The 72,089-nt window shown below is 41.1% G+C and overlaps 1 long non-coding RNA gene across 3 annotated transcripts; it reads left to right on the top strand.

Annotated features, from left to right (window-relative positions):
• The first annotated feature begins 31,940 nt into the window (after nt 1–31,940).
• On the top strand, nt 31,941–47,551 carry LOC116153565 (uncharacterized). Of its 3 annotated transcripts, XR_004137411.2 has the most exons (6): nt 31,941–32,561; nt 35,124–35,215; nt 36,166–36,535; nt 36,654–36,752; nt 38,103–38,196; nt 46,461–47,551. It is a non-coding gene; the product is annotated as an uncharacterized LOC116153565 (long non-coding RNA). The 3 variants fall into 3 exon arrangements; XR_004137410.2 differs by lacking the exon at nt 31,941–32,561 and having other exon boundaries at nt 34,974–35,215; XR_004137407.2 differs by lacking the exons at nt 31,941–32,561; nt 35,124–35,215 and having other exon boundaries at nt 35,831–36,535.
• Nucleotides 47,552–72,089: the final 24,538 nt, after the last annotated feature.

Here is a 72,089-nt window from a genome sequence, read left to right as displayed (position 1 = left end):
AACACCAGCAACAGCCTGACTCTAACTTTCTTGTCATGTGAGAAAAATAAAACTCTATTTGTTTACCAAAAAGAAACACCGTGAAATACCTTGCTCAACAAGTTAAGAAATTGACAAAAATTACCTAAGGGGAATCAGAAGCTAAAAACTTTGATCAAAGAGGCCATGGTGTTACCATATATAAAATAAACAACAAGGACCTACCGTAGAGCACAGGGAACTATATTCAATTTCTTGTATTAACATATAATGGAAAAGAATATATACATATGTATGTTTATAACTGAATTGCTTTGCTGTACACCTGAAACTAACATTGTAAATCACCTACACCAATAAAAAGCAAAGCAAAGCAAAGCAAAAAGGCTGTGTTGGGCTAGTAGGAGACTCTGAAGGATCCAGCCAGTGGAATGGCTACATTTCATTTTGAACTTGCTTTTGCTTCTGTAACTACAGGTTGGAAGTCTCAAGTAAGTCATGTCTTCCTATTCCAGGGACCAGGAAAAAGAAGTCAGCATGACCAGCTCTGTGAGCAATACCTCTGGATTTTCCACATTTCACGCTGCATCTCACAGCAGGAGCTGCCCACTGCTTCCCTGAGAGGCAGATCCCAGCCTGATTTCCAGAAACTGGCTTTGGAAAGCACCACCTTCGGCGTAGCTCCCTCACTGCAACACACCAGCCTGCATTAGAATTTGCTGATAGGTGACTGTCGCTGATGACACGGTGACTCCTGAAGGAGCTGTGTCTCACTGTATCTGCAGCCCCAGAGATCAGCACAGTGCCTGGCCCGTGGGTGGTGCTTGTATCCGTCAGGGTCCAGCAGAAAGCAGTTTGGTGGAATCAAGCAGAGATAACTCAAAGTTTACTAAAATGATTATTACAAAGGTGTGGGTAGGATGTGGGGAGCCAGAAGGTATGGTGCACACCCTGTGTTAGCAACAGGGAGAGCAATTACCACCCAAGGCTGAGAGGCAAGATGGGGAGGGGTTGCAGGAAGCCTGAGACCCAGAGAACTTTATTGAAAGGCTGCAGTGGGGGAATCAATTCCCTGATCTCACTCTTCTCCCTCCTGATCTGCTGCTTTTGCTCCCCAGTGACTGAATCCACCTGGTGCTGGGAGCAAGGGTTCCTTGTTGATGCAGTCTCCACGGTTTGGTCTCCTGGGGCTCAGGGGGTGGACAAGGGTGGAGAGTGAATGTGCAGAGGGGAAAGGAAGATCTCAGACCTTCGGAACAGCACTCAACACACACCTGCTGAGGGGGAGACTGTCCGGTTCACAGAGCGTGTTCCCTGAGGGAGTGAGCCTCAGGCTTCGCATCTCCCTTCCTCCCTCCTCTGCTCTCTCCCTTTCTCTCTCTCTCTGTGTCACTCACTCAATAACTGTTACTTGCTAGATGCCATGTGTCAAACCACTGTAAAGTTGTGATAGCGTTGTGACAGTGTTTGGTTGGGAAACACAGAAATGTCCATTCTTTGTGCTGCTCTGGCCACTTCTCTGAGAGGCTCCCGAAGGAAATAATTTGCGTAGAGAACAGAGTCATTGTTGGCCAAGACCAAGAAGCTGTGCTGGACCATGTGGTCCCTTCCTGCCTCACTGGGAGGGCCCAAGTAGCTTAAACAAGAGCAGGGGAAGGCTTTCACTTTCCACTCGTAATTCCAACCCCAAATGTTGGATATAGTCATCTTGATTAGAGCGCAAGCTGCTTTGGCCTTGATTCTCCCTATCCTCATATTCAATCTGCTCTCTGTTTGGAAATCTTCCTTTCTTTGTCCTAAGAAAGCTTAGTGCTGCTTCTGGGCCCTCTTGCTTCTTCCCATCCTGAAATCTGTCAGAAGCGTGACTCCACAGTGTGATTTTAGGAGAGACGGCAAGGCCTGATCCCAGCTCAAACCCCCCTCGCCTCTTGGCTGGTAACCTGAGACTCTGCCTTCATCGCTCATTTCCTTGGTTTGACTTTGTTATGAAGGCAATGTCAGCCAGAAAGAAGAGAAGGAGACACTGAGAGATAAAAAGATAAGGCTAAGAGCACTGAGAAGAGCCCACGCCAAGACGATTTTGCCTAGAGTTGGCCCTCCCGGTCTTGCTGAAGGTCCATTTAGTGACTGTGCTCACTTGAGAGGTCATCTTTTTCTTCTTCCTTCCCTTCCTGCCTTCCTTTTTTCCTTCCTTCCTTTTTTCTTTTCCTTTTACAGTGTATGTTTTTAAGCACAGGTGTAGACTTATGTAACCACCACTACAATCAAGATATAGGCTAGTGTCATCATCCCCCAAATCCTTGTGCTGTCCTGTTATAGTCACACTCTCCCTTGAATCCTGCCTCTGGGAGCCACCGATCTGTTCTCCATTGCCATCATTGTGTCTTTTTAAGAATGACATTTAAATGGAGTCATAGAGTGAGTAACATTAAAGACTGGCTGCTTTCACTCAGCATAAGGCCTTTGCAATTTATCCACGTTGTTGTGTGTCATATCATCTGCTTTCAATCTCTCGTGTATCAGACCTGCGCTCACTCAACAGCACAATGCCTGCAATGTAGAGACTAGAGCATTGTGCTGTCTGTTTTAGTGACTCTTATTAAAAGCCTGAGTTTTGATCAGGCGCTTTATTGGCAAGTAATAAAGACCCTCTCAATCTTATCTGAGAAGATGAGAGTGTATTATAAGAATCCAGGACTCTCCTCAGGATCATCATAGCCAGGCCTGGAAATGGGAGGTGTTTTGGATCCAAGGCAGCTTTTGGGGGGAGTATATGATCACGGTGTCTCTCAAGAGCTGCATGATCTCTGATTTACCTGGTTTCTCTCTCTCTGTGTAGAAGTGTTCTATTCTTACTCTTTACCAGCTGGCTTTCCTGATATCATTTGACATGTACTTCCCTCTTCCTCAGTCTCAGCACTTGGCCATCACAGCCTTTCCTAGCTCTGACCTTAGAACTATTCCTGATTCCGACTGGGGCTCTGGATTCAAATTCCTGGGGAGTAATCTGATTAGCTCTGCATATCTTTCAAGTCAGGCCTCCCAGATCTCTGGCCATCTGATGAATGCCTGCCCTGTTCAAACCGTCTGTGACCAGCACAGGTGGGTCCTGGTGGCTTGAGCATGGAGCAGACTCCTTAGAGGAAGGAGGGTTGGAGGACAGGGCAGACCATGATTGACCACTCTAGTATTTTCCACGAAGCAATTACCCTTTATGGAGGGCAGTTGAAAGGTGCATTCACGTCTTCAGATATTCTGTTCTTCATTCTTTGATCAAGCCAGGCCTCAGGAAAGATGTGGTCGGGCCATCTTGCTTGGCCTCCAGCAGACTGCCTTCACTGACCTGTGCTTGGTTATCCTGCCGGCTTTCACTGAGAAAAGTGACAAGAGCCCTGCTGAAACTGTGACTGCACTTCCTGTTGTTGAGGACCTTGTCCACACAGTGCTTCTGCTATGAAGCTTGATGTGAGAAATTTAAAAAAAATAAGAGGACACGCTTTACTTCCTCTGAGGAACTGGCACACTTCCTTCCCCTTGAGCGAGGAAAGCTGGGTAACTCATCAAGCTCCCTCTGTGCTGGTGCTCAGGAAGCTCAGTTCTCAGTAAACCCAGTTCAGCTGTTGCAGGCGCCCAGCTCCTCTGGGGGACTTCCGGTCTTACACAGGGAGTTGGTTGTCAACGATCATTTCAGCTAAGTATCGCTTTAGGGCTTTGGTTCTCTTATCTGCAAGTGCTTAACTTATTTGGCTACAGCCAGGGCGGGAATGCTGCTTAAAATCCCTGCCCAGTAGAAAGAAGGATAATTCCTGGTATGTCATTTTTGATGTTAAAGATGAGATTTTTATCTGTGGAAGTTTGTTGCATCCACCTGTGGATCTGGGAGCAAATTAAGGAAAGGTTTGTTTTCTGAAGAAAAACGTGGGGCTGCCCGTGATAGACACTGGCTTTCTTTGGAGGGATAGGAGTTGGGAGGGTGTTGCTACTGAGCAGCTCGAGTCACTGCTACTGACCTAACCTCCCCGAAGGGACTCACCCCTGCTCCTCTGACAGGAACTGTTCCTTGTACGGTAGGGCAGCTGGGAGACATTACATTAAGCTGTGCCTTTGTAATCTTCATTATAATCCATCATGGGGCCCATAAGCACTTAGCCAGAGAGACCGCTCCTGAGCTCCAATGACACAGAACAGGTCAACAGCAGGTCAACCATTTTATAAAGCCGCAGGGACCGCTTAGCACCGTAGCACTCGACAAGGCATCATTGCCAGGCAGATCCAAAACGGACACCGTGGTTCTCAATGCACAGAGCTCAGTGCAGGGAGCTAATAAGAACTGGGGTCCGCCCTTGTCTCACCTCCACCTGCAGCCCCTTGAAGGAAACACTGGTATTGCCACCGAGAGACCAAAGGAGTATTTATGCAGAACCCATGAGATCACACTTACATTTCACATCCTGATTAATAGACTCAGCCTGCTGGGAGCAATGGTTTCTCATTATTAATAATTTCCTGGACATTAGTCCAAACCAAGGTGTCTTGAGACCAGGCTGATAGGAAGAATTAGGATCTCGAGTTTCCAGCCAGATGATTTAGAATTAAAGGTCTCTGTCAAATGTTTGTTTTACTGACATTGAATGACTGAGAATCTGATGGCACAGGGGACTCCATTTTCTACCCACTGACCTTGACTTCAGACCCTGAATTACACAGGAAGTCAGAGTTTTGGGACCCAAGAAGATCCCGGAAAGGATAATGACTGGAAATCTCTTGGGGGAGGCTCCAGGATTATGGCACTCCTGTCTAGTCCCGTGGAACTCCCTGTCTCACCTGCTTAAACTTGAATGAGATGGGGCAATCCTTTGCAGGGGGAAGAATAGTTTTGAGCAACAGACCAGAAGCCCCTCAGTTTCCTCCCCAAACTTCCATTTTGTGTATGAATTTAAATAATTTCTCCTAGGAATTAGCCCTAGGAAAGCAGAAATAGCCCCTACACAAGACTTGGGATACATTTATGTTGATCGCCTTACCATCAAGAGAGGGTGGAAGAGACAGAGATTTTGTTATTTGTAGCCCCATCCCTCCCAGACCATGACATGGTTGTTCAGAATCTCCAGGGCCTTCAATATCATTCCATCTAGATTTTCTTTATCATTTGTGTTCCCTTCTTTCAGGAAACCAGATGTCATGAGCTTAGCAGACCCTACAGTGCATTCCAATACCTTAATGCCTTCCCTTCCTTCAGAATTCCCCTCTAGCAGCCACCAGAAACCTCCCCAAAGAAGGTGGATGCTGAGCAAGTAACAAAGGGAAGGAGAGGATGAGTATTCCTGGTTGGGGGTGGGGGTGGGGGTGGGGGAAAGATAATAAAAAAGCAAGAGAAAGTCAAACCAGAGCCAAATGAACCACACACACACACACACACACACACACACACACACACACACACACACACACACACAGAGACAGCAAGTATATACGTACTTTGGGAATATAGTAAAAAGTCTGCTGTAATGTGTCATGTGAGTCTATAATTAAAATCTGAGTTTGGATCATTTGTGACTGTGTCCCACAGTAAGAAATAAATGTTATATTATGACTCAGTACACATACCCAGTTTTACAAAACAGTGTTGACCCTTCCTTCATGGAATGTATGCTGACACTCTTTCCTATCTTACCCTTCCTTATTCTATTCAAACTTTCTCTGTTCTACTTCACTTAAAAAAGGAAAAAAGAGGTAATGATGGCTATCCACTAAATTAATTTGATGATCCACTAGTAAGTTATAACTTGCAATTTAGAAAATACTGGTTTGTTAAACTTCTTGGAGAACAGACTTCTGGATTCATAGAGTTTCAGAACTATAGAACATCCATTTCTAGTGTAACCTCATTTTCCAAGTGAAGACACTGAGGCCCTAAAGAAGTTGTAATTCATCCTTGATCACACAGCTGGTGGATGGCAGGAACTGTGCTTGTTTTCACAAACTCATTTGGTGATGCAAGAGGAAGTGTGATGTGGGACAAAGAGACTGAGGTTGGAACTTGTAGACATGTTCTGTTTGGAATGCTGTGACCTGGAGAAATCACTTTAATAATTTGACCTCAGCTTCCTATAAAATGAGCTGTTGGGAGAACCAATTAGGTAAGATATAGGAGAGGCTTTGTAAGTGATAAAATCTAAAGGTGAAAAATAACTGTTTCTCCTGCCTTTCTGCAATAGTGTGTGATGCAGGGGCAGGTGTTACTTGTGTTTCTGGACCCCTGGCACTGGGACAGGAAGGAAAGAGTCTGTGCAGTGATTGGTCTCTTTTTTCTTTATCATAGATTCCTAAGGCCCCTACTTAACTCTCTTCTCTCTCTCTTTTTTTTTTTTTTTTTGAAAAGATCTTTCCTTTTGATTTTATCTTATCATTTCTTCACATTTCATAACAAAGATCCTTGTTAATGTATTTTGCTTTTTGAGTCTTCTTAAGTTATTCAAGGTCAATGAATGGTCAGAAGTAAACAGCCCACATAGGGATGACAGACATAATCAAAATGGTCTGTGTGGGTCTGTAGCAACCAACAGCCCTGCATCTGTCTCAGTGTGGGAAATAGAAAGGGGCAGACTAGCCATCTGGGAACTCATCTAGGATATTCCACTTGTGTCTTAAGAGAAAGATGACATTCCACAAACAGGATTAGTAGGAATGAGCCAGCCACGTGGATCCTGTCATCATCAGTTGGTTCCAGGGGTTCTCCTGGCAGCTCCTCGTACTGGGTTTACCCTCGTTAAGTACTTTCAAAAGGAGAGTTGAGCTCTGTCTGGCCTCGTGGTCGTGCTGGGCCATCTTTCTGCTTCAGATTGGAAGGGGCTCAAGGGACTGGAATTCACTTCTCTCAGGAGTTCTATGTTCTATGTCTTAGAACTTCTGGAAAAGTTTGCCTGGAAACTATTTAAATAAGTCCATCTGCTTATCCTTTTTGTATTGTATTTGAAAGATATGGCAAGGGTAAGGCTCATTTTGTTTTTTTTCTATCAACATAAATTCTGCTCAAATATCTGGTTCAGTTTCTTTAGTAATTTATGCATTCTCAGCTCAGTGATTTTCTGCAGAACCAGCCTTTTATGAGAAACTAAAATTTTCCCGGAGAGAAAATTGCCTTCTCTGTCACTGCAGTCTATATTTAGTGCATAGCCACCTGTGTGACATGACCTGAGTTTCCACATCTAAAATGAAGAAGCTGTACCTAGAGAGGATGTCTTTTTGTACGGTAGAGAGCACGGATTTGGGAGGCAGGCTGCCTGGGTTTGACCCCCCCCCCCCCATTTTTCCACTTAACTAGTGGTGTGATCTTGAGGAAATTACTTAACCCATCGGTGTTTCATTTTTTTCACCTATAAATTAGTGATGGATGATAATAATGATATCTATGGCATGAAAATGATATGAGTTAACACAGTGCCCACTTATGGTAACTGCTGAATGAGATTTAGTGTTTTTCTCACTCAGATGATCTGTAAGTTCCCCTGTAGTTTTAAAAGGGGGTAATAAGATTATAATAATATTACTATACACTGGAATAGCTTTTTATTGTTTATAAAACTTGCCACTATGGATTGCCCTCTGGATGAGGAAATTGAGGCTGAAAAGTGAAGGGACTTGTTTAAGGGAGTATTTTTTAAAGGGAGCAGCTGTGTCTAGAGCTAAGCCTTCTGACTCCCAGCTTCTGTTATTTTCCTCACATAGTGATGTCATTCAGCTGTGTATTGAAATGTCCCTGCTTAATGGTCCTCCTCTTGATACCTCTCATTATATTAAGACAGTGGCACTGTTCTCCAAAGTACAGGATGCCACCAGGGACCCAGAAGCAGCCGTGGCTTTTCCTGCCCCTTTCTATTTTAAGTAAGATAACACTAGCTGCTGTAATAGATAAAATAAACACCATAGCAATTCATGTCTCACTCATGTACAGCATCCTCAGTTCTCAGTTCTCAGTTCGTAGGCAGCCTTCCCTGTGGTCACTCAAGGACACAGGCTTCTTCCAAAGTGTCTCCAACCACCTCCAGAACCTTGGAATTCTCTCCTTCTGGGTGGTAAGTGAGACAAAAAATCGTGGAGATTTTTCACCCACTTTTAAACCATTTTGATCTGGAAGCGACAGACATTACTTCCTTTCACATTTCAATGGCAAAAGCTAGTTGTGTGGCCCTATCCAGGTGCATGGGGGTTGGGCAAATACAGTCCCTGGCAGGGCAGTCACTTCTTGACACTTCTCGAGGGAGGCATGAATTTTTGGTCATCAGCTAGTTATCCGGCCACACTCATTCACCCCACAGATTCAGTCACTTGTCAGTCATGCCTAGTCTCCAGTTTTCTCTCATACTGGTGCTCTCCTTCCATTCCCGCTGCCCCCCCCCCCCCCCCCCAGTTCGGGACCTTCTAATCTCACACTGAGGTATCATCATAGCTCCTTAAGTGATCCCTTACCTCTATTTCCCACACCTTCCCAAGTCTCCCATAGGCCACAGCCAGGTTAATCATCCTGAACTACTCTTTCAAAATGTCATTGTCATTGGCTCCATTCAGCAATGACTCAGCAAACAGTGCCGGGGCTCCTATTCACACAGTGATAAGCACTGGAAGGACATAGAACGTGGCCCCTGCATTTCAGCTGCTTGCAATGAGTTATGGCCCAGGACAGGAATAAGTGCTAGGATCGAAGTACCAATACATTGCTGTGTATGTACAGAGGCGGGAGATATTCATTTGTCAGAAAGGAAAAATGATTACACTTAAGAATCTTTAAGGAAAGTGAAGCACAAGACTTGGGAGGAGGTAATGAGAATGTAGTTTTTGAAACTAAGCTCACATCTTTGGGTCCAGGTGAATTTCATTTCAGAGGTATTCATTTAATGCTGAGAGAGGTGTGTTCCAGGAACCTGTCATTGTCCCCATCCTCTCTCTCTCTCTTTTTTTTTAATAATGATTTTGGTGGAACACTTGATGCTCAAGTTTATGGTTGATGTGAATTTCAGAACTAAGTTAATCTCTTTGAAGTAGTGAATTCTTAAAATTCTCTGGGTAGTTTTCTAAACTTGAGGTTGAAATGAAAAAATACAGATGAGATACTGTCTTATGTATAATCATTTTCTTCTGTATATGTTTATCCCTTTGGAAAAGATAGAAGCCAAGGAATTTCTAATTATATTTTGGCTCAGAAGTGATAACATTAAAAGTTAACTTTGTACTAGTCAGCACGACTCAGCCAGAAGGATGTTCTTGCTTATTAAATTAAAAAAAAAAAAAACACTTTAAAAAAGACATGGTCAAATAGAAGTTAGACCCTGAATCCTCTGCCTGATTTTCGGGGGGAAATAAATCAGTGAGTTACCTTCCTTCATGCCTCCCCGCCAGTACTCCCTGCTTGCGAAGTCACAGCTCTGGGAATAGGATCAATGAGAACCTGGCTGTGCTCCGATGAACAGAAGTTTGGAAATTCAGCATAAACATCTGAGCCCCGGGAACTAACTGGAAGTGCTGTGGTTGGTAGCATCAGGAGGTATCTGAAGGCCCAACTATCCTATTTCCTTAGACACGCCAGGATGAAAATCAGGGGCCTGCTAAGCCAGACCATTGTTTAGATGGAACGATTAAAGTCATGACACATAAGCCAGTGCCATTCCAAGAAGGACCCTGGAGCATCTTATACCAGGGGTGGAGGAATATGGGGTGGGCCCATGCTCCTAATAAGTGGACTTCTTTTCTTTTGTAAAGGCCCAGTGCTAAAGAGTGCTTAGTTCAGATGAATCATGCGAGGGGCTGTCGTCTGGATCAGTAAGGACCTACATCTAGAACTATTGAAAGAGCGTCTCCATGGCCCCTTGCTAGTGAGTTTGTAGAGGGAGTTCCTCAGCAGGGCAGGACTTGGAAGGCTTTAGGAGAACGGGCCTTTGAATGTACCCTTTGAGAACCAAAAAAATCCAGACTTCAGACTTGCCATTTCTAGCCTCCACTGCCTGGGTAAGAGCTTGGACTTAAGGATCAGAAATATCTGGGTTTTAGTCCCAGGTCTGCCACTGAATTTTAAAACAGTAGACAAGTTAATTCACCTTTCTGTGCCTTAGTTTCCTCATCCGTAAAATGGGAATATAATATTTGTATGTCAACTCTTCAAAAGACAACTAAAAAAATCTGTTGATCAGGCAGAAATAAGTTTACTAGACTTACTGCAATAAAGGAGAGATCACCACTTGGCAAAGACTAGTGTCTCAGAAGGGGGAGGTCAAAAAAAAAAAAAAGAAGGGGGAAATCAAGTCAAGAGAGGGTATTTATAGGGCTTAGGGCCTGGGCTGCATGAGTTTAAGGTGGGTCTTAAAAGGCAGGCGAGGCTGGGCTTGGGCAGTTTATGACAGTGGCTTTGGATTGGTGCGCACCATGAGGCAGGGGTCTTGAAGGGAGTTATCTGATGTGGTTCACAGTCTGATATTCCAGGAGTAAGTATTTCAAGAATAAGCAGCTAAACTATTTTTGCCTGGTCCTAGCATTGTTTCCAGCGATAGGTAAGTGTGTTGGTTTCAGTTAATACTTTCTTCATAAGGTTGTTATGAAGTTCAGATGGAATAATGGACAGTAGTACATAAAGCATATGGCAGGCATTCAGCAAATGTGAGTCAGTGTTAACCATGGCCCATCTCTTTACATTTCCTATGTTACTTGTGGCCAAAAGAAATCCTACCTTTATATGTCAGTATCTTTGTAAATATCATCTCCTCATCCTGCAACTTCCTCTTTCAACGTATGCTGTTCTAGAGAAATACAAAACTTTAGAACTGCTCAATGTCCTGCCTTCCCAGACCCCTCCTAGTGGGGAGAGAGTCTGACTTCTGAACTGTATGTCTTAGTCTGGAGCGCTCCTTTGTGATACTGTAACCTTCTGCTCTCTACCTGTGATAGCTACGTGCATCTAGATGCCATTTCTCCCGCCAGACTCTAAGATCACATTTTCCCCCACATGTAGCCCTCCAGAGTGCTCAGCTCAGAACCTCGTCCAGGGAACGAGTCTCCAAATGCTTGATGATTTAATAAACATAATTAATTATTGACCGAATTGAAGACCTTGGACAAAAACTGCAGCTCAAGGGAAAGCCTGGGTCTTTATGTGTATTTTGCTCATAGTAGGTGAATCCTAAGCTTTGTGGTATCTGTAAATGTCACTGGATGATGACAGGTACTTATGTCCAGGTGATAATATAGAAGAGGATGTGTGTGGAAATAGCAAATAGGCAGTGGTGAGAGATTCCAAAGTTGTTAAGGTCAGAGGTATTGGCAAAAAAGACCATTTCAAACATGAATCATTGGCTGTAAGTCATGGGTAAAGATCTAACAGGAAAGACCAACTAGCAAATTCATGAAATTTCTCTTAGATCATGGTTGTCGCTTGTTAGGTTACCACATTTATCAACATCTCCCCTCCTGGGAGCCATCTGACAGGTTCTACATTACTTTTGAAGTTAACCTTGGAAGCAGAGACCTAATTTTTTAAGTTAGAAACTCATTATGTTAATTTAATATTTATTAAAGCTCCATACATAATTTATTAAACATTTTAATGAAAAAAGTCACATTGTTTTATAATGATAGCTACCATTTTATAAAAGCAGTGCTTTATTATACGTTAACTCACGTAACTCACAACAACCCTATGAGGTATTTTTTACCTCCATTTTCCCTGGAAGGAAACTGAGGTTTAGAGAGGTTAAGTAACTCGCCCAACATTTCTTAGCTACCAAAAGGTGGAGCCAAAACGTGAACTTCACTCTAACGTCATATTTTTAACTATACGGATAATTGAATATACATATATATTAAATAAGGTTCTCAACTAAAAGCAAAAGGTTTTACTACATGAAACTGATTGTGAGGGGTCAGGGAGACACTGTAGAAGAGACAGTATATGAGTGTTATATGTAAAGTTATATAAGGTTTTCTAAGAAACGTACATAGGTTTAATTATATATACATGTATGCACAGATATAAACTCAACTAATTATAAATATGAATCAAATACATATTTCTATCAGATTTGCTCAGTGATACTTAACTATGTCCATTTTACATACTTTTACATACACGTTATGGTTATAAGCGATACATATTTAGTAATAAATATGGGAGAACAGACTGAACAGTCAAAGAATATCAAAGACTCAAAGTTTATTACCTTATTCACTTATATAGACTCACAAGTATAAAGAGAAATGGGCTCTCAGACCTGAGTGGGCTCTAAAGTTTATAGGCATTTTTTTTTGTAATTGTTTAATTTTTCCTACCAAAAAGCCAAGCATGGCCAACATGTTCATATAGAAGATATGAAAGTGATGAAAATGAACAATTGACTGTGCATTTAAAGTTAAAACAGGATAATATGTATCTCTTCAAATGGTTCCCCTGTCCCTGGAATCATCAAATCAAAGAGTATCTTTCCTCAATGCTTGCGGCTGCCCCTTCCTCACAAACTACCCTCACTTTTGACTGGTGATAATTCCAATGTTTCTTGCACTTTTTCCTTTTTTCACAGGTAGGGAGGAAGCTCCTGTTTCTGGCTGGCACTGCGGCTGCCACCCAGGATGTGTTGCTCACGACCCTGTCCTGTGCTGGGTCATCAGTAGTTCTGCTGAACCAGAGTACCCTCCTTCTCATGGTTCCCTGAAGGTTCAGGCAGCGCAGGGAGCTGTTCCTACTATTGCTGAGTAATTCTTTCGCTTCTCTTCTTGCTTTCCTGGGTTGTTCAGCTCATAGAATTTTAGAAGAGGAGGAGAGCTTAGAGATCACCTGATTTCCTTTTTCCTTTTATTGATTTGGAAATTAAGATCCAGGTATGCGTAGAGGGTCCCAAAATGTGGTCCTCAGACCAGCCTCATCAGCCTCCCCTGGTAACTTGCTAGAAATGCCAGTTCACAGGCTCCACATGACACTCAGGGAACCAGGAACTCTGGGCATGGGGCCCAGCAATCTGCATTTTAACCCTAGGGGTGGGGCCCAGCATTCTAACCAGCCCTCCAGAGGATTTTGATCCATGCCACAGTTTAAGAAACACAGGCTTGTGTCATTTGTCCAAGGTCACATAGCTGACAGCAGGACACAAACCCAGGGTTCCGGACACCCGGTTTTGAGCTCTTTCTGTTCCATTGCTTTGCCCCTGCCCCTTCCCGAGCTTACATTCACTGCATTTTTTCTTTTCTTCTCGTTGGCATTTTTCTCTTATTGGTGTTCTTTTGGAAGCTGGCATTTATTCATTTAGTTTTAATGAGGTCCGGTCTAGCTCCCTTTTCCCCACTCTCAGTTTGTAGAGAGATTTAAGTTCAGGAGCTATTACCTAATTATATTAATTTCATGTCTGGGGATTTTAACAACAATTTCTTCAAATTGAAGTTTTAATTTGACCACGAATCCTCGCCCTGCGCAGAGGTGCTGTCAGTTTTTCCGGGTTCGTAGATTTTTCTCTGCTCTTCAAGGAAAGCTCAGCAGCGAAGCAGATGCATTTTCTTTCACTCCTCTGAGTAGAAAGGAAAGGCTCAAGCCCTTTCATGAGCAGTTTTCTTTTTCTAGTGACAGTTTTTATCCTATTCTGACAAAACCACCCATCAGGATTACCCCTTTCGACTTCACCCTCAAAGCGCCCGCTTTAGTGCCGCTCATCGATCCCCCCAACATTGAAAGAAGGAGGCCCCCAGAAGCTTCTGAGGCTCTCTCTTTGCTGCAGCAGATCCCAGGCTGGACAGACACCCTGTCTGACCCCGCTCCGTGGCTCTTCAGGGACATCCTCCACTCAGCTGGGCTTCCAAGGGGCGTCCACTTCCTTTAATCTCCCTTCCCTCCACCTGTGTTTCCTCTGAGCTTCCATTCTCAGGCTGGAAGCCTGTTGTGGTCACAGGCCCTGGTGGAAAGCTGTGTGTTTTGAGCCTTTTTCCTTCCATGAAAGAAGTCTGCATGAGGACTGAAAGGCAGTTATGAGCTTGACTACCCTGCTTGGTGCAAGGCTTACGCTGGGCCCAGGAAACTCTGAGAGCCTGGGAGTGGTGCTTTGTCTCTTACCCTCCTCCTCCTCCTTCCCAGGGGAGCTCTTTCAAATCTACATCTTCTCCAGGTGGTTAACCCAGGACTCATACAATCTGAAGAGCCCTTGGGAGGCTGGGGAGGATTCCAGGCTGAACTCTGAGATGAGGTGAACTCTGGGGAGGCCCTGAACCAACACTCAGGCCCACCAAGAATGGGCCCTGAGGGCCTGGACTTGACCTGGCTGCCCAAAGGGCCCCCCAGGCTGAGGCTGGCCCCGGGAACTGACCAGAACCTGGTGAGACACAGGATGAGAGAGGGGAAGATGTTTGGAAGCTTCTCCAGGTATTTGGATCCATGACATTTGTCTACTTTGATGTTAGTTTTTCCATACCGAGGCTGTAAGTATTAGTATTTATTTGGTGTCTCTGGGCTTGGATTTAAATGATCATATTTTTACATGGTGACTGTGCTTATAGAAGAAGCTGTTGTGGTGTCCCTCTTGACATATAAAGAATGACAAAGATAATAATAACTCCTGTTACGGAGTATATGCTGTGAGTTCCAATAGCAGGCACTTCATAGACTTTGCCACCAATCTGACTATCCAAACTGTGAGATGAATACGATTAACCTTCTCCTGGTGAGGAGACAGAGACTGAGATTAAGCAATTTTCTCAAAGTAAAAGATTACTAAGAGAGAAAAATTTGTGACAGTTTTCTTTCTCCTGTGAGAGTTTGGTGTAGTGATGAAGCATTGACTCTGAAATCAAACTGCCAAGTTCAAATTCTAGCTCTGCCACTCATTCTAAGACCTGACTGTACTCCACTTCCAGTACGTCAGTTTTCTCACCTGTAAAATGGGCATAATAATGGCATATACTTCATAAGGTTAATAAAAGAGTTGAAGAATTAGTATATATTAAGAGCTTTAAAAATGCCTGGCATAAAATAATCACCCTATGTATGTTGATTATTAAGAAAATGCAAAGCTTGGAAAAAAGCACTATTTCACATTATTTGCCAAATGAACTAATCTTTTAAAGTAGGTTTTCCACACGTTTAATACTCATTTTCTGGCTCTTTTCAGGGCTTGGTAATAAAACAATCCAGTGCTTAGTGAGAAAGTTCAGGAGGAGATATGTAATTTTTACTTAGAACAAATAAACAATTTATCACTCCTCTCACCCCTTCCCCTGCTCTCCCACCTCTTCCAGAGTGCTCTCCTGGGCACCCTGCTCCTTTGTACCTCCTGCGGCTGCAAATCACATTGCAGCCATCCCATTTGCAGTACAAAGAGACTGCCAGGAAGGAATGGGCTTAATTAGTAAGAGATGTTCAAGGTAAAGTCTTTACAAAAGAGCTAACTGTGCTGTGTTAGAGGGAAGAAATATGATGAAAGCCACCATTACCGGAGCCGGGATGATGCATAGCCTGCCTTGTCACATCTGCTTAGATGTCCTAGCTCCAATTTCAGGGATAGTTCAGAGCTGAGGTTTTTGACTAGGAGACCTCAGAACAGGGCAAAACGCTTCCAGTTTATGCCATCAGATCTGTAACAACTCTAGCCAATTAACATGCCAACTGGGGGAAAATGTAAGTGAAGAAAACGGGGACCCATCTCCCAGAGTTTTGTGTGAGACACAGACATGGATGTAGCCAGTCCCAAATACAGCAAGAGACTGGTAAGCCTGAGCCCGGCGATAGAGCACTGTGGGGGCACAGCACTCATGAGTTTGGGTGGTGAGATAGGAGCAGCTAAACAGAGGCAGCCACCGCTCCACAGAGCTGGCACTTGATCAGGCTACCGGCTAAAAGGGAAGAATAGCATGAACAGTGGAATCCGCAGTCGGTTCTAATCTTGGCATTGTCATTTGCCAGTGTCGTGACCTTGGCGAGTCCCTACAGCTACGGGTATTGATTTTTAAGGTTTTACATATTACTCCTAGTTAACCTCCACATATGCATTAAGTTCCATCCAAGGACTTCAAGGAAGAGACAGAATCTTCTCTAACAAATTGTTAAAGGCTCTAGAGAGACTGGTTGGAGATACTCATATGACTTGAATCTTTGCCTTCCCTTAATTCACGCATCCTACCCAGCTGTGAGTGGGCATCTTAGAGTTTGTAGCTATTCCAGGAACAGTTTTCAAACCACAATTAGGAGGTTGTTAACAAATAGTTATTGGCTTGGCTTTATTTATGGTCATTAGTAAGGCTTACATCTTGTTTCTAGAATTGATTGTCTACCTGGGAACTTAGGGAGAATTCTTTGGCCAAACTGGATGTGCTGACTCTATTCTGAGCATTCTAATGTTATTAGGGTTCTTGAGGGTGCATGATATTTGAAATGATATGTAAACTGAGCAGACTTACTCACTCATTCATTCAGCAAATATTTAGTGAGCCCTGACTATGTTCCAGGTGTTATACTAGGCGCTTGGGAGATGGCATTGACTAAGGAAACCCTGCTATGACACAGTTGAAAATCTACATGTGTGACAACCAGTTCCATAAGCATATACAATAGAAAAAGATAAGTTTCACTTACAGGAAGTGTAGGAAGGATGGCAGAGACTATCAGACTTACTCCTCTGTCTGCCTTTCTACATCTCTTGGCCCCTTGCATCTGGTAGGGTTGTGTGATTAATTTTCACCAAAGGCAGGTGAGTGGAAGTGATGTGTCACTCTCGTGCAGGACTGATTTTCTCCATGCTCACTCTTACCTTGCCTTGATGGCTTTGGTGGCCACACATGCCAGAGGGCATAGCCACAAATGGAGGAGGGTGGCCCAGTCTGCTTCAGACTATGATGTGAATGAGAAATAAACTTTTAATGTCAATGTCATAAAAGACAAAGAAAGCCTGGGGCAATATTCCACATTAAAGGAGACAACTAAATGCAGTAGCCGCCCCTAGAATGGATTCTGCACTGAAAGGGGAAAAGTGCTACAAAGGACATAATTAGATCAACGGACAAAATTGGAATGTGAATGTGTGATTAGATTTTTTTTAAGTGTTATATTAGATGTTTTAAAGTACTGTATTGTCGACCTGTGAAGATGACAATTGTACTATGGTTATATAAGAGACCTCTCTAGTCTTAAGAAATACACATTAAAGTCTTCAGGGGCAAAAGGGCACAATTTATATAACTTATCGTCAAATACTAATGCAAATGGGGGTAAAATATTAACAAGAGGGAAATCTGGGTAAAAGGTATATGGATGTTCCTTGTACTATTTTTAGGCTTGCAACTTTTTGTAAGTTTGAAATTATTTCCAAATTTAATTTTTAAAATGTAAATGTTATTAAGTCACTAAGGCATTGGGGTTTATTGTCGCCACAGCACAGCCCCTACTTTGTTGATAAGTATAGATGCAACTGAGAAGATATTACAGGGCTGACAAGTTAGTTTACTGGATGAGGGAAGAGTTCCTAGAGGAAGATGATCTGAAAAATAAATAGGAATTAGCCTAGTAAAGAGGGAGGAGTATTCCAAGCAGAGGAACTTTGTCTATGAACACCCAGCAGTGAAAGAGAGTATGGTGTTTTCATGGAGAAGAAAGATTTCAACACAGCTAAGACATAGAGTTTGAGGAGTGAACAGGTAGGAGCTGAATCTGGACATGTAGGGAGGGCCGGGTCCCAAAGGGCCATATAAGCTGTGTCTGGGCATTTGGACTTTGTGCTAAGGGCAGTCGAAAACCTGGAAGGGTTTTAAGCACGAGAATAGTTAGAATAGCGAGTTAGAAGATGACGTTTCACTTGGGACAGCCAGTAGAGCAGTGGTCACGAGGCAGTTGGATAAAGGGCAGGGAGATCATAAAAGAGGTCAAGGCTACAGGCGGAGAAGTGGGAACTCTGAGCACATTTGTGGTAGTGGTGAGGGCACCAGGAAGGGGGTGGAGTAGACAAGATGCCCAAGGCAGACACCAAAGGGACAGTAGGCGTGTGGATGGGTAGAGAGCTCGATGGTAAGCCTGGGCTTCGGCAGTGCCGCTGTAGATAGGCTCTTGCCACTCTTGTGACTCAGTTTTCCCCTTTGAAAGTTTACTAACTCATTGGGATAGTAAAGCTCTGTTAATTGATACTTAGATTAGATTTAGAAGCTTCAAAATACATTTATAAGAGGCTTCTATATGTTTAGTGATTAAAGTATTTTCTACAGTCAGTGAGTGATCTGTTGACATCCCATTTTATAGATGGGATCATGGAGTTCAAGAAGTTCTAAATGTTTTTACTTCCTGTTTCTCTGGGATTTGGCTAAGAAGTGCAGAATGGGATGCCAGGAGTTGGGCTTTTAGACTTAATGTAATTCCAAATTAATTATTCAGAGGTCAAGGCATGTTACATATGCCTTTTTATATTCTTTTCTGGGTTTTAATCCTCAGTTTATTTTCTGGTCCAATTAGTCAGCTCTCTCCTTTTCACTGACTTGTGTTTTGGAAGGCTATGTGGAAACACAAATTTTCAGTCAATCAGGTGATCACCATCCTTCAACTCCTGACTCCTACTCATGCTTCACAACCAGGTTCAGATGTGCTCCTGGAAACATTGCTCCCGTTTCCTCCCTAGGCTGGGCCCAATGCCCACAAGTGAACTTCCAGCATTCCTGCGACTCTCTCCTACTAGCCTGTGAGCATCTTGAGAGTCAGGACTGGGTCTGATTTGCCTGTCTTTAACTCTCCAGCACTATCTAACTCTCTATCAGCGGGTCTCATAGAAGATGTTCATGTTCAGGATTTGTTCAGCTTAGCAGAACTGACTGAAAACAGACATCCCTTACTGAAGGGGCTGAAGGCTCAGATGGTTAGAATAATCATGTCCCAAGTGGTGTGCATATGTCTCAGAAATTGCACAGTATGATTCCATGGGGGGAAAAGGGAAATATTAGAATTGCCATTTAAGGATATAACTATTCTTTACCCTTTTACTTAACTTACTGTTTTTGAGTATGTTTTATAATAGATACAAATTATTGGTACAGTTATATGCATACACATGTATTTCTGTGCGTGTACCTGCATTTATATATGTTGAAGCTTCATGTTCAAAATTTTAAAATTTTGAAGGAAGATATAGCTTGTGAGTGTGATTCCTTTGTGGGTCTGTCATTGGCTGTTTCAAGGCTGCAGAATGATCTGGCAATCCCACTTCTGGGCGAATATCCTAAGGAAGAGAAATCACAATCTTGAAGAGATGCCTGCACCCCCATGTTCATTGCCACATTATTTACAATAGTCAAGACATGGAAACGACTTAAGTGTCTGTCAGTGGATGAATGGATAAAGAAAATGAGGTATATATATTTTTTCAATGAAATATTTTTCAGCCATAAAAAAGAAGGAAATCCTGCCATTTTTGACAACAATAGATGAAACTCGAGGGCACTAGCAAAGTAAAATAAGTCAGGTGGAGAAAGGCAAATATTGATGATCTCACTTATATATCAATCTAAAAAAACAAAATCATAGACACAGAGAGTAGATTGGTGGTTATAGGAGGGTGGGGGATGAGAGAAGGTGGTCAAAGGGTACAAACTTCCAGTTATAAGGTGAGTAAGTCCTGGGGATCTAATGTGAAGCATGGTGATAATGGTTAAAAATCATGTATACTTGGAATTGGCTAAGAGAGTAGTTTTTAGTTCTCACCATACAAAAAAAAAAGGTGAAGTGATGATGTGTTAACTAACCTTATTGTGGTCATCATTTCACAATACATCTATCAGATCATCATGTTGTACCTCTTAAATTCACACAATGTTATATGTCAATTATATTTCAGTGAACCTGGGGAAAAAAGTTATCCCCTGCTGAGTTATCCTTTTATTCCTGGTCAGCCTCCTTTCATGAAGCTGTCAGTGTTCAGAGATGGCCATTGGACCCAAACCCCTCTTCTCTGGTGGTTTCTCCTCTCTGTACCCTCACCACCCTGTACAGTATTTGGCTTTTGGCACAGAGTAATTTGGCCTTGCTGGCAATTTATTGGTCTTACAGGACCCAGGTGGTTAAGTTATCTTGTATAAAGCTAGCACACAGCAGACACCTAATTAATGATGATGATGGTAATAATATAGGGATGATTGAACTAGACACTTTCTGTTGGTATTGTATCCTGTAGAGACGGCTGTCTTCCTTTGTTTGGATCAATGTCTTTGTATTAGTACTTGAAGGATGATTGTGTGTGTCATGGAGATGAATTTCCAGGTAAGATAGCAGACCTGATGGGCTCATGTTGGTGGATGGCTAGAAATTAATGCTGCGTGAGAAGGTAGGAGGGAGGGAGGGACAGACAAAGGAGGGAAGGATGTAGAAATGAGAGGTTTGGAAGGAATGAGTCTTTAGGAATAATGGCTACTGTTTTTCGCTCTGTAGGTCATTTAAACCTTAAAACACCTCTCCCCACTACCCGCCCCAGGTAAGTATTGTCCTCATTTTACACACGAGACAACCAGTGCCCAGAGAGGTTAAGTGACTTGCCCAAGATCATATGTGTAATAAGAGACAGAGCTAGGATTCAAACCCAGGTTTGAGTGACTGAAACCCATGTTCTGAGCCCACAATCCCACCCTCCCCAAGGACATAGCAATTCTGAGTAGCTGGCTTCAGCACATAGTCAGGAAGCCCTGGAGAGGTACCTATAGGCCTTTCTCCCCACCTGAAATGAGAAAAACCAGAACACAGTGCCCCACGTGACCACCTTGTGACCACTGAGGAGTTAAAGGCAGAGTCTGACCTTTAAGGATTTGCTTGGAGCAGGCAGAACCTTCTGTCATCACTTCCCAGCTGTTCCTGGGGTAGCAGGGTGGCAGCAGCCTGGGCAGCCCTCTCTTCTGTCTCCTTTTGGAATGTTCTCTCTTGCTCAGAAATATTTAGTGTGGCCCTATTTGAATTGTTGAAGTTACGGCATCTGGTATTTTGTGTGCATTTTCTCTGAAAGTTAAAAAAAAATTGTTATTCTTCTCCCTGAAGCAGAATCTCTCTCTCTGCCCGCCCTCCCCTCTTTTTAATTTTAAAGCATTTCTTTGGCATATTCCCCTCTTTAGACTTTTTCCGCCTTGATGAAATTGAGGCTTCAAGATTGTCCGCTCTGGTTCCAGCAGGATTTTGAGGACTTTTAAATTTGTCAGCCAGTCCCTTTAAGCAACGGGCTACCCTTTCCATAATTAAAGGAAAAACCCCAAAGCTACTAACAACCTGCCCCTCCTCTCCTTTTTTTTCACGCTGGTTCCAGCATTTTTGGTTAACACTACTGCTGGATAAATTAGAAAACAAAATCTCTGCGGGTGGCCAGGCAAAACTTATTAATCATATAACCCTAGCAGACGGCATAGCCCTAATACAAATATTTGCTTCTGTCACTGGCACTCGTCTGATCACTGCCAAATAGTGACAGATTTTAAAGACAATCACATTAAGTATTAATCAAGCTTGAAAGATGCCACCACTCAGAGGCATACTAACGAGTAGGCATTTCCTGCCTGCTTTCTGCATGAACAGTGTCCTATGCCAGTGCATTAGTGAAAATGTTCTTTTCCTTCATAAAGCATCACTTTCAGCATGCCTAAAAATCTAAAATGGCCATTGGCTGGCTGGGTGACCTTAAGCCGGTGACACAGCTCCTACTAACTAATACCCTGGAGTCAGGCTTCCCTGGCCATGCTCACGTGCCTTATTCTAGCCTCTCTCCTGCTGCTGGGGTGTGAGCAAGTGCTAGGTGTTTGGTTCGTCAATTAATGAGAACTTCTGGAGGCTAGAAAAGGGACCCAATTCGTGGAGAAGGCCACCTGGGGTCAGGGGTGCTCAGGCCAGGCTTGGAAGGAAGGGAGAGAATATTGCAGCAGAGGGACTTGAGTAATGGTGGGAACTGGCATTGGCCAGATCTGCCTGACTTGGAGAATAGCAGGAAATAACATTTGCTAAGTCAGATGGGCTTGGCACAAAGAAGAAATTAAGAAAGAAGTTCACACTGTTTCAGTAAAAACTTCTATTTGCCTGAGGAGGATCCTCAAAGACAGAAAACATCAGGGAGGGCAAGATCTGCCAGTCTACACTTTCTGGGAAGTTGGTCCCAGGGGAATTGGGTAGAGACTTAAGACTGCTCAGGTGGGCATGCCAGGAAGATGGGTCCAGCGATGCTTGGAGGATGCAGAGGAGGAATCAGAGCTCCAGTTCCACCACAGATCCTCCTTGAGTTGCTCAGACTTTACCCACAGCAGAGGGATTCCAGAGGCTCTAGAGCTGCTCAGCGTTCCTGGGTATTACCTTTGCAGAAAGAATGGAGTTCCAAAAGGAGAAGTGGGCTGACAGCTCAGTAAGGGCCTCATGGGACCTTGCCCAGCTGAGGGTCAGTTTTTAAGCTCTCTGGTTTCAGAAACATGAGTTTGTCTCTTTTGAGAAGTCTAGGCTCAGATAACTGACTCACATTTGCTAAACTCATGTGAGCTTGATGTATAAGTGGGAATCCGAGATATTTATAATGAGAACATAAAATTTGGGGGTGGTGCAGGGGTGAGTGTATATTTGTTTGCATGTAAATATTGACTTAACTGGCTTGTGCCTTCTCTCTTTGTAGGCAAATTCATAAGTTATAATTTAAAAAGTAGCTTGTTAAGTTCAAGCGAATAAAAAGGCAACGTCATCCTCTGGGCAGTGCTGAAAATGTACCAGAAAATTCTTATTGTTTGGCTTCTATTTGTCTAGACTCTTTGAAGACCATTTCTCCTCATGCTATTTTAACCCAACTTTCTGTACAATTAATTAGTTTCCAAGTTATTTCTTGGAGATTACAATACCTCCAGTTAGGATTTTCTTAAGGGGTATGTGTTGGGGGTAGAGGAGTATTAAGAGGCCTGCAGGTGAGATACTCGGTAGAGAAAATCAGAAGATAATTATCTCTTGGTAACTCTTTGCCAAGCTACCAACCCATTTAAGCACACAACATTCACTTCTTTCCTTATTACTGAGAAAAACCACGGAATCACAGAATTTTAGGAGCTGGAAGAGGCCTTAGAAATAAATGAACCCAGGGATAATCTAACCCAGCTCTTTGGCTTGGTGGTAAAAATCTACTCTTTTGGTCACTTAAATTGACTTCCCACTCATACAGCTTCATTATTTATTTATTTATTTATTTATTTATTTATTTATTTATTTATGTATTTATTTATTTATGTATTTAATTTATTTTTATTGAAGTACAGTCAGTTTACAATGTTGTGTCAATTTCTGGTGTACAGCACAATACTTTAGTCGCATAGGAACATACATGCATTCGTTCTCACATTCTTCTTCACCATGGGTTACTACAAGATATTGAATATGGTTCCCTGTGCTGTACAGTATAAACTTGTTGTTCATACATCTTCATTTTTTCCTTATTCTTTCATCTGAGGAGTAAATGTTCTATCAAGACCAGCTACTTTCCCCCCATATGCTTTTACATTTTTTTTTATTACGACTATATAATTTATTGTCCAAACTGGGACACTCTTGAGACTAAAAGGGGGCATTATGAATAGTGAAGCCAGGACAACAGGAAAAGTTGGACGTATAGTCATCACCATTTCTACTGCCTCCTCCTCACCTTCAAACCTTGATTCTTCGATAGCCCTTGCTTCAGTTGCTTTTTTTAATCTCTCCTTTTCATCTGCTTAGAACCCAAATCACTTGGCCACATTCATTGTGAGCCTTCTTTGTGATAATCTTTAAGGGCTTGGGTTGTGGTTTTGGCCCCTTAAGAAGACTTATCTCCTGCCTCGGGGCAGAGGGAGTGAGGGCAGGGAATGAAGGGCAGGAGCTCTTCCTGGTGCTCCCCCAAAGGCAGCTATTTTTCTGGTAGGAATGTGGAGTAAGAGGTTCAAGGTAAGACTGCTGAGAGAGAAATCATTTTGCTATAAGCAATTTTTGCTGCGACTGCTGCACCAGCCACTCACTTTGCTCTTGGCTTCTACCCCTGCTCAAAATCTATCTTTCTTCACCCCCTCTCTCCTCCTCTGCTCTGGGAGGAGAGAGGCAATGCTTGCATTTGCCTCCAATGTCAGTCTATCCTCGGGAGCAGCACCAGAGCCGTGCGCCACTCGCCAGTGCCCCCTACAGGTTGCAGAGAGCCCAGCTCACAGTGACAGCTCTATTAATATCTTAATTGGAATGGAAATGTGGGGCTGTGTTGGAGCTTTAGGGTTCTGTGTGCAGCTCTCTCTCTTTCTTTATTCTTCTCCAGGAAGACTGAGTATTTTTGGCATTGAAGAAACAACTACTGTGTTTGGAGAGTCATTCATTCACACAATAGGTGTCATATTTTTATTGACCCACTAAATCCCTCAATTTAGTGTCTCATAAGAGCTAAAGGGCAAAGATCCAGGGGTATTGGGGCATCCTTATTTCCCACAGAATGATGAAATCGAAAGTTCTACTTAAGCTTCTCTCATTTTGGAGTTGTGGCTCTTCCAGTCCCTTAAGGCATAAATGCCCCACACGAAGCTGCTGACAGTATAATGAGATGTCTGCTGGGGGCTGCCTGATGACCCCCTTGTACTTGGTTAAAGCTGGCTCAGCCTCAGTGGTGTAGTTAGAGTCATCTTTATTGTGGATTTGTGAAATTTGTCCCAGGAGTCAACTCTGGGGATTTGTCTATTAACAAGGCTGGAAACATTTCCTGACCCCTTTTCATCTTTTTGCCAAAAATCTCCAAAGGTTCAAGAAGAACTGAGTTCATTTCCCTTGAATTGCTTCCTGTTCATTATTTTAATGTCAACCTCATCTTAACTTCTCACTCACAGCCTGACTGTCTATGAGGAAGAAAATATTGATCCTTTCCCAAGAAGCTGCTTTAAGAATCTCTCCAGGGCATTGAACATGCGGCTTTTGGGAAGGGTTAATAGTTCAGAATATCCTTCAGGCTTCTAGATATTTAGTTGTACAGAATCTTCCACCTTGTGACCTAAAATACATGACGCACCTTTCGCCTGCTGGCAGATTCAGGTCCAGCCCCTACTGTGTGCCAGGCCTGGGTCTACTCTTGACTCCTTTTTACCATAACTATTCACTCTCTCCTGGGTTTGGAGCACTTTTGCTTCCATTGGCCTTCTCCTGCTTCCCTTCTCTCAAGTGTCTGAAGCCCCCAGACACTTGAGTCCTCTGTCCCCATACAGAGATGTCAGGGCCCGGAATTCAGGTCCCCAGGGCAGCCCTTAGCCAGGTGTGGAGTATGAAAGACCAGCTCCCTTGCTTGGGTTGAAACAAACTCAAGTATAATTTATGCTCCCAAGTGTCCCTGGTGGGATCAGGCAGAAGTAACTCTCTGTGGAACTTTGCCTGAAATTACAGCCTGGCTAGGTTTCTTTCTTTTTTTGTGTTTTTGTTTTTGTTTTTTGAGGGGCACTGGGTTTATTTTCTCTAGCCAAAGGGATCAACACACAGTGTCTCTCCAAAGCTGATCATTTAGATTAAATTGTCCTGAAGATTTAGGCTTAAGAATGCTTAAAATTTGTCTTATAAACAAAATTTTGCACATAGTCATATAACCTTACTGGCTTGGTTTCCTTCTCTTCCCATCCTGCATTCCCCACTGCCTTACCCGTTTCTCCTGGGAGCATTTCATACTGAATCACTTGCCTATGGATCCTCCCCTCAGGCTCTGCTTCTGGGAAACCTGACCCAAGACAATATACTCTCATTGAATTCTCACAGCCATTCTATGAGAATTAAATTTTTAAAAATTTACTTTCATTATTCTCATTTGTAGATGAAGAAATTGAGATCCCTAGAATTTAAGTGATTTCCTCAGGACCATACGACGAATAAGTAAGGTGCAGAGTTGAGATTTAAATCCAGTGCTTCTGACTTCAAATCTCTGCCTGACCAGCCACTGGAGAGGACAGATGTCACGCAGAAAGGGACAGAGTCTTCATTCCTCTGCCTTTTGTTCGATTTGGTCCCCACGTTGGGTTGCATGATGCCCATCCACACTGGGGAGGGCAGTCTGCTTCACAGAGTCCACCCATTCAAGTGTTGGTCTCATCTGAAACACCCTCACAGACAGACCTAGGAATAAGGTTTGATCTGGGCACCCCATGGTCCAGTCAAGCTGATACATAATAATTGATCATCACAGGGATGAAGTTCTGCCACTCCTGAGGTATTCTCAGGCTCTCCTTACTCCTAGGGAGACAGCTGCACAACCCAGACACCAAGCAGTCCTGGGTTTGAACCCTGCCTCAGCCAGTTCCCCAGCCAAGTTATTTAACCCCACTGCACCTCTGGTCCTTCAGCTAGAGAAAAGATATTACGATTCCTTCCTCAGAGTGCGGTGGTTTTGATTAGGATGCTTTCAGCAGCAGATAACACACAGGCCAACCCAAACCGACTTAAACAATGTGGAAATGTATTTGCTCACACAGGAAGAAGTCCAGATGTAGAGGGGTCCAGGCAAAATGTAGCTGGGGCCCAAGTGTTGTTGGCTCTTGGCTTCAGTCCTCTTGGTTCCGTCCTCTTCTGATTTTCAGCTCTGTCATCAGGCTGGTTCCGTTCCCATTTGCAAGAGGGTCAGCAACAGCAAGCGGGGTAACATGCTTTCTCCCTTACGTCTAGTGAAGGAGAGGAAGAAACCTCTGCCCCAACAGTGAAGGCATGCACTGCCCTTCCAACTGTTTGGATCCTCTTAGTGCACATGTGCACCCATGGACCAATAACCAGCCATGAACTGCCATGCATTGGCTTAGCATGGGGTAGACCGAGTGTCAGGAAGGATGAAATTGTATAACCCACGGGCATTTTCCAGCTCATAGCTAGAAAAAACCTCAGTAAAATTAGTTATGTTTCCAAATAATGAAGAGAGTATTGTTTGGGTCAGTTCCACATATACACCTGACTGTATGTGGAATGTCCTCTATCTTTAATGTTTATCTTCAGTCCCTCCGTTGGTCCAGGGGCACAATCTCACTTCCCATCAGAATGGATGGCAGGGCAGTGCACAAGCTGGGATGGCAGCCATGGGCTTGTTTAGTGCATGAAAAGCAGTTCCACTGTTATGCACAAAGGCAGAAATTAGGACATAGGACCAGGAAAGGAATGCTGAGTGGCAGCTCCGAAAGAGGAGGAATTGGGAATCAGGAGCAATTGGGAATCAGGAGCAGACACATCAAAGTGCTTTCAGCTTTGCTTTGCTCTATTCTGTCCCTGGTGCTCCCTCTGCCTTCACAAGAACTCATTGTGGTGAGGGTGGGGGAGGGGTGTCACCAGCAATTAGAGGGACGTTTTAAACAACTCATCCATCCAGGCATACTTAGGACCCCATTCCATCTCTATGTATTTGGCAACTAGCTGGGAAGGACCAGAACTGAGGCTTTCACACCTATTTAGCACCTGGTTAAGCATCACTTGGCACCTGCCAAATGGGTCTTTTACTATTTAGGGGGAATTTGCACTGATTACTAATTAAGCAGAAGTCATTGCTGCTCACAATCATTAGACTAAATCAGTTACTGGGGAAAAGTCTTGATAAGCAGCTGCCCAAATGAAACGGATTCGAAGGCGCCCCACGCACACAGACTCTGGGAGTCAGCACGAGCTGGAGTCTTCTGAATAGGTTCTTGATGAGGACTGAACCTGGGGATGGTTGGTGGTCTCAAAACTAGGTGACAAAGGTTGTGGAGTCTTGAGAGGTGAGATGCTTATACTTAATTGAGGTAAATTAGATAAAGTTCCAAGCTTAAGGGGCAAGTTCTGCATTGAGTAAACATTTCACAAATGCTTTGGACTGTAATTCTCTTTCCTTTAATTTCCTTTGCATAAATGTTTTTGGGGTAGGCGAGTCCCTGCCCCAGCGACATCCTCCATTGCCCTGTAGTGCACTTAGAACACTTCATAGACTCATTTTGTAGCTGACGTATAGTAGGTTGTCTGAACTACGATTCTTAAGACTTATGTGAACTTGGCATTTGCAGGACAATTTTTTTTTGAGAGGAAGGGTGTGTGTGTGTGTGTGTGTGGCAGGGAAGGCATATAGTGATTTCCTTGATACGTGTGTGTGTGTGTGTGTGTGTGTGTGTGTGTGTGTGTGTGGCAGGGAGGGCATACAGTGATTTCCTTGATGTGTGTGGGGGGGCAGGGAGGGCATATAGTGATTTCCTTGGTGTGTGTGTGGGGGGGGGGGGCAGGGAGGGCATATAGTGATTTCTTTGATATCCAGCACTTTGGAAATGCTTATGAGTGTCTGAGGACCTTTTCTGTGGGTAGCAGATTCTCATAAGAGACCAAGAACTCCTCAAATAACATTAAATACTATGCCTGAAGACAAGCACTTTTGAATCAAGGTACAAACTGCGTCTGAAGACTTGTCCCATGTCCCATCTTTTTTTAATAACATGGCTACTGCTCTTTACCGAATGTTGTTTTGGAAGTCAGGGAATATTAAACTCAGTGGGCATTGTGAAAAATATATTATGAAGAACCTGATCTCTGTATATTTGGGGACAAAATTTACTTTGAGATAGGCTTGAGATCTATGTTATTGTGCTGGCTACTTCTGAGATGCTAATGTCCACAGGAGGTCAGTGAATTTTCCTAATATTGTGCATGCCTATACATTTCTGTCTTCACCAGATTTTCCTGGGACTCTACAGGCAGTTGTTTCTTTGCGGGGAGGAGTTAGATAGCTCCGTATCATTAAACACTGTGATGATGTTTGGGGGCAATTGCATCTCACTTCCTGGAAGGTCAGAGAAAGGAATTCAATTTGAAGCCAATGGAAAATTTCAAACATGGGTGCAATCCCATATAGCAAATACCAGCATAATGAAAATCTCTGCATGCCAGTGATTCCCAATGGCCTATTTATATCAGCAATATTCAATGAGGGGGAACTTTGTCCTAAATAAAAATGTGGACAATCTTTTGGAGTTCGTTCTAATGGGAAACTATTGTCAAAAATCTTGAGGGAGTGGAGCAGTGAATGAACACTGACTTGGAGAGGGGTTTCTGCAGGAAGCTCTCAAAGGTGACTGAGAGTTTAGCGGGGTGGGGAAATCAGGTAGAGAGATGACCACGAGAACACGAGCCCTTTCAAAAATGCATCGGAATCTTGGAGTTTAATGGAATAAGGGAGGGATGTTCAATATATTTTATTTTACAAATTGAAGGAAAGGGTGACCCAGGAATGCTGGATAATTTGGAACACACAGGTAGCAGACATCTGGGTGACATTTAAATGCTGTTATGCTAGGAGCTCCCATCCATTTAATGCAGTGCTTGGTACCTACTAGGTGTATGTTAAATAACTATTATGCACATAAAATGACAGTGGACACAAAGGTCCAGGGATGGACCCCTTTGATGGGAACCTTACTGTGGAGCATGTGGACCATCTACACTTGGCCTGACCTGTGGGATGTTAAGAGGTCCTGGGGTTACATGTGCTCAGCTGCTTCTCTGCTTGTAAGGCTTCCCCCTATAAATCATATTTTATATCTGAACTGCATGATCCCTTTGCTCCTTGGGAAGCAGGGTCCTTTTCAAAACAAGTGTCAGGCTTTCCAGGCTCCTGGAATGGAAGGAAGAGGGAGAGTCTCCCTGCAGGAGGGATTAACAAAAAAGAGAACTTTCCCCTGGAGCAGACAATGTCCCGTCAGCAGAAGAAAAGAGTGGGAAGGAGAGAAATAAAAAAAAGTGGACAAATCTTTCTTGATGCCGAAGAGAAGCTGATTTCCAGATTTTTCCTTTGAAAGGGGTACTGTTGATTGAGGCTTTTCTCTCCACTTCCAGGAGCTTCCCAGATCCGCTGGGCTGTTTGGGACTGGCTGTTCTCCTGCTTGTGGCCAGGGAAAATAAAGATGGTGTTACTGAGGAAAGGAAGGTTCTCTCTGGCTGCTGAGTGAGGACAGAATGAGAGACATCCCCAACGGGGAAGCGGGAACCAGTGGAATGGTTTATGGGTGAGCACAGGAAGACATGCCCAAGCTGTGGGCACAGAGGTTGGAGTGGACACAGCTCCTGCCTGGAGGTGTTGTCCATCCTTAAGCAGCCTCCAGTTCCATTGCCTATTTCTTTCAGAAAGTGCCCTCAGAGAGCCGGTATGAGGCCCCAAGTCAGATGCCCTCCCTGTTCCCTGCTGGGAGAAGCACTCTAGTCCGGGCAGGGGAGGCTGCCTCCTCGTCCCCAGGACTGGCTAATGTAACTACAGGAGGGATTGATTTCTTTTTACTGCCGAGAAGCAGCCGTCCTGCAGATGGAAGAAGGAAGCTCTCTATCCAAGGGTATCGATTTGCTGCACTCGGTCTGCTCAGGTTGTAGAAAAACTCTGCACCATTGGGCAGCTAAGGAAGCAGAGAGGAGGCTCAGCCAGGCAGACTCAGGTTGGGAAGGGGTCAGATGTGCGTGGAGCCTGCGGGTCTTCAGTAGCTCAGGTAAGGGGCTCTTTCTTCCTGGGCCTTGTCTCTGTCCACACAGCTCTGCGGTGCCAGCCTCAGTGTGGGACTCAGCCCTGGTTTCCAATTCCCCTTCCCTCAGGTCCTACCGGTGTGGACTTGGTTGGGTCCTTAACCTCTCCTCATTCATGTTTATAGTCACAAAATTTTTACTGAGGTCTTACTACACGTGCCATTCACTGTGCTGGGCCTCAGGGGTTAGTGGTGGGCATGACAGTTCACCCCCAGCTATAAAATCCACCCAACACTGGTACCACTGTCTGGGGTTGCTGGCCAGGGAATGCCAGGCTCAACTCCTAAGAAATCTTTGCATCTTCACACACCTATGAGGCAGGTTTGGCTCCATTTCTGTTCTGGGTATGTGAGACCTTCCAAAGGTACAGATGGGAGGGAGGCGGCCCGGCTCTCCTCACTAACAATTTAATTGGGAAAGAAATTTGGACCCAAGGTGGCCCCTCATGTTCTGTGAAAAACGCTATTTTGTCTTTCCTCAAAACGAGTCTGGAAGCAGCCAGAAACTCTGCTAGGAGAACAGAGGGGCAGCTGTCGCCGAAGAGAGGCCCTAGCGTAAATCACACGATGCCAGGAAAGGAGGGCAGGTTCAACTAGAACATCAGGACACCCTTGGCTTTTATCCATTGACAACCTGCCAGGGAACTGGGCTGTGTTTCCCTTTCTGTTGCCTCCACATCAGACACTTTCAAGCTGAAAACCCCAGCCTCTGCTACTACCCTCTTCAAACAGAAATAAAGGACAATTATGAACCTTCGAAGGTGGCTCTTTAAATCTTTCCATCTGTGCCTGCCTTTCCAGGCCCGCCACTGGCTAAGCTTGTCAGCATCCAGTCACATCCTTCCCTGGGCTGCCCAGCGCCATGACTGCCTGGTGCAAGTTGCTGGGCATGTTCCTAAATCATAGTTCCTTCCAGTGAAACATAGCAGTTTAACCCATGCGGTCAGCTTCTCTTCCTCCTGAAACGTGACTATCAAAATGTTGCAGGAAAAATGTGTTACAGCTCAGCTGTGACAGCAACCTGGATTCTGAGGAGTAAGAACCGGAGAACCCAGGTTTATTACGCCAGCAAGCCCAGAAGACTTAACACTTCAAGCTCTGGACCCCGTCTGTAGGTTTACACAGGCCTTTTATAGGCTGCCAGTTTTACACTTTGCAACATCATATGCAAATAAAGTACAACAGAAGTTGACTGACCGGGAACAAGCTTTGTAGAAATAGACCAATCAGGAGTGAGCTCCATGCAAATGAAGTACTACAAATGGACCAATCAGAAGTTAGGGAAGTGGACCAATCAGAAGTGAGAGTAATAACCAATCAGAAGTGAGAGTAATAGCCAATCAGAAGTGAGAGTAATAACCAATCAGGAGTGAGAGTAATAACCAATCAGGAGTGAGCTCAGGGAACCAATAGAATTCCAGGTTTAGAGTCAAAAAGTGAGATAAAGCCTCTGGGCCAGGGAACCGGACGCCAGTGGGAGGAGAGCAGCAGCCCTGTGTAGGGGTCCTGCTAGTCTTTTTATGGGGCTTCCCGCCTCAAAAGAAAAAAATGTTATGAAGCCACAAGATAGAGAAAATGTGGGAAACTAGGAAAGATGCCAACACGTTCCTGGAGGATGGAAAGCTGATGAAAGAGTGGCGACTGACTCACCGGAGAGGGGGAAGCTACGCCGTCAGTGTCAGCAGAGAAGGGCGCTGAGGAGAAGCAAGAAGCAGCCTGAGGGCTCCAGAAGGGCAGCATGCTGAGTCAGGCTGTGGGTTCAGTTCTGTGTAGGTTCAGTTAGAGCCCCAGGCACCTCCTGACCTTGAAGAGAAGTGATAACCAGACTTGGCCCTTCTAACAATCCCACCTTCATTCTTTAGAAATTGAACCTGGAGAGGCCCAGGCCACGAGGACATCATACACTGCAGATCAGAGACACAGATAAAATACACACACAGAGATCAATGACATGTCTTTCCTTCCACTACCATCCCCTGCCCGTCTTCTAGATACTGACAGCCGGGGCCTAACCCCCTGCGGAAGAGGTGGCTTCTTCTCTGGGGAAACTGAACAGGAAATGCGTACAGATCCTGATGTCTGAGGACCCCATTAAGCTTTGGAAGTTGGTAAGCCTGGCTTCTCATCACTACTATTTTCTTTATTTCTTTTAAATTAATTATTTAGTTTTTAAACTTACCTTGTCTAAACTCAAACTGCAAACTCCGTCTCCCCTGTGGTGGGCAGCAGCTGACAGCTCAGTTCTAGATTTTAGCCTTAGCTGAGCTGCTTAAATTCGGCCTGGTATACACGGTGGTTTTGGGGGAGTCAGAGATGGGGTGGAAGTTTATACACAGAATTGGGGGTTCCCCTTTCTTACTCTCCTTTCAGGATTGCCCCTCACTTTGCTGTTGCCCAGGGCTTTGATTATTCAAGCCAGTAAGTCTGTGGGTTTCTCTGAGTATTTTGACCCTCGGTGTGGTACAGACTGGGGCTTTTTCTCAGGCCAGAAGCAGTAACAGAATGAGAAATGATCCGTTCTGCCCAATGTCAACGCTTCCAGTATCTGGCTACTTTTGGTCTCTCTGTAGTGCCTTCAGGTGGTTGGTTGTTACATTTTGTTCAGTGTTTACAGCAGTCTTCTGGAGGAGTATTAGTCTGATAAGACCTGACGGGAAGTATTTTTTGGTAGTTATTACTGTTTGGTAATTTATTCTCCTATCACCTTTCTCCACCTTTTAAAATATGAATTATCAGCTAAGGGTCAGCAGAAGTTTGAGGAAAGCATCTAGTATAAAAGACAGAGAAACAAAAGAAAACCAAAAAAAATGAAGGAAAGGTTGGGGAGGTGTTGCTCAGAGGAAAAACAGAGATGCCTCCCAGAGCAGAACAAAATGTAAAAATAAATCCTCCACAATAATATTCTTAGAAAGACAAAAATATTTCACCTGCAAAACAAAAGCAGGCTACTGTTTAAAAAAATAATCCAAGAGCAAGAAAGATGTTAGAAATTAAAAAACAGTATTACAGAAATATTCAGTAGTGGGAGATAGCTCCCATAAAGTAAAACAAAAAGACAGACAATAAAAAGAAAAGACCATTAGAGAATCAATCTAACAAGGCCAATATCTGATTAATAGAAGATCTAGAAAGGGAGAATAGAGAAGATGGAGGGAAGGATATTATCAAAGAATACAAGAAAATTACCCTGAACTGAGGGTCATGAGTATCTAGAGTCCAGATCAAGGGTTAGCAAACAACAGCCCATGCATCAAATTCATGCTGTAACCTGTCTTGTAAATAAAGCTTTATTGGAACACAGCCACGCTCATTTATTTACTTATTTGTCCATGGCTGCTTTGCTACAATGATAGACTCAAGAATTTGTGACAGAAACTGTATGGCCTACAAAGCCTAAAATATTTGCTATCTTATGTTTTACAGAAAAAGTCGGCTAATTCCTGGTCTGGATCAAAAGGTCCTTGCATTGACCAACACAATGAATAGAAAAAGACCTAGATCAAAGACATTACTGTGAATTTTCAGAACATCAGGGATAAAGAGAAAATCCTAAGACTCCAGAGAGAAAAGGTCATGTACAAAAGATCAGAAATCCTGTGGGAGAGGGATTGAACTTCTTAAAAGCAACAGTGGAGGTTGCAAGAAAGTAGAGGGATGCCTTCTAGATACCACAGGAGAAACTACTTTCAATCTGGAATTCAATCCAGTGTAATGATAAGATAAGGTGTTTTCAGACAGTCATGACTCAAAAACTGTACTTTTTGTCCTCTGGGGGAGCTTATGCTTCAGTGCAATAAGGAAGTAAACCAAAACAGAAATAGACTCACAGACATAGAAGACAAATTTATGGTTACCAAAGGGGAAAGTCCAGGGGGAAGGGGAAGGATAAATTAAGAGTTTGGGTTTAGCAGATACAAACTACTATATATAAAATAGATAAACAACGAGGACCTACTGTATACCCCAGGAAGCTATATTCAATATCCTGTAATAACCTATAATGGAAAAGAATATGAAAAAGAATATATATGTGTTTGTGTGTATATATATATTGTTTTATATCTATATATCTATATATCTGTATCTGAATCACTTTGCTGTATACCTGAAACTAACACAATATTGTAAAGCAACTACACTTAAAAAAAAAAAAAAGGAGTAAACCAAGAAATAGGAAGCTATGGAGGCCTCCTTTATGGGACATAGTCACATGACAGCTATGTTCCAGGTCTCTGACAGCAACCATTCCAGGCAGGAGCAGGGAGGGCTGGGGGTGGTGGGGAAGGGTCTCCAGGGAAAGTACAGGGAACTGATGGCTTGTCTGTGTATGGGAAGAAAACTTCCTTCTGCCTTCTAGTTTCTGTGGCTGGCCTGAGAATGAAACTGACATAAAATAGTTTAACAGGAGAAAAATATACACATTTATTTAATATTCTTATGTGTACATGGGAGTCTTCAAAGCTTATATATCTTATATATCTTGTTATACAAAGAAGGATAAATTGTGGGGATATGACAAGACAAAGGGGCTTGGGCTTGGGGCAGTAAATTGTGGGAGAGTGACTAGGTTATATGGGGGGAGGAACTAATAAAAGATAATGGTTATTACAGTAGTTTTGTTTGCATGGGTCCATTCTGGCAGTGAGATTGTTCTTTTCTTCCTGCTATAGGAAGGGTACCTTTCTCATGGGAAACTTTGTGACCTACTTTTAGGAGGAAAGAGGGAACTAGCTGAGAGAGCCCTGCATCTGCTACTTCTCAGGTATTTTCAGCTCAAAATAATCCATATGCCAAAGCAGCAGATTCTGGGGTGGCATGTCCTGAACCCCTTCATCTATGTGTTGAACCGCGCGGAGGAGAGCATTGAGAAGAGAGGTTTCACAGCGTGTTTGGGAATACTTGGCACTAGTTACACAGTAAACTAAGGATAGCACCAAAAAATGCAATCATTTCAGGAAAAACAAGGAGAAGTTGTATGAGAAAGAAAACGTAATTATGGTACTGACTCAGCAGTGAATAATATTTACATAATCTGCCAGGTGGCCCCAGTGGTTCCCCCTCCTGTTGGGTAGCCTGAGGAGCACCTCCTTCTAGTCCCTACAGCCCTGGGGGAGGCAGGAGCTGGAATTACTGATCTCTGCTTGCTCTTTCAGCAGTTCTAACGCTTTCTAACTAATATCCTATATTAAATTTCCCTCTATTAAATTATCTGGCATAGGTTTATGGAATCTCACTGGTATGTAAGTCAATTAATAATGTCTAAAATGGATAAATCAAGAAACAGCAGTGTAAGCAACATGTTAAAAATATGGAAGTAAAGATTGGAAAAAAAAAAGCAAAAGACTTTAAATGTTTACCAGTGAACTTGAGGGGTGGGAGTAGGGGTAAGTGGGTTATATACTAGGGGTATGATTATTTTTAGAAACAGGTTAATGCCTTTTTGGTTCTGAAAGATAAGGTTTCGGTGTAGTCTTAGAGAGAGGATGACAAAATGGGTTTACTTGCTCTGCCCAAGCATAATTATTGAGCTCCTCCATCCACCGCTGCCACCCCCAGTCCGTCATTGTGGGAGCCAAGAATGCCGGTTTCTGCGGGGAGAGAGGAGATGGGAGAACCAGCCCTAAACACTTGCTGATCCATCAAGGTGTAACTGTAGAACCAGCCTAAACTGGCCCTATCCCGTTTCTAAAAAGATACTGAGTTGTTTTCCAGAGACAAGAAAATGGAGTCAGGCAGCCGGGGCATGCGCAGAGGAGAAAACTTTGCTCTCAAATAACAACCGGAACCAAAGTTTCTCCTACCACTGGCCTCCCACGGAACCAAAGGGCCAGGGCACGACCGGAACCTGAATGCCGGAACTCCTTCAGAAGCACGGAGCCCACGGTCCGGAAAGCTCCGTTGCTGAAGTCCCCTTTACCACATCTTACCGTAAACCTGCGAAGTTCCAAAGCCCTTCTGTCGAAACCTGGCCTGCTTCCGTTTATCAACTCTCCTCCCTTGATTCATAGAAGTTTGACTGAACCCAAGATCGGAGAGACAGATTTGAGCCGTGCCTCTTGTCTCCTTGCCGGTGGACCTCGAGGTAAAGCTCTTTTCTCAGAAGTGGGTGCCATGGTATTGGCTCCTATGCACCTAAAGCAGTGAGCCCTTGTAAGGAGAGCTTGGGAGAGAGCTGATCTAAAATGGGTCTCCTGTGGCAGGAATGGTCCAGAGGCTGGAGGAGCAGTAATGTTCACTGGACTTCCAAGGGACGTGTTTTCCTGAACAGCGCTATGATCCTCACGTGCTGTTCGGAGAAGGTGAGCTTCACCCACCATCTTTGTATTAGAGATTTTAGGGGCACTGGAAGAGAAAGGGGCCAGTGTTCATGCATCCACATTTGGTGAACAAGACTCGAGAGGGGAGAGGATGTGCCTGGGGTGGAGCCCAGAGGGAGCTCATGACAACCACCTTGAAAAGGGAAGCACTGGCCTCCACCTGAATGCTCACAATTACGGAGGAGGGAGCTGGACCTACTGCTCTTTGGTCTTTAATGGACTCACACGTATTTACTGAAGGCCTTCTATGTACCAGGCCTTGTCTGGAGATACAGGGTAAATAGGACAAAATCCATACACTCGTTTATTTCTGTCAAATTGATTCCAGTGCCCTTTGTATTATTATCCTCTCTTTAAAAGATTGTCTTTCATCTAACTAACCTCACTGGCTAACTCCAGGCAACAAGCCCTCGAGGTGAGGTCATATAAGCCAGATACACTTCTGCTTGCCTCATTGATGATGACCATTTACTGGTGCTACTGCCAAGCATCCTGTCAAGCTCCGTATGTATCTTATTTAATATAATAACCTGGGTCTGACTCCATAGTCCTGTCCTGGGCCATTTACCATCACTCAGATACTAGTATCTTGAAAGGCTAATTTACGTTCCAAAAAAAGTACTTCAGATCCAGCCAATAGAGGATTACTTTAGGTTACAAATCTCTGGAGGAAGGATAGTTTTTAAGTGTTCTTCCTCCCAGGGGAGTTCTTTTAATTGTCCTTTATATCAAGTATGCCGAGGCTTAAATAGCATTGTTAACATATTCTCTTTGAAATGTTAAGATGTTCCCTTTAAACTTTGGTTCCCTGTTTAACCAAATCTCTAGAAAGTGCTTTCTGGGCTGGCATCAACCTTTAACATGTTAATACACAAGCAAGAACATCTTCAAACACTGACAATCAAATTTAATTCTTTACAGAGCTTCCTGAAGGTCAGAAAAGGGTAAGGGTCAGATAGAATATGACAAGATCTCATAGTCCCATGCCAAATGTCCCCATGTTTATTAGGATAGAACTTAGCCCATCTCCAGAGACTGTTGCAGAGATATCTCTGGGAGAAAGAAAAATGTCAATTTCATATTCTAATTACCAGTATGCTGTTTAATTCACATGAAATGCCTCCAGTGTGTACTGGATGCTTTATGAGAGCCATTGCAGAGACTTACTCCAGCCCTCAAGGGATTTCCATCTAGGGAAGATAAGATACATTCTGGGGCCACAGAAGGCCAGACAAATAATACAGAAGAGAAGGAGCAGGGTACTTGAAATTTTTTCCCCATGTCAGAGACCAAAGAGACTGAACCCTGATTACCCTCACTTTTCCTTTCTAGAGTCTCTTGCTGTGGGTAGAGATAAAGACTACAGAAGTAATGCTTCCTTTCTCTTGGTATCAAAATCAGACCTTTAATTGTCAGCAACTATAAGGTAAGTAAAAACCACACAGGCTCTTCCAGACTTTCTTATAGCCAATCTCCTCTTCTGCCAAAGTATCTCGGGAATTTGTAAGGAAAATCAGATCTTTTTGAGCAACTATCCCTGTTCATTCTAAGCTGTGGCTGATGTTGAATAGGAAGATGGCCATGTGTGGTAAGTCTAGATGATGCTGGTTTGATCAAAGTCTCTTAGAATGAGTTGTTTTTCCTGCTGTGCTTTTCTGTGGTGGTGGATGGTGGCTTCAACTCTCACCTGGGTACCAGTTTACTTGGATAGTCATGCTAGATGTAGACATCAGTTAAGATAACTTTAGTAAGGCTGCAAGTAATAGAGAACCCTTGTTAAAGAATATACCGTTTTAAAAAAGATAAAATTATGATATCCATACAAATATAGAATGAACACATACCAACGATTTTATTTAACTCATTACTTAAAGAAGGAACCAGTGTGATAGTGTTGCCGAAAGATCAGCCCCCGTCCCTGACGAGCCAAATAACCCAGAGACAAGGTCTTGGAGCTTAGAAGAAAAGAGGCAATTTTATTGCTTTTCTGGGCAAAGGGGACTCACAGCAGGCTAGTGCCTTCAAAACTGTGAGCCCACCTTGGGGATGCGGTGGGGTGGTTATATAGCCATAGCTCAAACCATAAAGCATTGAGAACAAGCAACAGAATCATTTTCTCATCAGAAGACAGAATGGCGACATGATGCCTCCAGGTGACCAATTCTCTAGAGGCCAGCGCTTAGATCTCTTTATCTCTTAAGCACTCAAGGGGTGGTGGTCTTGGTAATTTAGGCTATTTTGTAAGGTTACAGTCCTGTGACCTTCTCTTTGGAGAAGGACTCAGAGACCAAGCTTGATTGTTACTTTCAGTTACTGGAATAAAGTAGAAACAGTAAGATCAATAGCTTTAGTTTTAACAGTGGGCCTGGAGCTGTGAGTAGCAGCTGGTCAGTTGACCATTTTAAGGGCAAGCATAAGAATAAGCAATCTGTTAGCCTAAGTGCGGCCATTCTATTAATCCTCCTTCAATAGTACAACCAATTTGAAGGGAAATCCAGAGAACAGAGACATATATAAACAATTGGGAGTACTAAGACAAATTTGCTTAGTAGAGCAAAACTGCGGGAGATCAGCTGCACCTCTGCCAATTAATTTGCATGTTTATGGACAAGAATCATTTGCGTTGCTGGCAGTTCCATATCATTTCCAGAGCTGTGAAATAGTTCACCAGCATTGAAAGGTGCAGAGGCCCCACAGACGCAGACAGCCTAGAAGAGCACACCAGGCGATGTGTGTTTCCTTTGAAGACAAGTGGTCTGTTTGAAAGTCTTTCAGATTTTTACCTTTACCCTACAGTGGCTTAAGTCAGGGAGACATTTATTTTTCTCACGTCCCAAGAAGCCTGGAAATAAGCAGCCCTCGGCTGATGTAGTGGTTTATAAGGCTATTAGATCCAGTCTCCTCCTATTTCCTATTTTCCATCCTTAGTTTCAACTCCATGGTTTCAAGATGGCTGCTGTGCTGCCAGGAAGCTCTTTCTGAATTCCAGGCAGAAAGAAGGGAAAGAGCCCCAATCCATCTTTTGAGAATTTCTCTTCGTATTTGGAAAGGGAAGACTTCTTAGGGATCTTATGGCTACCCCTAGCTATGAGGGAGATGGGGACATAAGTGTTCTGGCTTTTTGCATTCTCCAGCCAAGGAAAATGAGACAAAGGGGACACCCAGTGGTTTGGGGCAGCCAGTTTATATCTGCCATATTGTACCTGTTGCTGAAAAATTGGCCTCTGCACCCCGAAAAGCGAGTGTATACTTGGAGGCAGAGTTTTGGGAGCAAAGAAAAGAGCAGCTTTATTGCTTTGCCCGGCAAAGGGAGTCACAGCAGGCTAATGCCTTAAAGACTGTGAGCCCATCTTGGGGTTGGGGTCTTGAGGTTTTAAAGAAAAACTGGAATGAGACAAAAGGTGATAACAATCAGGGCGTTTTACAGAGTGTTATATTCCTCTTAACCTCAATAAATCTTCAGGAGGAATTCCAGAGGGTCTGTCCATTCTGCGATTACCAGCCTGTTATCTCCTTCCTGGAGCATAGCCTCTGGGTTAAAGGTATTCTCAGTAAAGAATGAGTCAGCAAACAGTTTTGCATCAGGGAAGTCAGTTTGTTAGTTTGCTTTATACTCCTTCATATCTAATCCCTTATCCATAGTTACCTGAAAAGAGTTTCTTAACTTAATACTATACATAAACTTTTATTTAAGATTTTAAAGACATTTAGATTAGGCATATGCAGCTAATTACAAACATACTGGTAAGGCCACAAGACATTGAGCTTAAATATAAAAACTCAACCTGCTACTGGGAGGATTATGAACCAAAGCTCCAAGTTCAAAAAATTCCTCAGGCATGCAGAGTTGTTCAGAAAGTAAGACCCAAGAAGTTGGGTTGATAAATGGAAGGAATTTTCTTTCATTCTTTTTTATTTTATTTTATTAGGATTGAAAATTGAATCTGAAAATCTGACAGCTAGAGGTTTTTGTGATGTGGGTGGCATTTGTAGCAATGGAATATTTGAAGTATTGTGTTTGATCCAGGAGGGTTATTCTTTTATGCTTTTTTCTCTTAGATTTTCTGTTCTTTTTGAGAGGGAAACAGGCCCAGATGTGTGAGCCATGTATTCCTAGGTAGTGATTTGGAAAGCCTTATGTGTCATCTGAAGTACTTTGTCTTCCACTTTGGAAATATAAGAATTCAGTTCCATTGATACATGTCACTGCAACCTTCTACATTCAAATTTCTATTCTGTGATCCTGCCTCTGCTAACTATGAGTGCGTCAGGGGTACAGATAGTGATATTCTCCTTGGGAACTGGTTTCTGTAACATTAGCCTAATGTCCCCCAAAATGTCTTAAATGACATTTGACATTTGGATGGAATTTTAACCATGATTTACTGAGTGTTATTATTTATATACCTAGGTACCTGGATATCTAACTCCACATGTCTCGTACCATCCATCCCACCTCACTCAGGAAGGTGGTAAGAACTGTCAAACCATGAAAGTCTAAATGTGCAACCCCATTCTGCCTTGAAGGCTGGACTGTCATCCCTGGCAATGTGACCTATGGGAGAAGAAAATTCTTCTTCTCTCTACCCATTTATCTCAGTCCATTCAAGCTGCTATAACAGAATACCATAGACTGCGTGGTTTATAAACAACAGAAATTTATTTCTCACAGTTCTGGAGGCTGGGAATTCCCAGATTAGGGCACCAGCAGATTCAGTGTCTGGTGATGGCTGTCTTTTTGCTGTTTCCTCACTTGACAGAAGGGGTGGGGGATTTCTAGGGTCTCTTTTATCAGAGCATTAATCTGATTCATGAAGGCTTTAGCCTCATGTTCTAATCACCTCCCAAGTTCCCACCTCCTAATATGAATACATTGGGGGCTAGGTTTCAATGTATTAATTTTGTGGGGACACAAACATTCAATCTACAGCACCCTGTTGGGTTCGTTGGCTGGGACCTTGTAATTAGATTGACAAAAGACTGATTAACAAGAGAAAACCAACAGAAGTTTATTAGCATCTGAATTGATCAAATATAAATGAACACTTAGCAATGAGTAAATCAAGGAGTGGTTAGAACTTGGGTTTATATAGCATCTTAACAGAAGAACAGTAAGTTTTTAAAGAAGTGACAGGACAAAGGAAAAGGACTGAGTTTGTAGGGTGGTCATTGTGGGAAGGCAAATATGTGGAGAAACTAATGGAAGATAAGGGCTAGTATTCGCATGGTTTATGTGTAGATTCCTCTGGAGCCATTTTGGGGCTGATGGGAGACACTAGAGTGTCTCTAGAGTTGTCTCTGGTGAGACTGTCCTTCCTGGTAGAGAGGGGAGCAGTGGGGTGGAGGGCGGGGGCACCTTTACAAATTTTTGTACTGCTTTTAGACAAATAGGGGGAGGATAGAGAGCTTTTCTTGTATCTGCTTCTTCTCAGTTGCCCTCACTCAAGATGATCCTTATGCCATAGTGGCATGTTTAGGGATGGCAGATTCTGCTGTACTTCAGACCCCTGATGCTACCAGTGGTCTCGTCTATGGAAGAGCCGCCGTCTTTGTCTTCGATGCTCTTTCTGCTACGTGAGCCTCACCAGCTCCCAGTTCTACTTTCCAGCTTTCTCATTTCCTGTTTTTATATGGCTGCTTTCCTCCTCTCCTGTTTCCTGTGCCGTTTCTTGTCTTAGTATCAGTTTTAGGTTTTTTTTTTAGCCCCTCTCCCTTTTCTGGTCCCTCTTCTTGCTTTCAGTGAGAGGGCCTCTTTATTTCCTCTCAGAATGCAATCAGGAGAACAGTCCCCTCAGGAAACAGACTCCCCAGTTCTGGGAATTCCAGCTCTTTAGATGCAAAATAAGGTAGCTGTCTTTACTTCAAAACATCTACAGCCACAGCTGGTGGCTGAGGCCTGCAGGGCTCCAAATGCTGCAGTTCAAAGGCTGTCTGCTGATTAGCACCCTGAAGAGACCAGGGAAAAGAAACCTCAGGACTTTTAACCTTGTTTGTAGGGATCAGAATACAAGTTTCCATTTGACAAATAATATGGGGCTGGAGAACTGTGGCCCTCTGGAAAATGTCAGCGCCAGTGTAACAACGGGAAAAGAGGAGCTGCTGACTGGAGAAGTTAGAGCTGCGGTGGAGTTATGGCCAAGGGTTTTGCATCCATGAGTGTTTGATAAGAACAGGAAATCCTGACCATTCTCCATCTGAATGCGGACAGTGGAAAGAGAATTGAGCCCAAACTCAGGAGATTTGATTCTAGTCTTGGCTTTGCCTCTGATAAGACTTGTGAGCTTACTTTTCATGACCTCTCTAGGCCTTACATTTTCAAAATGATTAAATCTGCAGTCTCCAGGATTGTTTCCAGCTCCCAAAATATGATAACATCTTTACGGTTTCAGTTCTCAGTGAACTATATCAACAGAACCCCACTGAAGAGTGAGAATGTTCTTTTTAAGACTGGCGCTCATAAGGTATGTTTAACAGGACAGGCATTGAAAATGCAGTGCAAGCATCACATTAAGGAGTAGCAGTGCTTTGTAGCCGGCCTCAAAAATGTTCTTTATTATTAAACCTGACTAGAATGTCCCATATTATTTCTCACGTCTCCTTGGAGAGATAGATTCAAAGCGCTTAAACAACATCAGAAAAGAAACTTTAAAAGACATAAGACAGTAAAAAGGGCTTTATCTCCTATCTTTTATCCCCCCCCCCCAAATTAAAAAGTAGAAGTTTGTCTCTCAGATAGCAGACTCATGGTTGAAGCAAAAGTCGTGGACCAGCAAGAGTAGATGCTTTCACATTGTAGGCCAGTTTAGGGAAAGTTCAGTGAAAGAAAAGAGAGAGATGTAATGATTGTAGACTGTTGAAGCACAGAATAGATGAAAATATGGCTCTAAACTACAAGATAAACAAAATGTTACTCCCTTTTACCGAAACAGTGCCACGGTTCCTGACAACACTAGCAGTAATAATTATAAGTACTAGCCCAGATTTATTGACAGCTGGTGGTGTGCTTTCCTCATTTGACCTTCACAATTGCCCTATCAGGCAGTTAATATCAGCTAATGTTATTATAAATGAAGAAACCAAGGCTTAGGGAAGCTATTTGCTCAAGTTCTAAAAGTGAGTAAGTCAGGGCATCTGGATTTGCATCCAGATCTGTGGGTGGAGTTTGTAGCAATGGAATAATGGAAGCATTGTGTCTGATCCAGGAGGGTTCTCCTCAGTGGCTCTGGTGTCTCTAATTCTTGTCAGGTGCTTTGGCCTCTCAGCATGACTGCTGCCACTGCTGCTCTAACTGCTAGTGCAGCATTTCCCAAATGTTTCTTCTGGAACCCTGAGGTTCCATGGAAATGCACTAGGGCTCTGGGAGGGGCACTTTGCAAGTGGAGGTAGCTTCTCGGGGCCTTTGTGAACTCACTGGGTTCTCCCAGCCCCCCTTTTAAGTTGGCAAATAGTTTATTTTTTTCCCCTTCAGTTCAAATCTTTTTTTCTTTCCTTCTCCAAATTACATTCCCATCTTTCTTTCTAATGCAATTAGAGTCCGTTCCAGAAAGCTAAATCTGCAAGTGTTTCTGGCTAAAGCAGAAAATTCATTATATTTGTTTAATTGTAATCCAGATAGGAAACAACATGAGGATGAGATTTTTATTACAGTTCCCATCCAGCCTACATCTCTAATCCCATTGTCCCAGTTTTCCGCTTACCACTGTGGAGTTGTGCAGAGCTCCCTCAGGAGGGGCTGGGCAGGGCAGGATGGAGGGTCTAGGATGATTGCCTGGGCAGGATGTGGGTGTTCTTGGGTCCTTGTTTATTGGCTCTATCAAAATGTTCTCCCCAGTTCCTAGAAATTGAGGGTTTCGACAGCATCCCTATGGTTTTCTCCATTTTGAATGGAAACTTTTTAGCAACAAAGGAAGAAGAAATATGCTCCTCTCACAAGTATTTCCTGACTTATGTTTTGAATTTGAGTCTGCAAGTAGATGTGACGTGTACTAGCCAGACTTCCAAGGGCAAACATTTTAAATTCAAGTGTTCATAAGGAGCAATTAGGTGACATAACCAAGCAGCAGTGCCCTGGGGCAGGGAATCACTAGGGATGGGTGAGAACTGTGGAGGGCACGTGGCCCTTCTTACTGGCAGCCCCTACTTAGCCCCAGGTGATTATTGCCTCCTGGGATTGCAGGTTCAACATAACCAGATCTAACAATTTTTAAGGAGGGGCCAGAAACACAGATATTTACATGAAACCTCTCAATTTTTTTATGTTGGCAATTAATTTTACAAATTAAAAACTGTAGAAGAAAATCACTACATAGGATAAACAAAATACAGATTTAGCCCTCTAAACTGCCATTTTGCAGTCTCTACTCTAGAGCTTTGTTGAGTGAGAGTAGAACCAGGATTTGGGCAAGGAGAAGAGAAAAGCATTAGACCTTTCAAAGTTTCAGAGGGCTTGGGGTGATGTTCTGGAGAGTCTGCCTTCTTCTACAGTCTGAGTACAGAGTTGAAATAAATGCCTGACGTTCTTGAGCAGAGGCTGAAGGTTACATGCTGGGAGTGTTGTAGACTAGAGCTTCTACTTGAACACACTGATCTTTGGCTTTCTTTCAGCTTCAGAGGCCAGTGATTTTAGGCAACCAAGAATGAGGTGCCATGAGAGTAAAATGGAGGGACAGATGACTTTGGTTGCAGGAATCAAGGTTCAGTGTGGTTGGTGCCATTGCTTAAAATGTCTTTAAAAAGGACTTAGGGGTGGATTGCTGGAGACTCATCAGCTTGATGTTCAGATTTCTGAGAGGAAACTAATCAGAGCAAGAGAAACACAACCCAGCTGATGTAAAGGTCTGGCATTTAAACTGGGGCTTAAGGAAGAGGAAGGATTTGGACAGAAAAAAAGGATGGATGGGAAAAACAGTGATCTTGGAGGAAGCAGCGATGTGAGAAAGTTACGGAGATGGAATAAGCACCCCTAGACTAGGCAGCCTCCCATCGTCAGATTTGATCTCTCTCTTTCTCTCTCTCTTTCTTTCTTTCTTTTTCTTTCTTTCTACATTCTTTTTTATTGAAGTATAGTCAGTTTAAAATGTTGTGTTAATTTCTGGAAACAGCATAATGTTCCCATCATTCATATATATATATATATACACACACACACACACACACACACACACACACACACATATTCCTTTTCATATTCTTTTTCATTATAGGTTACTACAAGATGCTGAATATAGTTCCTGTGCTGTACAGTAGGACCTTGTTGTTTATCTATTTTATATATAGTAGTTAGTATCTGCAAATCCTGAACTCCCAATTTATCCCTCCCTACTCTTTCCCCTTTGGTAACCATAAGATTGTTTTCTATGTCTGTGAGTCTGTTTCTGTTTTGTAAATAAGTTCTCTTGTGTCTTTTTTTAGATTCCACATATAAGTGATACTATACGGTATTTTCCTTTCTCTTTCTGGCTTACTTCACTTAGAATGACGATCTCCAGGTCCATCCATGTTGCTGCAAGTGGCATTATTTTATTCTCCTTTCTTTATATAACATACTGGTATAGCTTCTAAGGGATTTGCAAATAATAACTCCTTTAATTCTTATGTCATTGCTGTGAGGTAGTTATAACCAATAATAGTAATTATACTCATTTTACAGTTAAGGAAACTGGGCATTTTCTTATTTTAACTTTTTTTTAGGTTCAAATAATGGCTGGGCACAAGACAATGATTCCTAAATGGAGGGAAGGCAGAACTTTTATTCCTGACAGCTCCCGAAGAGAGAAGTTCCCCACACAGAACCACACAAGGGGCTGCACCAGGGGAAGGGTGACAGCAGAAACTGTTGGAGGTGGCTAATGTGTATGAGAAACAGTGTGGGGTTGGCCGAGTTTCACAGGCTTGTTGTGGACTGGGTATTTTTCGTGATTCTCCAAGTACAAGGAAGAAGGGGCCATCCCTTGAAGTTTGCTACCAGGGCCTCTGGCAGTTGGATGTCTGTGTTGTAACCTGGAAGTGTTGGAGCACCGTAAGGGAAAGCAGTCAGAGTGTGCGTTTAGCAGACTGCAAAAGGGAATTGAAAGGTTTTTAGCCATGATCTCAAAACTGGGTCAAGACAGCACTTGTGAAATATTATGTTATCTTGAGGCACAGAGCGACCCAGTAACTTGCTAAGGTCACCACTAATAAGTGGCCAAGGCAGGACTTAGCACCAGGCAGTCTGATTCCAGAATCCATGTGAGAAAAGGCTAGAAAAGTCAGTGCAGGATCTGTCAAGGAGGCACTTGGCCTTTTATCTGCACACAGATCTTTCTAATCTCTTTTTCTGGGTTGTCCCTTCTTCCTCTAAGATACACGTGGTCTGTGCTGGTCCTTTGGGGAGAGGCTGTGGATGTGATTTTTGCAGGCAAGAGGCAAAGAATGTTTACTGATTTGTCAGTAACCAACTTTTTTTTTTCCTGTTATTGTTGAAGGGGGAGGTAAATTAGGTTTGTTTATTTATTTATTTTTAGAGGACGTGCTGGGGATTGAACCCATGACCTCATCATGTTAGGCATGCACTCCACCACTTGAACTATACCCTCCCCTTGTCAGTAGCCACCTTTTAAAATTCCTGTTTAGAACATTTGAAGTACATACCTGGGCAAAGACGAATAATTTGGAGGATTGGACCTCTCCTTCTGTTTTCTTTTGTGGGCCTTCTCCCCCTCTGTTTTTGAACTGAGATTGGATCCATTGAATGAATGATGACAAATGCAAGCCTCTTTGTTTAACTTCCTCTGACTATGCTAAACTCCTATATTCATGTTGAACCAATAAAGCATTGGGTGTTATGGAATCATCTGTTTTGTTTAATTTTTGTCTTTAGAAAAACTAGCTAAGAGTTGTGAGGAAGGGAGCCGTGAAACAGAGAAAATTCTCACTCAGTGCAGCCCTGCCTGGGGAAGTGGCTTTTGTGCCTTCTGTTTCCTCATTACTGTGGTGTGCTGGTTAAGCGTTTGAAAGCAGAGCACTCCTTGGGCTCTGAAAGGCTAATTGCTGGCTCATTGCTCTTTAAGGTGTCTTTAAAAAGAAAGGGGAGGTGAGGGGCGGACTGCTTAGTGCTCAGGTTTCTGAGAGGAAGCTAACCTGGGCTGAGGGAGCAAAACCCAACTGCCTCCAGATCCCTAAGAGCACTTGTGGGATTTGTTGTAATCACGCCCCATGATGTGAATTATATGAGAAACCTACCTCTGTCCATTGCCAATCCGGTGGGTGGCAGTTAGACAAGCACAAAGTGTGAAGCCTCTCTAAAAGACACCCTGGTGTCCTTGCTTTCCCTCCACCCATAGCTGATCTGGTCCAGCCCCGCCTGATGGGGTGACAGTTTCTCCAGCAGTTCACGAACATTTTCTTTCTACAGTAATAGCAACCCCCGAGATTCGTTTAGGGCTTTTTAGTTCACTAAGACTTTTACATAATTAGTGTTATTTGAACCTCAAACTTTATGGCTGAATAATATTCCATTTTTGTTTGTGGGTGTGTGTGGATGTGTGTATTTGTATCTCACAACTTCTTTATCCATTCATCTGTCATGAACGGTTAGGTTGTTTCCATATCTTGACTATTGTAAATAATGCTGCAGTGAACATGGAAGTGCAGCTATCTCTTTGAGACAGTGATTTCATTTGCTTTGGATATATACCCAGAGGTGGGATTGCTGGATCATTTGGTAGTTCTACTTTTAATTTTGGGGGGAACCTCCTTACTGTTTCCCGTAGTGGCTGTACCAATTTACATTTCCACCAATAGTGCATGAGGGTTCCTTATTCACCAGCACTTATCTCTTTTTTTTTGATAATAGCATTCTAACAGGTGTGAGTTGGTATCTCTTTGTGATTTTGATTTGCATTTCCCCAGTGATTAGTGATGTTGAGCAACTTTTCATGTACCTTTAGCCATTTGTATATCTTCTTTGGAAAAATGTCTGTTCAGGTCCTTTGTCTATTTTTAACTGGATTATTACTATTATCATTTCTGCCATTGAGTTGAATGAGTTCATTACATATTTTGGATATTAACCTTTTATCAGACATATGGTTTGCAAATATTTTCTCCCATTCTCCCTTTACATTTTGTTAATCATTTAATTTGCTGTGCAAATTTTTAGTTTGATGTAACCCCCTTGTTTATTTTTGCTTCTATTGCTTGCGCTTTTGATGTCTTATCCAAAAAATCATTGCCACCACTAGTGTCAAGGTCACCCCCTATGTTTTCTTCTAGGAGTTTTAGTTTCATATCTTACATTTAAGACTTTAATGTATTTCAAATTAACTTATGTGAGTGGTGTAAGACAGTGGTCTAATTTTATTCTTTTGCATGTGGATATTCAGTTTTCCCAACATGGTTCATTGAAGAGACTATCTTTTCCCATTGAGTAGTCTTGTCTCCCTTGTCAAATATTAGTCAAACGTGTATGTGTGAGTTTATTTCAAGCCTCCTGATTCTGGTCCATTGTTCTACGAGTCTTCTTAAAAATGCCATTTATACTGTTTTGATTATAGCTGTGTAGTATAGGTTAAAATCAAGGAATGTGATGCCTCTAGCTTTGTTCTTTCTCAAGATTGCTTTGGCAATTTGGGGTCTTTTGTGGTTCCATACAAGTTTTATTACTATTCTTTCTATTTATGTAAAAGATGCATTGTAATTTTGATGGGGATTGCACTGAATCTTTTGATGGCTTTGGGTAATATGGACATGTTAACAATATTAATTTTCCTGATCCATGAACACGGAGCATCTTTTCATTCATTTGTATTGTTTTCAATTTCTTTCATCAGTGTATTAGAAGTTTTTTAGTGTGCACATCTTTCCGTTCAATTAAATTTATTTCTAAGTATTGTATTGTTTTTCAAGCTATTATGAATGGGATCACGTCTTTTTTTCTTTTTCAGATAGTTCATTTTTAGTGTATGGAAACACAACTGATTTTTATATGTTGATTTTGTATTCTGCAACTTTACCGAATTTGTTTATTAGTTCAGACAGTTTTTTGGTGGAGTCCTTAGGGTTTTTCATAGATAATATGTCATCTGCAAACAGACAATTTGGATGCTTTTTATTTCTTTTTCTTGCCTGATTCCTCTATCTAGGGCTTGAGCACTGTGTTGAACAGCAATGGTAAGAATAGGCACCTTTGTCTTATTCTTGATCTTAGAGGAAGAGCTTCTAACCTTTCATGCTTAAGTATGATATTAGTTGTGGACTTGTCATTGTATGGCTTTTATTATGTTGTGGTATTGTGAGGTTTTTTTTCTTGTCATGAATAGATGTTGATTTTTGTCAAATGCTTTTTCTGCATCTATTGAGATGACTCTATAATGGTTTGCTAGTATTTTGTCCAGAATTTTTGCATCCATATTCATCAGGGATACTGGCCTGTAGTTTTCTTAGTGTCCTTATCTGACTTTGGTAATGCTGGCTTCATAAAATGAGTTTGAGTGTATTCCCTACTCTTTAGTTTTTTTGGAAGAGTTTGAGAATTAATTTTTTTTTTGAGTGGTTGATAGATTCACCAGTGAAACTATCTGGTCCTGGGGTTTTCTCTTTTGGGAGGTTTTTGATTACTGACTATTAATTCAGTTTCCTTACTTGTTATTGGTCTGTTCAGATTTTCTGTTTCTTCAGAATTTAGTCTTGGTAGGTTGTATGTATCTAGGAATTTATCCATTTTTTCCTAGGCTGTCCAATTTGTTGGCCTGTGATTGTTCATAGAAGTCATTTATGATTCTTTGTATTTCTGTGTTATCTGTTGTAATATCTCCTCTTTCGTTTATAATTTTATTTACTTGAGTCTCCTTTTCTTGGTTAGTCTAGCTAAAGGATTGTCAATTTTGCTTATCTTTTCAAAGAACCAACTTTTTAAGTTTTATTGATCTTTTCTATTGTTTTTATATTCTCTATTTCATTTATTTCTGCTCTAATCTTTGTTAATTTTTTCCTTCTGCTCAATTTGGACTTAGTTTGTTCTTTTTACCCTAGTACCTTGTGTAATTTCAGGTTTTTTTTTATGTAGATGTTTATCACTATAAACTTACCTCTTAAACTGTTTTTGCTGTATCCCATTAAATTTTGGTATAGTGTTTCCATTTTTATTTTTTTCTGAAGATATATGTTTAAAATTTTCTCCTTCTGACTTAATTGTTTAGATATGTGTTATTTACTTTCCATATACTCTCCCTTTATGTAAATTGAAGGCTGAAACTTGCATTCCAGAAGAATACAAAAGACAGGGGCTAGTGTGATCCTTGCCAATTCAAAACCTTGCTAGTTTTTAGGATTTCCAGAGCTATGGAATCAAAAGGAAAGGACTCTATGCTTATCCCATAATATAAACATAATATTTCTGTAGAGAATTAAAGTTTGGGCTATTTATCTGCACTGATGTCTTCCTCATGCAGTCAATGTCCTTGGATTCAATGTATGTCATTATAGGTGCATTATGAAAGAACTGTTCTGATTTCACGATGATCTGATGGGAAGGTTTGCTGAGACCATAACTAAGGTCAAGTTGAAGCAGCTTTTTTGAGTTAATATTGTTAGAAATGGGTTTTTCTAACTAAAATATAGCTTAATAATTTTTTAGAGGAGGACACGAGTGGTTTCTTGATCTGGTACCATTTTCTGTCTTGTGATCTCATTCTTTTTCTTAAAAATATTTGTCTTTTTTCTATTCTAATATAAATATTTGTTTTATATAAAAATTTTGGAAAATACAGAAAGGTAGAAGGAAAAACTCTGTAATTCTCATAACGAGAATACTTTTTGGCATATTTCTTTTGAATCTTTTTGGATGTATTCTCCTCAGTGTTGCTATGATCATCTGTCATATTCAAAATGGTCTGTATCTCTTTTGGGAAAAAGATCTGGTTCTAAAATTATAAAAGTAAAACATGTTCTTTGTAGAAAATGTGAAAATACAAAGAAGTGTAAAAAGTTTCAGATTCTGGCAGTATGGCAGAGTAGATGTTCAGAGAAACCCCTTCCAGTGCAGAACTAAGATAGGGGATTAAACAGATGGAATATCAAAGAACATTTCCCCTCAGTAGAGCTGAGACTGCCTGGAAGGCAACACAATTAAAGTAGATGCAAAACTAGGGAAAAACCTGCCCAATTGGTGGGTCACGGTGGAGAGCAAAGAAAAACCTCTTCCTATGAATTTTTAAGTCATAAGCCTATACTTGAAAAGATTCAGGGCTGGAATTCATGCCATTATTTGGCCAACAACACCCCAACTTGAAAATTTAACTTAAAGTGGTTCTAGATCAGTTGTGTCCTCATGTACTTGGCAGGAGCAAATGCAGATTATCTCTGACAAGGCTCACTTTAAACTCAGGCCACAATGAATTCCATAGATAAAGTTCCAAGGAATGTGAGCTTGCAGGTATAAACTGCTGAACACATGAGGAAACAAGATGTGAAGGAGAATCAGCAGAAACCAACAACCACTGAATTAGTCCAGCAAAGGCTGTGCACATTAAAATTATCAGTGATAGAATATAAAAGAAGTATGTTCAATATCTGAAGAAATTAAAGAGGTCACTGAAAGTATATGAAAGAACAGTATATTCTCAGATCTGAAAAAGAACCAAACAGAATTTCTAGAAATAAAAATGATTGAAAATTAGAAAATTAATGGGTTGATTAATAGCAGATTTGATATAGCTGAGGAGAGATTTAGCAAGTTGGAAGATAGATCTAAATAAATTTCCTAGAATTCCTTGTAGGGAGACTTACTTCACTTAGTATGATAATCTCTAGGTCCATCCATGTTGCTGCAAATGGTATTTTTCATTCCTTTTTATGGCTGAGTAATATTCCATTTGTGTGTGTGTGTGTGTGTGTGTGTGTAGTATACATATGCGTGTATGTATATATGTATATAATCTTCTTTACCCATTCATCTATCAGTGGGCATTTAGGTGCTTCCATGCCTTGGCTATTGTAGTTAGTGCTGCTATGAACATTGGGGTGAATGTTAACTTTTTGAATTAGAGTTTTCTCTGGATATATGCCCAGGAGTGGGATTGCTGGATCATATGGTAAGTTTGTTTTTAGTTTTTTAAGGAACCTCCATACAACATTTACTTCTAAATAATACAAATGCCAGAAATAATGGGTATTGAAAAATATATGCTGAAGCAAAAAAGCAGTGACTGAACTGAGCACTAGCCAAATTGTTATTAAAGACTTATATACATAAACATATGTATGGATATATACCTGAGATATAGTCAGGAAAATGGCTTCACAGGGATACATGGGATAGAATTTTTATTGAGGATGAGAGAAAGTAATTAGGTTGCTTACCAAATTAATAGATTGACAACTTCACAGGGAATGAATGCTGTGTGGGCTTAGCCTGTTTGGCCAGTCCTTGTATTCAGATCTTAAAGACAGAGTTTAGGCTCAGATTAGTACTTACTTATAATACTGTTAGTGCTGTTTAGTACTCCTTGTCTTCTTGTTTGGGAACTACTGGAAAATTTAGATCAGGTATAGACTGTGACAGATTGTGGTTGTTGTAAACTGCTAACAATATACAGATTGTAAATATTGCTTACAGGATTGTTTTGCATTTAGAAATGAACAACAAAGAAATACTGCATATTGAAATGTGTGGTAGTTAGTGGTACTCAGGGAGAAAATTATAGTCTAAAATATATATGGTACTTAGAGGGAAATTTATAGCATATTATGCTCATATTAGAAAAGAACACTGAAAATAAATAAACTTAGCATCCAAATTATGAAGTTAAAAAGAATAGAATAAACTTCCAAAAACAAAGAAGAATGAAAATAATCAACAAAAGACAAAAATTAATGACCTAGGGGAAAAAGTTACAGTAAAGGTATCAACAAAACTAAAACTTTTTTTTTGAAAAGCGTTGAGAAACTGACAGTCTCTGGTAGGATTTCTTAAGGAAAAATAAGGCAGAAACCACAAAAAAATAATATCAAGAATGTAACAGAGGACAAAACTACTGATGCAGACAAGTTTAAGAATATTACAAAGGAATATTACAAATACCTTAATGGCAGTGAACCCGAAAGTATGAGAAATGTTCAAATTTGTAGAAATTATAAATTATTATAAAGTATAAAATGGAGATAAAGCAGCCAAAATGCTATTACCCTTTCCTGCCTGTCTTACCAGTTGCTCCATTCTTGTCATGTAATAGGGTCTCAACAAGTATTTGTTTAAATGAATAATTAAATTCACATACAGTAATTGTTAACATTTTGGTGTGTGTGTGTGTGTGTGTGTGTGTATATATATGTATGTGTGTGTGTGTGTGTATATATTTAAAATATATATATTTTAAAGCACAGTTCATTTGTATATTGATTTTAAGCCTCAATTACACAGATACCTTCATGGATACTAGATGAAAAAATGTTAAAAAATAAAGTTTAATGACAGACATCATCCGGCTTGTTATTCTTTACCACTTAAAAAAGCTGTATGAGTTTTAAAGCAGCTAATCTTATCTCAATTTCCTTGGCAATAAAATGAACAATATGTTCTTCCTACAGCTATGCATTGGTGGAGAAAAGAGAAAAGAGATTTTTCTTGCAATTCTCCTGGGACAGCATTCTCTCCACATGGAATTTGATCATTATTAGCAAGGACTGAAACAGCATTATTATTATTTTATGATGTTATTAGACAAAATGAGCAGTCACTGGGGAGTAAGGAATATGGCTTGAGACTCAGTTTCTTGGCACTAGGAAGTGTGGAAACAAAAAGGGGAAAATAATGGGAAACATGGTGAAAGCTTTCCTCTGACCACAGACCTGATCTGAAAACATACAGTACAACACTGGAGTCTAAACTGTGTGAAGATGACCCATGAGTCCTTTGTTACCACACTTTTTACCTTCCCTTGGATCAGATAATTTTTTTAAGCTTTTGTTTTTTTCAAGGATACATGATTAGTGTATTTTTTTAGAGCTTTTGTGTATCTGGAAATGTCTTTTTGTTGTTTTCCCAAGTAAAAGACATCCTATCCAAGTTGAAAATTCTCCAGGACCTTACCCCCTCACTCTCACAAACTAGTATTATTTTTCTGAGTACATGTGTATACATATGTAAAAGTATAGAGAAAATTCTGAAAGAGTATGTACCAAATTTTCAACAGTAGTTATCTCTGTGAAGTAATAAGGAACAGGTATTTTGAGTGTGGGGCGTGTATGTGTTGGGGATGGGTAGTGGTCAAAGATCCTGTTAATGTTAACTGTAGGATTTTAATTTTTGTAAACAAGGAAGGTGTAAAATATTTCAAGCAAATTTACAGCTTAAAGCAACCTCTTGGGTCATAACATTTTTTCCTTCGAGATTCTGTAGACATTGTTTTATCGCTTCTGGCATTTAATTTGACAAATTTCGTCAACAATTTTTGAATGCCAACTAGGCATCATTGTACAGGGGATACTTTAATGAGCAAAAATGGACTTCACAGAGCTTACAGCAAACCGGACGTGAGATACTAATCAAGTAATCATACAAACAAAAAATAACTGTGATAAGGCCTCTGAAAGGGAGACACATGATACTTGTGAGAGCATGTAACAAGAGAACTGACCTGGGCTGGAGGGCCGAGAGGAGTGCCTGAAGTAGTGACTAAGAAGCAGAGGGTGAAGAGCACTGCAGGGAGAGGGAGCTGAGTGTGAAATTCCTGTGGTGGGAGGTAAACATGGGCCCGTGAGGAGCTGAGGAAAGATGGCGTGTGCAGAGAGGAGCAGGTGGGGCTGAAGAGGTAGGTAGGAGCCAGTTTATGGAAGGCCTTATAACCCAAGCCAAGGATTGGCTTTTTTCCTGAGAACCATGGGAAACAATTGAATGGCATAAATATGGAAGTGACGTTTCAGCTTTGTACTATGAAGTGGTCACTCTGGATACTGTGTGGACAATTGGATGCTGAGAACCAAGGGTGAAAGCAGGAAGAACAAAGAAGAGTCAATGGCAGAAGCCTGGGATCGAGATGAGTGGCTGCCTTGACTAGAGAGAGTGTCTGTAGAGATGGAGAGGAGGGTACACGTGCGAGACATTTGGAAGATAATATCTGCAGGACTCCACGATCAATTGGATTTTAGGGGTGAGGGAGAGGAATATGACAAAGATAACTTCCAGTTTCTGGCTACAGTGACTGGGACATACATGGGGATTTTATAGGAAGAATCAGGTCTGGAGAGAATTTCATAAATTTCATTTTGGATGGGTTGAATTCAATAATCATTTAAAACATTTAAATGGAGATATTGAGTAGACAATGGTTCTGCAGGTTCAGATCTGAGGAGAGGTCCAAACTGGAGATTTGATTCTGTGATTCAGGCTATAGAATCCTGAGTTCAGTGGAAGAAGAAACCCCAGGACTTCTGGAGCATAAGGCTCTGTATGTTTACTAGACTGGAGACAGGTAGGAGCCAGAAACCAGAAAAGCTTCCTATACTTAGTGTGTCTACTCTGCTATTTCTCCCAAGAATGTGTCCCCTTGTCTGCTTTTTGACATATCCTTGGCTAGGAAACCCTTCTTTACATTCTATTAGGGAAGCAACTCAGACCCATATAGAGGGGACCAATTTCTTGTGGGCCAGTTAACTTCACTCTGTTCCTTTGCCACCATCTCCACTGCTGACATCATTTTGGTAATGCCTCACTTTTGTTACTGATGGGGCTGACCAAGAGAATAAGGAGGACCACTTGAATTCCTCAGACTGGGAGCCCAGGGAAGGGGATTCAAGTGAGGCCTTTGTTAGGTTGGTTGCTTTACAAGACCAAGCTGACTAGAGTTGCAGCCTAAGTTGCTGCCCCAGTTCTTCTCTTCACATGATGTCTAGTAGCCTTGGATTCCTCAGGGAGGACAGAACTAGCTCTCTGGGAAGGGAGTAAAATTTGAGTTCCCGACTTCTCATCTGGGTTGATACCTCTCATGACCAGGAGACAGCCAGTTGGGAGCATGACATTAGGCAGTCCCCCTCTATATCCTGTGGACCAGGACCACGTCTTCTGAGTGGCTGTGACTGGATCTGTGGGTGGTGGAGTGAAAGGGAAGCTGTGACGGACTGCCTGTTACTGACTCTGTCTCCAGCACTGTCTTGTTTAACACCAAGAAGTGCTCTTTCTTAAGGGAATAGAGAATCCATGCTGAATGAACTGTTAGAAACATAAGATGTGGGGTCTGGGCATTAATAGATGCTGACGTGAATCAACACACATTTCTTACCTCAGTTAGATTCTCACTCTTCTTTGGAATCCAGTTACCCCAGCTGCTGGCAGTGTTGTCGTTAGCTGGAGGCTGACAGAGCCCCTGGAACTGAGCTTATTAAGAATAAATGAACCTTGGGTTCAGACCCCTTAGGGGTTTGGCTTTCTGAAGCTAGGCACAAATAAAAACTCAGCTGCCTAGGCTTTGCATTATTACATTTTCTGGGTTATATTGGTCTCCAGGGGATCTGCTTGATGCATTTCTAAGTTGTTTTGTTTTTAAGGGAGAAGATCAGATTTTAACCATCCTTCAATTAGCAGAGAAGCCCCCTTTAAAATAGGAGTCTTGGGAAGCAAGATAACTATTTAAAAATACCCCCTTCTCAGTCAATGTTGACCCTCCAAAGCCTTGCCCTTCCTGGCTGCTGACTTAAGTGTGCAGCTACAACTTTTTGCTCTGGTTAGCATTTGTTGGGTCTAACACAGCTATAGGCTAGGAAATGGTTTCTAATTTCCCTGCTGCCTCATCAGCAAAACTGACAGCTAAATTCCAATTGCTGAGGCTTTATTACTTTTGAAGATGTGAGAGGCAGAAAAGAGCACAGCTGGGTCCCTCATCCCAGGTGGAGTTTGCAGGACTGGCAGATAGAGGCAGCTTTTGACTGTTAACTGAGGACAATTTAATCTGGAGGCAATTGTGGGGAGATGAAATTTGAAACCCCCCGATGTTGGTTTCTGTGAAAACTGGTTTTTCCTTCCTTTCAGGAGTACACATCAGGGTTCAGTACTTCCTCAGTTAAGTGTGATCTAAAAGGCCCAGGGAAAAAGAGTTTTAAGAAGCTCAGCTGTTGAGGTAGGGCAGATAACTGGACTGTTGAGGTTGGATGATTCATCCACCTGTGTATTTAGATATCCCACTTTCTTGGAAATGCCACATCCAAGAGGCATTAGAGCCCAGGCTAAGAAAAAGGTAACTTAGACATAGTGGGATTGTGGTGATTTCTTGTTACGAGTAATGGTGTAGGCAGAGGAGACCAGCTAAAGGTTTCTAGGCTGAAATTTTTGTTGAATCTTTGGGTAATTATTTTGTGGCCACGTGTTCACATGTTTCTATTTCCTAAAATAAATATTTACTTCCGAAAAGATCCCTCTTACAGTATAACAGCACTTTCCCAGGAAGCACTTGCCAACAGTCCTTTCCTTTCCACCGTGGATCCTTGCTCAAGATGGTAATTTACCAAAAGAGTGTAATTATGCAATTGAAAAGTCTTTAAATTGGATTGTCAGGGAAATGCTGTGGAGCCTCTCAAAACAGGCCAGGTGTGAGTGTAAGGTAATGAGACTGGTGTTTACATTTCTGTAAAGCTGTACAAAACAAAAGCAGTGATTCTGAACTCTGACTTCCCTCTTCCCTAGATTAGTTTAGGGTAATTAAAGCAGAACGCCAGGCACCTTTTGCTAGAGTATTGTTCCTTCTATTTTGTGTTCCAGACTCTCCTCAAGGGTCCCTGTTGCTTCTTGTTTATTTGTTATTGTCTCAGGAGGAAAGATCTCTTCTGATCTGGGGCTTATTTATGGAGAAGGCAGAAGCTTTCTTCTTGGATCCTCTTACTGAGCATGCAGTAGCTTTTAGAATCCTCTCAGCTCCTGAACTGGAGTGTTGGTTGGGGGTGCACAATTTCCTAGCATTTTGCAGTCTTTTGTTCTTGTATTTTCCTAAGTATTCCCCAAGGAAAGGGTGGACCAGTTTACCAACATTGTACTATTTTATCCAGAAATCCTTCCCCCATTCTTCTAATAATTATTTCTCCCACCTTGCGGCTGCCTTCTGAAAAAGGAGCTAAAAAAAAATCTGTTTCTTGCCAGAATCTTAAAGCATTAGAAATTAACATGGGCATTTGGCAACACAGGCATTTCTGACATGTGGGTTATACAAACTAGAGTGTTTACATTTCAGATGACTGTTAGTTCTCTTCAAACCACTTTTGGTTTGAAGGACTCCACGAACTTATTCCAACAGTGATGCCATTGCTCAAAACACCCACATATCTCTTCTTCTGGAATTGTTCCCCAAACTGGTTGGCAAATCATATAATGCACGGTCTGACTTAAGAAAAAAAATCAAAACCAGTATTGCATAGCTGGGTCTCCTCCACTCACCTTTATCTATCAGAATGGATTCCAAACAACTTCTGTTTCTCGAAATCAAATCCATAATGGAGATGAATATTTATCAGCCACTATTAATGGAATTCTAAAGAAAATGCCATAGGCTATGAAAGCAATTCCTAAAATGAAGCTCCATGAATTTTTTAAGTGGCAGTGTTATCTGACTAGTATAGAAACTCCAAGGAGACTACTTTGGAACAAAGAATTCTTACTTAAATGCGCGAATATTGATAAGCTGATTAAAAAGAGAGTCTCATTTGTTCTGGGAAGCGTGTTAAGTTGGTTTAAAAAAGATTGTCTCATTTAATTTGGTACATGAGATAAATGGATCCCAGCCTTGCCAGTAAACATGGGCAAAGTGCTTAGCATCTCTAGATTTCTGATTCTTCACATTTAAAATGGAGAATTTATATTAGAAAATCTCCAAGGACTCTTTTAGCTTCAGTATAGTACAACCCATCCATCAAACATTTATTGGGCAACTACTGTGTTAAATATTGTTCTAGAAAAAGTATTACAAAATCCTTGTCCTAAAAGATTGCAAAATCTAGCTAAGAATGTAGATGATACACAGTTTTTATGTTATCAGTATCATATGATATGTTCCCATATAATATATAGCAGAATGTAGTATTTGTTGCTGTGTAAACTGGCTACTTGTTCACCAAATATTTTTCTTTTCTTCCTGGCAACTCTTTTCTCAGACTCCTTTGTAATTAATTAGATGTGGCTAAGTGACTGGAGTCTGGCTAATCAGATGTGACATATGGCCCCTCTGGACCTAGTCACAAAACCCTCCCAAGTGTAAGCCTTCTCTCTCTTTCTCTATCTAGTGTCTAAATAGGGAGAATGACACAAAGCCAGAGGAATATGGAGCCTCAAGATGGAAAGAGCCTGGATCTCTGAATGACCGTGTGAAACATAGGGTTCCCCCACACATCCTGCCAACCTGCTTTGGACTGTGATATGAGGGAGAAATAGCATCTATTGTGTGCCCACTCCGATTTGGGTTACAATGGTTAGATTACTCTGCCCAATATATTTTACTTTGGGAAGAGGTCTCAAGTCCTCAGATGATAGACGTGAAGGCAGGACAAAGGGCTAAAGGGAGTACATGTATAAAAGGAAGAAGGTAGCATACAAAGGAGCGGGCAGATAGAAGAGTAAGGAACAGACAATAGCATAATTTATTAGAGTTGTTGATCGTTTAACTCCAGGAGGTCTGTGTAAAAAAAAGATTACTTGAAAAAAAAAAAGGGTTATCCAGCACTTTTAGAAAAGGTAGGGAGGTAATAGCCAAATGATCCTTATTTTAGCATCTCTCTAACACTTGCAGGACAATGGGAATTCTTTTGAAAACCGTTCAGTCAAGAGTGAAGCCTGGGAAACTGGTAAAAATGTTATCTGAAGTGATGTCTCTAAGTCATGATTGCCTACTGTTCATGATTCAGAATCTGATGTGTAGCTACCTAGAGTTTTAAAAAGCCACTTTTTAGGAGTTTGGTCCATGTTAACAATGATAAAGGTAAAATCTAAGTGGATGCTCAAATTCATCTAAAAGCCAGTGTGTTTTGGCTACTTTTAGCTCAGTTGTAAGGAGGATGGCACCACATTCAACTTGGTATTATAGTGTGGTAGATAGAATAATGCCCCCCGTCCCTGCAAATGTCCATCTGCTAATCCCTGAAACCTGTGAATATGTTTCCTTACATGACAACAGGGATTTTGCAGATGTTATTAAATTAAGGCTCTTGAGATAAGAAGATTATTCTGGATTATCTGGGTATGTCAATCACAAGGGTCCTTAAAAGAGATTGGAGTGTCAGAGTCAGAGCTGGGGATGCAACAACAGAAGCAGAGGCCAGAGTGATGGGGCTTTATGTTAAGAAATGAAGGAAGCCTTTAGAGGCTAGAAAAAGTAAAAAGAGATTTTCTCCTAGAGCCTTCAGAAGGAACACAACCCTGTCAGTCCATTTTGGACTTCTGATTTGCAGGACTATATTATAATACATTTGTGTTGTTTTAAGCTTCTAAATTTGTGGTCACTTGTTATAGCAGCAATAGGTAACTGATACATACATAACACACTGTGGCCTTTGCATTCTATTCTGTTTTATCCATAATATACATAGGCTCTGCTATCTATGTGCTATAAAGGGAAAATAAGATTAAAAAATAACACCTTCCTATAGCTTTTGTGTTTTTGGAAAACATTAATTTATTGAATTCTTTCTATGTTTATATGGCATTTTTACTATATAACTTAAAGTGCATGTAAATTTATATTATAACACAATATATTTGTTATACCTATACCTTAGGGATATTTACCCTAAGGGCTTTACAAATAATAATTCATTTTTTTCTCTCATAATAACTTAAGGTTGTAGGTACTGTTATCTCCCTTTTATAAGTAAGAAAACTGAACTTAAGTGATTTTTCCCGAAGTCATTGTCTAGGAGGCAGCAGAGCTGGATTTGAAGTCAGATCTGGCTACTCCAAAGTGATTGCTGTTATGATACATGGAGTTCACTGACTTGAATTAAACTTTTAAAACTCTGATTTTTATAACTTATTTTCATCTTACATAAATATTTTATCAAAATTGTCTTCTTATTGCTATATGCTTAAGTGAATCACATAAATTAATTTTAAAAACTTGGATGATAATGCTCAACTTCCAATAATGGAAAACCAGCTTGTGGCAAAGAAAATATGTATAAGAACAAAACAAAACTTGGTATTTGAACCATTGGAGAGCTACTAAAGCAGCTGGGACTGGAGGACCACAATCCTGGAGAGAAGGGAAATTGAGGTAAGCCCGACGATGTGTGCTATTTTCAAATGAAGCATTTGCCAATTTATAAGTGGTCTGGGATGAGGGACTGCAAATAAGAGAAAAGACACCTGTTAAGAAGGAGAGAAGCTGAGCAGAATTATCAACAGTGTTATGGTGCTTGGGAGATTACAGTCAGCATTCAGGACTACTGAGTAAGCTTGGACTTGAAGATGCTGCTGCAAAGGAAAGTGCAGAGAAATGAGCTCAAAAGTCTGAGTTGCTTCTTTTCAATGCATTTGTGAAGTAGTAAGTGGCACTGGCCCAGGAAGAAGCAAGACGGGATACAGTAGCCAAGGGCAAGACTGAATAACCCCACTATCCCACAGATAATAACTATAATCTTTTAGTGAGGCAAAGCCTGGAGGGGACATAAAACATGCAAGAATGGTGCAGCCATTTGGAAAATAGTATGGGGTCTTCAAAAAACTAAAAATAGACTTACCATATGATCCAGCAATCCCACTCCTGGGCATATATCTGGAGGGAACTCTGACTTGAAAAGATACATGCACCCCAATGTTCATAGCAGTACTATTTACAATAGCCAAGAAATGGAAACAATCTAAATGTCCTTTGACAGAGTACTAGATAAAGAAGCTGTGGTATATTTACAGAATGGAATACTACTCAGCCATAAAAAAGTAAAATAATGCCATTTGCAGCAACATGGATGGATCTGGAGATAATCATTCTAAGTGAAGTAAGCCAGAAAGATAAAAATACCATATGGTATCACTCATATGTGGACTATTGAAAAAAAAAAAAAGAAAGAAAGAAGAGGACACTAATGAACTCACCTACAAAACAGAAACAGACTTGCAGACATAGTAAACTGTGGTTACTGGGGGTGAGGGGGTGGGAAGGGGTAAATTGGGAGTTTGAGATTTACAAATATTAACTATTATATATAAAATAGACAAAAAACAAATTTATTCTGTATAGCACAACGAACTATATTCAATATCTTATAGTAACCTATAATGAAAAAGAATATGAAAACCAATTTATGTATGTATATGTATGATTGAAACATTATGCTGTACACCAGAAATTGACACATTGTAACTGACTATGTGTCAATTAACAACCAAAAAAAACCTGCAAGAAGGGACCAATAAGGGGGAGATCTCTATTTTTATGACTTTTAGTCTGAGGGCAGACCAAAATTTGGTACTATATGAGATGACTAAAACTGATAAAAGACCGATTGTCTGTTTTTCTGTCCTAAAAGAATCAGAGGACAGAGTATCACAGTGACTGCAAAGTGAGATTATAATCCTGGAAAGGAGAGAGTCAGAGCCCCAGATTCTCTGTATAAACTCTGCGCAGATTTCTGGCTAACACCTGAACCATGCATGCCTGAGACATATGCCAGGTACCTCAATGAAGGCCATAAGATCAGAAGTGAGATTTGAGCTGTTGTGTAAGAAACAGAGTTTACAATTGAGCAAATTAACTGAGTGCTAAAACAAAAACCTCAACATTCTTTGGAGGAATATAAATAAATCTAGTCTCTACAACATAGCATTGACAAGGTCCACGATTCAATTCAACTTGACATATAAAGAACGAAGAAAAAATGCCCTATTGTTTTAAAAGACAATAAACTTAGACTAACACTGAGAAAGTTAGGATCAACCCTTGGAATTAGCTCACAGATATTAAAAAGTAGACATTATGAATATACTCAATGAAGGAAAATGTGCTTGCAATAAATTAAGAGTAATCTCAGCAGATAAATACTGTAAAAATAACCTATGGAAGTTCTAGAATTAAAAAAGAATAATATCTGAAATTAAAAATTCACTGGGCTTAATTGAAAAAAATGGCAATGAGAGAGAAAAGAGTCAGTGAAGGTGAGCATATGTCAATAGAAATTACCTGGTATTAAGAAGAGTGAGAAAAAAGTTTGAAAAAAATAAACATAGTTACATACAACTAAGGGACAATAACAAAAACTGTAACATCTATATGAGTGGAATCTCAAAGGGAGAAGAAGAGGCTGAGGCAGAAAAAAAATATTTAAAGATAGAATGGCTGAATATTTCCCAAATATATTGAAAGACATAAATTTAGAGAATCAAGAATCTCAGTGAACCCCACACAGAATAGACACTAAAAAGCTATGCCTACATGCATCAAAGGCAAATTGCTGACACCAAAGCTAAAGAGACAATATTGAAAGCAGCCAGATAAAAATGATTTGAATTATCATTCAGGTCTCATCAGAAATGTTAAGAGTCCAGAAGACTCTAGTGGAATAACATCTTTTAAAAAGCTTTTTATTTTAAAGTGATTTTAGGAAATACAGAAAAATCACAAAAATAGTACAAAGAATTTCTGTCATCCTTTCATCCAGCTTCCCTTGATGTTACCAGCATACATAAGCAGTGATAATCATCAAAACTAATGTAGTTTAGTTAATAGGTTTAGTATAATCCTATTAACTAAAGTACAGACCTTACTAAAGTTTCACCAGTTTTTCTACTAATAACCCTTTTTCTGTTGCAGGCTCCAGTTCAGGATCCCACGTTGTGTTTATTGTCATGTTTTATCTCCAACATCTGTGACAATTCCCTAGTCTCTCCTTGTCTTTCATTATCTTGATACATTTGAAGGATACTTGTCAGATATTTTGTGGAATATCTCTTAGTTTTGGTTTGGCTGAAGCTTTCTGGTGATTAGAATTAGCGTTTTTTTTTTTTTTTTTTTTTTTGGCAAGAATATCACAGAAAAGATGTGTTCTCATTGCATCATACAGGGAGTTCATGATGTCAAATGTCTCATCCCTAGTGATAATAACTTTGATCAATGGTTAAGGTCACATTTCTTCACTGGAAAGTTACTGTTTTTCCCTTTGTAATTAAAACTATCTTGTAGGAAATACTTTGAGACCATGCAGGCATCCTGTTTCTTCTCACACTTTCACTAGTATCTGACTCTGCATCTTGTCTGTGAAAATTTTTCTGTAGTATTTGCTAATGGTGATTTCTGAAATAATATCTTTAAGTGCTTAAACAAACAAACAACTTTTTGACCCAGAATTTTATATCCAGTGAAAATATAAGAACAAAGGTATACAACTCAATAATAAAAAGAGAGCCCAATTGAAAATGGGCATTATGGTAGCTCACAGAGAAAAAAATGTGACAATGAATATATATATGTTCATGTATAACTGAAAAATTGTGCTCTACACTGGAATTTGACACAACATTGTAAAATGATTATAAATCAATAAAAAATGTTTAAAAAAATGGGCAAAGGATATTTCTCCAAAAATGATACACAAATGAAAAGATGCTCAACATCATTAGTCATTAGGGATATTCAAAACAAAGCCACAATGAGATATCACTTCACATTCATTAGGATAGCTATGATAAGACAGATAATAACGAATGTTGACAAGGATGTAGAGAAATTGGAAGCTTCATACATTGTTGGTGGGAATGTAAAATGGTTCAGATATATGCCTTGAAAAGCAGTGTGGCAGTTTCTCAAAAAGTTAAACATAAAGTAACCGTAAGACCCAGTGATTCCTCTTCTAGGTATATACCCAAGAGAAATGAAAACTTATGTCCACACAAAAACATGTACACAAATGTCCATAACCTGTAATGGCCAAAAGGTGAAAAAAGCCCAATGTCCATTAGGTGGTAGATGGATAAAATAAGATATGGAATACAGTGGAATATTATTTGGCCATAAAAAGAAATGAAGAACTGCTACATGCTACAACATAGGTAAACCTTGAAATCATTGTACTTAGTGTGAGAGAAGCCAGTCACTACAGACCATATATTATATAATTCCATTTTTATGAACTAGGCAAATACAAAGAGAAAGAAAAGTAGATTAGTGGTTGCCTAGGGCTGGAAGGAGATAGTGGAGGAGAAAGAGGGAGTGACTGCTAACGGGTATGAGGTTTGTTTGGGGGTGGAGTGATGAAAATGTTCTAAAATTGATTGTGGCAATGGTTGCACAACTCTGTGAATATATTAAAAACCATTAAGCTATACACTTTCAATGGGTAAATTGTATGGTATATGAATTATATTTCAATAGAACCATTCAAAAAGAACAAAGGTGAAAGAAAAACATTTTCTGATTAAAAAAATGAAGGGAATTTATTGTTAGAAAACTTGCACTACGAAATGCTATAGGAATTTGTTCAGATTGAAAGTAAATTATACCATATGGAAACTTGGATCTTTAGAAAGAAATGAAGAACATTTGGAATAACTAGTATTTAGGTAAAGATAGAAGATCATTTTATTTTAAAATACAAAGAATTATTTAAAGAAAAATGAGAACATGTTATGATATTTATAACATTCTATTATAGGTTTTAGCCAGTACAATAAAGCAGGAGAAAATAAAAAAACTAGGTAAAAGTATTCTATAATTTGAACATAGAAAATGCAGAATAATCAAGGTTAATAATGAATTTAGCAATGTTACTGATACAAAGTTGCATGTAAAAATCAATTGTGTTTTTATATACCAGCAACAAATAAGTAGAAATTGAAGTTTAATAAACAGTGCCCTTAATTTTTCATTTTCAGTTAGATCTTCTGGGAAGCAGACACAGACGGATTGAGGAGTGGAAGATGTTTGTTGGGGAGTAGCATCCATGAAAGATAGAAGAGGGAGGAAGCAGAATTAGGAAAGAATAGCCTCAGACCAGGATACTGATGTCACAAAGTCTTGACCAATGCAGTGGGGGGGCACTGAAGCAAAAATTACCTGGTAAAGGGATCCCATATTGGGCAGAAATGGTCAGAGCCAAGTATCCTTACTGTATTCAGGCGTTGTCTGGGGACTTCTCCTCAAGAATAGCCTGTTCTTAACTCAAAAGGTGGTAACAGCTGGAGGCTGTCAACTAACATAACTTCTTGAAGCTCAAGAGCAAGTTCTTTTGTAAAGGAAGATCCGAGTGGTATAGCTCCGTAACTGCCACAAGCATTAAAACACATCATGTAACTAGGACTAAATATAATGAAAGATGTGTAAGACCTATACAACAACATGAAAAGAAATTAGAGAAGAGTTAAGTAAGTGAAAAGACATACCATGTTCGTAGATTGGAAGGCTCAATATTGTAATAGTATCAACTTGACATCACTGATCTATAGATTCAAGACATCCCAGTGGGTACTATTTTTTGTGTGTGTGGAAATTAACAAATTAATTCTAGAGTTCATATAAAAATTCAAAGGGCCAAGAATTGTCAAGACATTCCTGAAGAAGAACAAAGCCAGAGAGATCTTGTACTACCAATAACTAAGAGAGTATGGTGATGGCAAAATCTTCTAAACAAATGACCAGTGGAACATAATAGTAAGTCTATAAACACACACACATAAATGTTCACCTAATTTATAACTAATTGCTACTGAAAACATTGGGGAAAGAATTGCTTTTCAATAAGTGGTACCAGTCAAACTGGATATCCATATGGTAAAAAGAATTTTTTTTTTACCCCATATAACACCATACATGTAAATTCCAAATGGATTGTAGTTCTTAATATGAAAAGTAAAACAACAAGGCTTCTAGAAGATAACAGAGGATAATATTTGGAGTAGGCAAATATTTATTAAGCAAAAGTATTAACTGTGAAGAAAAAGATTGATAAATTTAATGACACAAAAATTAAGAACTTTTATTTATCACAAGACAGCACTAAAAGAGTGAAAAAGAAATAGAATGGGAAAAGATATTTGTAATACACATAGCTGACCAAGTTCCCATATCCAGAATATAGGAAGAATTCCTGTATATTAGTAGAAGAAAGATAGACAGTTCTATAGAAAAATGGGCCAACGGCTTAAATACTATTCTACAAAAGATCTCCAAATGCCAAATAAGTATATGAAAAGGTACTTGTATTAATCATCTCTTTATTTTCTGTATTCTGATGTTTTGGCATCTTGGGTCTTGTTCACTCTGGAGGAACTGCCCTTCCAAAGGTTAGCTAATTCCTAGAAATAGTAAACAACTTGCATTTGGAGAGCGCCTTTCATTTGCAAGCCAACCAATCCACAGCCCATACTCCCAGCTACCATTATCAGTATCTCACATTCAGAGCCACTATACCTGTGCCCCAATGACCCCAGGGCCTGGGAATAACTGCCAAAACCACCACAGAGGCTCTTGTTTTTGTTTTTTTCAGTTCCCTCTGCCTCCTGATACTTCTCCTTGTGGCCTCCCCTGTGTGGTGTGCCACGCCTGTTGTTTCTAGGGAGCTGTGAGCTGTGAGCATAGAAACTTGTTTTTCTCATGACTGTCTTCTCTTTGTGTATGTATTTTATGATATCTGATTAAGCCAAATCCCGGGTACTTTTAAAACAGTGCATAACCTCATTAGAATGCAAATAAAAATCATAACAAGATCCTATGACTTATCTCCAGAATGGCTATAATAAAAAAAGATTGAAAATACCAAGTATTTATAAGAATATGGAACAATGAGAAATTTCCCATCCTGCATATACTGCTGGTGGGTATGCAAATTGGTATTACTATTTTAGAAAACAGTTTGGCACCATCTACTAACACTGAAGATACGCATACTCTAAGACCTGCTGTTTCTACTCCTAGATATATACTCAACAAAAAATATATAATATATGCCCCAAAGTATGTGTGTAAGAATGGTCATAGCAACATCATTTGTAATAACCAAAAATTAGAAATAACTCCAATGTCTGTCAAGAGTAGAATGGATAAATATATCATGGTATATTCTTATAATGGAATGCCTCAAGTCGATGAAAATGAATGAACTACATCCGTGCACAGTGACTCTCACAAACAGTGTTGAGCAAAAGACGCTGGACACAAAAGAGCATCTAAGATATAACTCCATTTCTATGAAGTTCAAAACAGGCAAAACTATCTATGGTGATAGAAATTGGGATAATAGTTTACCTTTTGATATTTAGGGGGGATTCTGACTGGGAGAGTCTTATAAAAGGGCAGCTACTTTTGTGTTAATCATATTCAGTTTCCTGGTCAAGATGGTTACAGAGGAGTGTTTACATTGTGAAAATACACAGAGCTGTACAGTGTGAGTGCACATAAAAATGTTGAAAAAATTCAATGAAAATTCTTGCACAAAGAATAATTGTTACAAGAATGTAAACTGTTTTGTTGTAAATACTTACAAGCATTTATGAAGCAACGCTTGCTCTGGCATAGGATCACATTGCTGAAACACCTGTGAAGTGGGCTTACAGCTAAATTTCATTTTATGAGGCTGTTTATGTCCAATATTATCCTGGCTGATTTTTGCTCATGAAACTATTTTGGTCACTACTGAAATTGGATGAAATTGTGTTTTGAGGCTTCCCATCTCGAGAATTAGTGGCTTACTTAGGTTTATGTTCTACTCAGTCCCCTTGGCCAAGTGCCACTTACTGATGTTACTCAATCTTGCCAAGTTTCTATTTCCTTATCAGTGAGATGGGAACAATAATAGTAACTGCCTTACAGAGTTGTTGGGAAGTCTCAGTAAAATAGTGTGTATGAAGAGCTCAACACGGTACCTGGCACTCAGAAAGTGCTCAGTAAATATTAACTATTACTGTTTTCACTGTGTATATGTTCTGACATGTTTTCAAGATTATGATTTGTTGTGTTTCTGTGATATGGACAGGAAGTAGATGCCCTTCAGAGGAGTTTGGACATGACATAATCAGCCCCACTACCTCTCCAGGTTAACCCACTGGACCTGAGAGATTTGATGGGGGTTCTGGGTCAGACTGGGTCAGACTAAGTTTAATAATAGTGCTTGGGGGATGCTTCTTTGAGTTGAGGGGTCTTGGTGTTTCAACGAGAATAAGAGATGCTGTTTCTGCTTGTGGTTTTCAGTCTAAGCCTGCTTGAAGGATGTTCAGTACCATAACCAAAGGGCTCAAGGCCACTGCTGAATGTAAACTCATATTAACATAGTTTGGGCACAGGGCTGGAGCTCTGAATTTATTTGCTTGTCTGAAAAATACACTGCTTCTTCAAATATAACTGTGATTTTAGGGAAGATATCTTACAGCTGGGTCACAGCTACACTAGAATACAGATGTGGGGCTACTTGCTGTTGGCAAAGCACAGAAGATCAAATAAATGTGTGAATGAACTTACAAAGGTTAAAAACTATCTAAAAACCCAGGTGAGCTTTTGAATTTTCCAGGAGTCTCATATCATTGAACCTCTCATCTTTAGCTCATCACTCTAAATACTTCTGTTAGCTGGGCTCCGTGACTGGCCGCTCATATTCCACCATAGCCCCCTAGGGATTTGCCAGCAGCCAACCTTATCAGCCAGGATTAATTACAGGCTTCTTTACAAGATGTACAAAGCAGAGCTATGAGTTTGTTTCGCTTAAGTCAGAAAATGTTAATGGAATCACAGACATGAAATTTCTAGGTAATGTGAAATTTCTAACACATGAAATTCCTCACTCTGCTTATAGAACCATGACCTGAGAGAAGGAGGTAGAGAAGGAAGCAGGTTAGTGCAGTCTTATGATGGGTCTCTGCTAAGCTGGCCACTGCTGGCTCCAATTCTCTCATTTCTTACATGTTAACAGGAGATAAGTGTTAAAGTTCAGGGAAGAGCCAACTCAGTGAAGCCTGATCATGGAAATTTATACTCAAAGCAGTGATAGATTTTTCTGACTCTCCACACCATTACCAAAGGATTTATTTGCATTAAAAAGAAAAGTGTGTTTTTGATGTGCTTCTGGAGATAAACTACAAGCAAACTTTGAAATCTATAAAAGAAAATGTGGCTTTTTGATTTTTCTAATTGATAAAAACCTTGTTAACTGCGGATCTAGAGAAGGGAAGACCTGAAAACCTCTTCTTCCATGTCACTCCTTTCTTAATACATTTTGATTCCTTGGGCTGATTTTGCATTAAGTTGGAAAAGGACCAAATGCATCTTGTACTTTTTTGAGAGCTTACTGGGGAAGGCAGAGGTTTGAAGTCAAACAGACCTCCATTTTAGTCCTTGCTCTGTCACTTACCGCCTTCTGTCCTTCATCTATGAAATGAGGGTAAGAACATAGATGTACAGACAGACCGACAGAGGTCTTCAAGGCTCCCTCCCAGGCCCTGCTCTCTTTCCTGTCTAACCTGCTTCCTGATCTCTGGGTGAGCTCAGCCCCCATCCCCACCTTCCATTCCCACCCTGACATAGATGCAACTGCCAGCTCTCCCTTCATGTCTCAAAAGGAACTTAAACACAGCACCACCAAAATCAAACTCTTGACTTTCCCCTAAACTTGGTCTTCTTTCTGTCTTCCCTGAGAGGACGTCTCCACTGTCCACCCAGCTGTGCAAACCAGAAACCTGGGAATCCAGCTTGATTCCTCCTGTACCCTCTCCTCCCCTCCTCTCCCGTTTCCAGTCTATTCCAAGCACTGTAAATCTTACTGCCCAAGGAGCTCTTACTTCCATCCGCTGCCATCCAGGCCCAATGCTACCACCCTGCTGCACTTGACCTGGCACAGTCCCATCTAGCTGGCCTCTCACAGTTATTCTAGATCCTCTACTGTCCTCCTCTGTCCTGCAACCAGAGTGATCTTTTCAAGATGCTAATCTGATCATGTCATTTGCCTGTCCATGCCTTTCAGTGGCTTCCCGCTGCTTTTAGGATAAAGACCAATATCTTGATACAATTTTCAAGGACAGCATGGTTTGCCCTTTCTCTATAAGTTCAGCTTCATCCTGCTTCCCTCTCCTTTGTTTATTTATTGAGTTCCACTCATCAAAGTCATCTTTCACATATTTTTGTTGTTTTAGCCTTTTATCTTGAAGTAATTTTGGGGTTACAGAGAGACTGTGAAAATAGTACAAAGAATTCTTATTTTCTTATCACTCATAATCCTCAAATGTTAAATTTTACTACATTTATCATTCATTATATTTTCTGAACTTTTTGAGAGCATGGAGATAATATGAATGTAGCTCTGTTTTCTAATTCATAAGCCTTTTTCAGACTTCACTAATTATCCCATTAATGTCTTTTATAGCAAAAGAAAGTAATGTTTTCTGCTCCAAGACCCAGG

The sequence above is a fragment of the Camelus dromedarius genome, chromosome 5, assembly GCF_036321535.1.
Source record: "Camelus dromedarius isolate mCamDro1 chromosome 5, mCamDro1.pat, whole genome shotgun sequence".
Lineage (NCBI taxonomy): Eukaryota > Metazoa > Chordata > Mammalia > Artiodactyla > Camelidae > Camelus > Camelus dromedarius.
The sequence above is the reverse complement of the archived record's forward strand: the minus strand, read 5'-3'. Positions and strand labels throughout refer to the sequence as shown.